General features: G+C 41.0%; 2 protein-coding genes across 3 annotated transcripts; both read left to right on the top strand.

The window, feature by feature from the left end:
* Positions 1-27,505: 27,505 nt before the first annotated feature.
* Positions 27,506-47,292, top strand: LOC135556257 (gelsolin-like). Of its 2 annotated transcripts, none has more exons than XM_064989301.1 (16): positions 27,506-27,598; positions 34,011-34,195; positions 34,573-34,727; positions 37,375-37,536; positions 37,869-38,018; positions 39,248-39,334; positions 39,480-39,701; positions 39,967-40,182; positions 41,162-41,295; positions 42,711-42,801; positions 43,059-43,229; positions 44,220-44,397; positions 44,656-44,771; positions 45,163-45,240; positions 45,905-45,965; positions 46,097-47,292. In XM_064989301.1, the coding sequence occupies exons 2-16, from the start codon at positions 34,015-34,017 to the stop codon at positions 46,255-46,257; spliced, it is 2,163 nt and encodes a 720-aa protein (XP_064845373.1). In that variant the 5' UTR covers positions 27,506-27,598; positions 34,011-34,014; the 3' UTR covers positions 46,258-47,292. The 2 variants fall into 2 exon arrangements, with proteins under 2 accessions (XP_064845373.1, XP_064845372.1); XM_064989300.1 differs by lacking the exon at positions 27,506-27,598 and adding an exon at positions 28,443-28,694.
* Positions 47,293-54,139: 6,847 nt separating this feature from the next.
* LOC135556256 (protein Dr1-like) lies at positions 54,140-57,859 on the top strand. The gene is made up of 3 exons (XM_064989299.1): positions 54,140-54,956; positions 55,288-55,451; positions 55,920-57,859. The coding sequence occupies exons 1-3, from the start codon at positions 54,737-54,739 to the stop codon at positions 56,064-56,066; spliced, it is 531 nt and encodes a 176-aa protein (XP_064845371.1). The 5' UTR covers positions 54,140-54,736; the 3' UTR covers positions 56,067-57,859.
* Positions 57,860-72,089: the final 14,230 nt, after the last annotated feature.

The raw sequence follows: 72,089 nt of genomic DNA, 5'->3' as shown, positions 1-72,089 counted from the left end.
ACACACACACACACACACACACACACACACACACACACACACACACACACACACACACACACACACACACACACACACACACACACACACACACACACACACACTCTTGTACTCTGCTTTCACACACAACACACTGGAATGTTCACCACCAATTCATTGGTCTGCTACTCTGGGCCCAGCTATCATCTCGTACATCTTCCTCGTGTCTTACATAATAGTAACCTCAGCTGACTTTTATAACTGTTTTATAAGAGTGGCCAAAAATCCTTGACCTCAACTGTGGCATGGAATGTTCCTTTGTTACAGCCGTATGTACAATGGAGTATTTGTGGTATGGGTGGGTAAAGGAACATAATGCCTTTTCATTAGTATGATAAATGCTGTTGCTAAGTCAATTTTTAGAATTATGCTGCAATTATGATTATTGAACAGCCCCAAAAAAGTTTCAATGAAACAATGGATGATGGGTATTCCATAAATCATGTGTCTAGCTTGTCTTTACAGTACTGTAATCACTCAACAAAAACATGTTTACCAAGGGTTTAAGTTTTGACAGGTTGGTCTATAGATGTTGCCTTAGCAGTCGACATCCGTGTCTAATTCTGAGTGCTGACATAGCATCCACATAGCTTTTGTCAAAATGGGCATCTCATTTTATTATCTTTCGGTGTGTACTGTAGCTATTTGTCCATTTGTGTGTGTGTGTATGTTTGGGTGTGTGTTTGGCCATCGGGAATCTAGTCCAGGTCCAGCAGCTCTTGATGTGTAGTGAGAAGCTCCAGGAGATGCCTAGCCACTGTGAGAGCCTGGCAATACAGCTGGAGGAAAGTGTTCAATTATGCCGTGAAATGGTTTGACCCAATCTAATGGCAATGAATTCGGTGCATAATGGTACTGTACCTGTTTTTGTTGTATGGTCTGTGATATGAGAGCCATGCCAGGCGCGTGGAGGAGGAGCAGGGAGGATGGAGGAGCAGGCTTCCTAGACAGTGGCCAGGCTCTAGGCCACATTGGTCTCACTCAGATTGGAGTTGGACACACTCAGACGGCTGCATCAGAATGAGGTACCTAGAGCCTTTTTATTTTTTATTAACAACAAATCAATACATAAAGCACATGAGGGAACACAAGCATACCTAGATTACAAACAATGGACAATCGAGCTAGTGGGTACAATATCACATTACAATTACACAAGGACCTTAAGGGACATACATATACTTAGAATTCTAACAGCTTTTTGTTAGTAGAGCATTTAACCGTCTTAAATTACAGTTCAATTTCTTTTTGTAGGGTAAGACAATGTGTATATGAAATTTGGCCAAAAGAATAATGAAATTAATTACATAAAAATGTTTCAGCTTATTTCTATTGTATGTAAAGAATCCAAACAGTACATCTTTCCACAATAGTGTAAAATCTTCAGAAATGTGTTCAATTATAAACCTACTGATGTCTTGCCACAGTTTTCTTGCAAAGGACACTTCCTTAATTTTGTTAACAAGTAGGTATGTGTGTGGCAACATCCAAACTTTTTCCCAACAGATATTATCAATAAATCCATTCCAATATGGCATGACATAAGGTATAGATACAACATCCTGCTGAAACAAGGTTTGTATCGCTCTGTTGTTGAATGGACCAAAAGAGAAACAAATATTTCCTACTGATGAGTCAACAGGGTCAATAGAAGGTAGGCTCTGAGGGTCAGGTCTTGACACGTTCCTGAATAACATAGGGAATGGCATCTAAAACAATTGCAAAACCTTAAGAATATAAGAATTCCTTATAACTGAGTAAAAGACCCTCTGCATTTACCAGTTGGCTCACCAATAGGATATTATTTCGGAACCAATATTCTGAAAACAAAGAATTATTTTTATACAATATATCCCGATTATTCCATATATAATATCTGTCTGGAGAAAAATTGTGTTTATAAATGAAGGACTATGGCAAGACAACCTGCTGATGATAAGCAGAAAGTTTCACGGGAACTTTGTCAATATTATAATTGCAAAACAACATGAAGTTAAGGCCACCAAAAGTAGAGAAGAGATGATGAGGAATAAAATTCCAGATAGAAGTGGGTCTTCTTAGGAATTGTTTTATCCAATTGATCTTAAAAGTATTATTTAAAGTAGTAAAGTCCAGAATATTCAGTCCACCATTCTCATAAGTGTTAATTACAACTGTTTTCCTAATGTAATGGGTACGGTTTCTCCAAAGAAAGTTGAAAAGCATCTGGTCTATCTTATTTTACTGTCAAGATATAAAGATAGAGCACCATATGTTAGTCTAGAGATACCTTTGGCCTTAGTTATTAGGACTACCTTTTAAAGATAAGTCCCTCTGTAGCCATTGATTTAGCTTTTTCTGGGTTTTTTTAATAAGAGGGTTAAAATTTAGTAAGCTTCTAGACTTCTGATCCTTTGTAATGGTTATGCCTAAATATGTAAGTTCTTCTTTTACTGGAATACCATAATATGAAGGTGTCACACAATCTTTGACAGCTATGAGTTCACATTTATTAATGTTAAGATATAGACCAGACGCTTTGGAAAAAGATTGTATCACATTGATCGATATGGGAATTTGGTTAGCGTCTTTCAGAAAAAGTGTAGTATCATCAACCAGCTGGCTTATAATAATTTATTCACCAGCTATGGAAATACCTTGTACAGGACTATTATTTAAAGAATTTGCAAGAAGTTGGGTGATTAATAAAAACAGGTACGGAGAGATAGGACAACCTTGCCTAATTCCTATTTTTAACTCAAATCTAGGTGAGGTGCCATATGTCAATTTGATAGAGCTGTTACCATTTGCATTGAGAGGCTTATTAGCCTTCCAAAAAAACTCCCCAAAGCCAAGTCTCTCAAGGGAGTGGAAGAGAAACTGATGCTCTACTGTGTCAAATGCTTTATAAAAATCTAAAGATAATATGAAGCTATCCTCAGTTATTAGGTCTGAGTAGTCAATTATGTCTAATACTAGTCTGACATTGTTAGAAATATGTCTGTTTCTCATAAAGCCAGACTGTGTTTCATCAATGATTGCATCCAGGACTTCTTTAATTATTTTTGCAAGTAGTAAGGATAATATCTTATAGTCATTATTAAGAAGACAAATTGGACGCCAGTTATCGATGAGCAGCACTTCTTTTTTTAGGCTTAGGTATCAGTGTTATTAACCCCTGACTCATTGTAGGAGGGAGAACATTGTTTTTAATAGTCTCTAAAAAAGTCCTCGAATAGGAAGGGAGCTACTTGTTCAGAAAATAATTTGTAAACTTCTGATGTAATTCCATCAACCCCTGATGATTTATTGTTCTTTCGATGTTTGATAGACTCTATAATCTCTTCAACTTTGATGGGTTCATCACACTTTTTAGATTCTATATCACTGATAAAGTGAACATTATTCAGTGAGTTAAAAAAACACATATGTGGATTCCTGACAGTACGTAGAGCTATACAATTTTCTGTAACAATTGCTACAGTATTTAGAGATTAATTTTTGGTCATCTGTAATAACACCATCAATGTTTAACTTATGGATAGTGTTATTTTTAGAGTGAAATTTCTCAAGTCTAAAGAAATAGGATGAATTCTGTTCTCCCTCCTCAATCCATTTTTTCCTAGATTTAATCTAGGCTCCTTCTGCTTTTAATTTATATATATTATCCAGTTTATTTTGTAACTCAATTAGTTCCATCTTCTCCTCCCCCGAGAGGTCGGCTGGGGATCTCTGAGAAAGGGAAGTTATCTTAATGATCACCTTTTCCTCCTCAGCTCTTCTGGTTTTAGCAAGATTACTACCGTATTTTCTAAGGTATTTGGACACTTCAAATATAAGAGCTCCCAGTTCTTCCAATAAGATTTTTCTTCACAAGCCCTTTCCCAAAAGTGTGAGAGCAGATCATTGACCTCAAATTTAACTATATCATTATTTAATAATGAGCTACTTAGCTTCCAGTAGGATGCTCTACCAAGGTTAGTATCAGGGGTAAATATTTTGATATCAATGTAAATAGTAACACACTCACTATCAATACATTTGGATATAAGCCAAAAATTTATTCTGGATTGTCTGGAACCTGTTTTGTTACTCCAAGTGAATGATCTGTCGGCCGGAAACCTCTATCTCCATATATCAGTAAGATTAAACTTTTCCATAAAAAGTATTAAACCCAAATTCTGATTGGTTGGTCTACCTAGGGGTGATCTATCAGTTGAAGTATCTATAGTAATGTTAAAGTCCCCTCCTATCAATAATAACGAATTGGTAAATTTAGATAACCAATGAAGTATATGTTTCTCTATAGATTCAAGCAACTCATCATTCTCTTGTTTGGTGTTGTACCCGTAGAAGTTTACAGTAATGAGCGTAGGGTCATTGTAACTGATCACAAGACAATTAAAGTGACCAAAGGGATCACATTCCAAGTGTAGAATATTACCACCAAAGGTATTTTTCATTGTAGTGACACCAGCAGAGCGTTCAGATCCATGTGAAAGCCAAATATTGTTGCCCCACTGTGACCTCCAGAAGTTGGCATCAGCCGAAATTGAGTGAGACTCTTGAAAGAAGCAAAAATCTGTTTGAAATTGTTGAGCAAATAAAAATAAGGCATTGCGCTTCACATTGTTTCGTAACCCGCTAGCATTAAGAGAAACTATAGACAAAGACAAAACAACAAATATTATATAAAGGTATAAACCGTAGTAGGATGAGTCAAAGACATAGGAGCAGTGAACGTAAACCATAAGGAACCAAGATCTGCACCATTTAAGTCAATTTAAAGTGAAAATAGCTTATTCCATAACCTTTGAGCTAGACGTTATCCGGCTTTGAAATTCAACTCAACTGAAAATGATGTTCAAGACCAAACCAAGGGTTCTTGTAGTAAGAGAGACTAAAAACCCTCTTTAGTGTAATCAGGAACTATTCTGAGAAATCAAATAACAAATAATAATTTAAATAAAAGGGTACCTACTAATTTAAGTGCAAATGAAAACTGATCATAAAATAATTGAATCAAAAATGTTTTACATATAAACGTTCCTAAGACCTTTTTTTGGAAATAAGTATTAATAACTAAATAGAACAATAACCGTGTAAAGTCAGAGCAGACCTGTATGCCCTTTCAACAGTATCTTAGTTACTCTATACATAAAAATGAAATACAGCTTTCAATCTTCTTCGGAAGTTTGTAAACAAAATAGGTCTTCTGGTCATACAAGAACAAACTAATAAATTGAAATATCTGAGTATTCCTGAAAAATAGTCACCTGATGCTTGTTAGGAAAACAACACAAGGAAAATGAGAATACCATGGCTGAAACCATCAACCTGTTCCTTCTAGTGAGATTTTAGGGAGGAATATGGATTTCTGAACCGTTGATGAAGCCTCGTCCTCCGACGAAGTAAGCAGCCTTTCCCTCATTTCGTCGTGCTATCTTGATCGTTGGCCACAACTTGTTCCATCTTTCTATGTCCTCCGGGCTGAGATGCTTGGCAAAAAGCATACCATGCCTCTGAAGGAAGGCGTTCTTCCTAGCAGCTTTCCAAACAGTATCCCTGTAGAATCTGGCAGTGAAGAGGATGATGATACCCCTTGGTCTTGAATCGTTTTGCTGTTGCTTCTTGCCGAAGTGATGCACAACGTCGATGGTATCACCAACTTTGTTCTTCTCTGCAGGCAAAACTTCTTGGCAGATGCGGATAGCCTCTCCTCGCACGTCTTCATTCTCCACCTCTGGCAAGCCGTAGAGTCTCAGGTTCCATTTTATTGTGTATTGTTCCAGATCAGTGAGATGTCTATGGGAGACATTGTTATTCTTTTCCACCCTTTCCACCCTTTTTAAAAAACTTTTGTGACTCTCGTTTTCACATCCTTGATTTCACCACATGCAAACTCCAGTCTTTTTCATGCCTTCAATAACCATGGTGTTCGCACCAACCATTTTCTCAATGGCGTCACACCTGGAGTTGATGAGTAAGGAGAGGGTAGCCATGATGTCAGAGTTCATGCTGGGTTTTTTGGAGGGTGGAGGTTTGCACGGAGTAACCGGTAAAGAGGGGAATTCTTCATCTTCAACAGCATTCGAAATCATGATATTATAAGCACGTTTCTCTCTTGTTGATTAGCAATAGAACGGCTAACTTCTTCCTTTCTTTTATTGTCACAACTTTGCTTGGACATGCCGAAATAAATTATCCAATTATTATTCCAGTCACAAGAAAGGTCTTATATCTTGAACAAATAAAAATATTTTTCACAATCTTTCTGAAGTTTGGTACGGAGCTCAGTAAAAAAACGTCTGTTCAAGCCGCCATCTTGGCACCTCCTTGAGGTACCTAGATCCCTCAGAGGTTCAAGAGTAATGTGGTAGAAACGTATACAGTACATCACTAAGAATGACCCTCTAAACTATAGATTACGGCTACTAACTATTGTTAGTATAGAACTGTCTCCGGTACAGTATTCTGACCATGCGCATGACTTGTACTAGCAAAACACTGTCTTTATTAACCCAATGGTTTAAATATTGTACAATAAATTGTGCCTTCCTGTATTGCATTTATTGTATGCTAAAATGTATTTTCTATTCTACTGAGCCATTAACTTTATGTTCTATCCTTATCTTTTATTTATTTGACTCTATGTAAACTGGAAACCACATATCCTGAGGCTGCATTCATTGTAGCTGGGGATTTTAACAAGGCTAATCTGAAAACAAGACTCCCTAAATTCTATCAGCATATTGATTGTGCTACCAGGACTGGTAAAACCCTGGATCATTGTTATTCTAACTTCCGGGACGCAAATAAGGCCCTCCCCTGCCCTCCTTTTGGATAAGCTGACCGCGGCTCCATTTGTTGCTCCCAGCTTATAGACAGAGACTAAAACAGGAAGCTCCCAAGCTCAGGTCTGTTCAACGCTGGTCCGACCAATCTGATTCCACGCTTCAAGATTGCTTCGATCACGTGGATTGGGATATGTTCCGCATTGTGTCAAACAACAACATTGACGAATACGCTGATTCGGTGAGCGAGTTTATTAGCAAGTGCATTGGTGATGTCGTACCCACAGCAACTATTAAAACATTCCCAAACCAGAAACAGTGCATTGATGGCAGCATTCGCGCAAAACTGAAAGTGAGAACCACTGCTTTTAACCAGGGCAAGGTGACCGGAAACATGACCGAATACAAACAGTGTAGATATTCCCTCCGCAAGGGAATTAAACAAGCTAAACATCAGTATAGAGACAAAGTAGAGTCGCAATTCAACGGCTCAGACATGAGGTATGTGGCAGGGTCTACAGTCAATCACAGATTACAAAAAGAAAACCAGCCCCGTCGCGGACCAGGATGTCTTGCTCCCAGACAGACTAAACAACTTCTTTGCTCGCTTTGAGGACAATACAGTGCCACTGACACGGCCCACTACCAAAACCTCGTTCATTGCAGCCGACGCGAGTAAAATATTTAAACGTGTTAACCCTCGCATGGCTGCAGGCCCAGACGACCAGCATCGACTACAGCTCAGCATTTAACACCATAGTACCCTCAACTCGTCATCAAGCTTGAGACCCTGGGTCTCCACCCCGCCCTGTGCAACTGGGTACTGGACTTCCTGACGGGCCGCCCCCAGGTGGTGAGGGTAGGTAACATCTTCACCCCGCTGATCCTCAACACTGGGGCCCCACAAGGGTGCGTTCTGAGCCCTCTCCTGTACTCCCAGTTCACCCACGACTGCGTGGCCACGCACGCCTCCAACTCAATCATCAAGTTTGCGGACGACACAACAGTGGTAGGCTTGATTACCAACAACGACGAGACGGCCTACAGGAAGGAGGTGAGGGCCCTCAGAGTGTGGTGTCAGGAAAATAATCTCACACTCAACGTTAACAAAACTAAGGAGATGATTGTGGACTTCAGGAAACAGCAGAGGGAACACCCCCCTATCCACATCGATGGAACAGTAGTGGAGAGGGTAGTAAGTTTTAAGTTCCTCGGCATACACATCACAGACAAACTGAATTGGTCCACCCACACAGACAGCATCGTGAAGAAGGCGCAGCAGCGCCTCTTCAACCTCAGGAGGCTGAAGAAATTTGGCTTGTCACCAAAAGCACTCACAAACTTCTACAGATGCACAATCGAGAGCATCCTGGCGGGCTGTATCACCGCCTGGTACGGCAACTGCTCCGCCCACAACCATAAGGCTCTCCAGATGGTAGTGAGGTCTGCACAACGCACCCTCCAGGACACCTACACCACCCGATGTTACAGGAAGGCCATAAAGATCATCAAGGACAACAACCACCCGAGCCGCTGCCTGTTCACACCGCTATCATCCAGAAGGCGAGGTCAGTACAGGTGCATCAAAGCTGGGACCGAGAGACTGAAAAACAGCTTCTATCTCAAGGCCATCAGGCTGTTAAACAGCCACCACTAGCATTGAGTGGCTGCTGCAAACACACTGACTCAACTCCAGCCACTTTAAAAATGAGAATTGATGGGAAATGATGTAAAATATATCACTAGCCACTTTAAACAACGCTACCTCATATAATGTTTACATACCCTACATTATTCATCTCATATGTATACATATATACTGTACTCTATATCATCGACTGCATCTTCATGTTATACATGTATCACTAGCCACTTTAACTATGCCACTTTGTTTACATACTCATCTCATATGTATATACTGTACTCGATACCATCTACTGTATCTTGCCTATGCCGCTCTGTACCATCACTCATTCATATATCTTTATGTACATATTCTTTATCCCCTTACACTTGTGTGTATAAGACAGTAGTTTTGGAATTGTTAGTTAGATTACTTGTTGGTTATTACTGCATTGTCGGAACTAGAAGCACAAGCATTTCGCTACACTCGCATTAACATCTGCTAACCATGTGTATGTGACAAATAAAATTTGATTTGATTTGATTTGATAACTAGGCCTATAGTATCCTTAACCAGCATTGAAAAAGTGGCCAGATACAGTAGCCTATGCTTTGGAAGGGGGAGGGGTAGGTAGCCTAAACACGCACAGGCAAAGATTTTCAGTTTGCAGGCAGATGCTGGATTAAATTTGAGTGACAGAATGAGGGTTTTACATAGGCACTGTTTGTGGGAATAGAAGAAATGTTGGGAACTTAAAATAACGGTATTAACCCATATCAATGCTTTTAAAATAATGGTTCTGTTCCAGAAGAGAATGGATCACTTCAGTTCCTGATTTAGTTTTTTATGGTTTTCGGTTCTGTTCCCTGAACCAGTTCCAATGGTTGTCTGTGTCCAATAATGTTTGTACCACGTTTTGTGCATGTACCATGTTGTGCTGCTGCCATGTTGTGTTGCTAACATGTTGTTGTCATGCTGTGTTGCTTCCATGCTATGTTGTTGTCTTAGGTCTCTATTTACGTAGTGTTGTAGTGTCTCTTGTTGTGATGTGTGTTTTGTCCTATATTTTTGTTGCATTTTTTATTTTTAATCCCCCATCCCCACAGGAGGCCTTTTGGTAGGCCGTCATTGTAAATAAGAATGTGTTATTATCTGACTTGCCTAGTGAAATACAGGCAACATAAAATAAAATAAAAACAGTTCCAAACCCTGGAGCTAGTGATGGGGAAAACAAAGCTTCCTGAAGCATTTAAGGCTTTCCAGTCAATTGAGTAAAAAACTACAGTAGGTTCATTATTTACAGTGGGGCAAAAAAGTATTTAGTCAGCCACCAATTGTGCAAGTTCTCCCACTTAAAAAGATGAGAGAGGCCTGTAATTTTCATCATAGGTCCACTTCAACTATGACAAACAAAATTAGATTTTTTTTTCTCCAGAAAATCACATTGTAGTCACATTAATGAATTTATTTACAAATTATGATGGAAAATAAGTATTTGGTCACCTACAAAAAAGCAAAATTTCTGGCTCTCACAGACCTGCAGTGCCGTCTTTAAGAGGCTCCTCTGTCCTCCACTCGTTACCTGTATTAAAGGAACATGTTTGAACTTGTTATCAGTATAAAAGACAGCTGTCCACAACCTTAAACAGTCACACTCCAAACTCCACTATGGCCAAGACCAAAGAGCTGTCAAAGGACACCAGAAACAAAATTGTAGACCTGCACCAGGCTGGGAAGACTGAATCTGCAATAGGTAAGCAGCTTGGTTTGAAGAAATCAACTGTGGGAGCAATTATTAGGAAATGGAAGACATACAAGACCACTGATAATCTCCTTCGATCTGAAGCTCCACGCAAGATCTCACCCCGTGGGGTCAAAATGATCACAAGAATGGTGAAAAAAATTCCCGAACCACACGGGGGGACCTAGTGAATGACCCGCAGAGAGCTGCGACCAAAGTAACAAAGCCTACCATCAGTAACACACTACGCCGCCAGGGACTCAAATCCTGCAGTGCCAGACATGTCCCCCTGCTTAAGCCAGTACATGTCCAGGCCCGTCTGAAATTTGCGAGAGCATTTGGATGATCCAGAAGAAGATTGGGAGAATGTCATATGGTCAGATGAAACCAAAAATAACTTTTTGGTAAAAACTCAACTCGTCGTGTTTGGAGGACAAAGAATGCTGAGTTGCATCCAAAGAACACCATACCTCCTGTGAAGCATGGGGGTGGAAACATCATGCTTTGGGGCTGTTTGTCTGCAAAGGGACCAGGGCGACTGATCTGTGTAAAGGAAAGAATGAATAGGGCCATGTATCGTGAGATTTTGAGTGAAAACCTCCTTCCATCAGTAAGGGCATTGAAGATGAAACGTGGCTGGGTCTTTCAGCATGACAATGATCCCAAACACACCGACCGGGCAACGAGGGAGTGGCTTCGTAAGAAGCATTTCAAGGTCTTGGAGTGGCCTAGCCAGTCTCCAGATCTCAACCCCATAGAAAATCTTTTAAGGGAGTTGAAAGTCCATGTTGCCCAGCAACAGCCCCAAAACATCACTGCTCTAGAGGAGATCTGCATGGAGGAATGGGCCAAAATACCAGCAACAGTGTGTTAAAACTTTGTGAAAACTTACAGAAAAAGTTTTACCTCTGTCATTGCCAACAAAGGTTATATAACAAAGTACTGAGATAAACTTTTGTTATTGACCAAATACCTATTTTCCATCATAATTTGCAAATAAATTCATTAAAAATCCTAAAATGTGATTTTCTGGATTTTCTTTCTCTCATTTTGTTGGTCATAGTTGAAGTGTACCTATGATGAAAATTACAGGCCTCTCTCATCTTTTGAAGTGGGAGAACTTGCACAATTGGTGGCTGACTAAATACTTTTTTGCCCCACTGTATTTGTATTTCTTTATTAACTCGGGAGCCCATTATTCAAGGCTTTGATGAATGCAATGTACACTTGTGGAACCTGCTGGTCAAAATAATTTACAGGACCTAAATTATTATAGATGACGTCCCACACCCCATAGCGTGGGCGCAGTGTAGCCTTTTTGTCTTCTACCAAACCAATCAGGTGGTTTTCCGCCAAAATGAAGCGTCGAATGTCATTGATCACGTGCTTCTGATAAAGTGATATATTCATCGGCACACTGTTTCGAAGCAAATTATTTGAACAACAGTGCAGAAAGTGTGGTTTCACATAAAATTATTTTCTAAATATTATGCCTTCATCAGGATTCAACTTCATTCATTCACATCCTTGAATTTTCCATAGTCCCCTACTCTACCTCCTAAGCTACCGGTCAGGTGAAACTACACGGTCAAAATTCAAACTATATTTGTAAGTATGGTGTCGAGTTGACATACTTCTGATAATAATATACGCATCAAAACACTGCTTCGAAGTTAGCTGCTTAGCGATTTTGACACGTCTTGGAGCTCCGGTATCAAACATAACATCACTACTAGTGGAGTAGTGGAGAATAAAATTGATGACCTACACGGAAGGTTAAACTCCCAACGGGATATTCAAAACTGTAATATCTTATGCTTCACTTAGTTACGACACTATCAACATACATCTGGCTGGTTATACACTGTACCGGCAGGATAGAACAACGGCAAGGGGTGGCGGACTATGTATTTTTGTAAATAACAGCTGGTTTACGATATCTAATGAAGTCTCGAGCTATTGCTCTTCTGAGGTAGAGTATCTCATGATAAGCTGTAGACCACACAATCTAACTATCTATCTGTATTTTTGTAGCTGTTTACATACCACCACAGACTGAGGCTGGCACTAAGAAAGAATTGAATGAGCTGTATTCCATAAGCAAACAAGAAAACGCTTACCTAGACTACTCTGACGCTTGTCGGATGTGGCAAGGCTTGCAAACCATTACAGACTACAAAGGGTAGCAAAGCCGAGTGCCAAGTGACATGAGCCTACCAGATGAGCTAAACTACATCAATGCTCGCTTCGAGGCAAATAACACTGAAACATGCATGAGAGCACCAGCTGTTCCCGGAAGACTGTGTGATCACGCTCTCCGCAGCCGATGTGAGTAAGACCTTTAAACAGGTCAACATCCACAAGGCCGCAGGGCCAGACGGATTACCTTGATGTGCACTGCGAGCATGCTCTGACCAACTGGCAAGTGTCTTCACTGACATTTTTAACCTCTCCCTGTCTGAGTCTGTAATACCAACATGTTTTAAGCAGACCACCATAGTGCCTGTTCCCAAGAACCCTAAGGTAACCTGCCTAAATGACCACCGACCCTTAGCACTCACGTCTGTAGCCATGAAGTGCTTTGAAAGGCTGGTCATGGCTCACATCAACACCATTCTCCAAGAAACCCTAGGCCGACTCCAATTTGCATACTGCCCCAACAGATCCACAGATGATGCTATCTCTATTGCATTCCACACTGCCCTTTCCCACCTGGACAAAAGGAACACCTATGTGAGAATGCTATTCATTGACTACAGCGCAGCGTTCAACACTATAGTGCCCTCAAAGCTCATCAATATGCTTAGGACCCTGGGCATAATCACCTCCCTCTGCAACTGGATCCTGGATTTTCTGACGGGCAGCCCCCAGGTGGTAAGGATGGGTAACAACACATCCACTACGCTGATCCTCAACACGGGGGACCCTCAGGGGAGCGTACTCAGTCCCCTCCTGTACTCCCTGTTCCCTCATGACTGCACAGCCAGGCATGACTCAAACACCATCATTAAGCTTGCCAATGACACAGCAGTGGTAGGCCTGATCACCGATCAGACAACCTATAGGGACAAGGTCAGAGACCTGGCCGACAACAGTCTCTTCCTCAGCGTGATGAAGACAAAGGAGATGATTGTGGACTACAGGAAAAAGAGGACAGAGCACACCCCCATTCTCATCGACTGGGCTGTAGTGGAGCAGGTTGAGAGCTCAAGTTCCTTGGTGTCCACATCACCAACAAACTAACATGGTCCAAGCACACCAAGACCGTCGTGAAGAGGGCACGACCAAACCTATACCCCCCTTCCATATATACATTTAATTGTTAGGGAACTATATATGTATTTAAATATTCACTATTAGCAATTGCTGAATTTATTTTTAATGCAATTCACTATTGCTTTTCCCCCGATATATTTACTGCAGCATACTGTAGAAATATTGTGGAGAAATATTGTGGGAGGAGAAAGAAATACAGTCTCATAAACATATTTTAAGGTGTGCCTTTATAATTTGGCTATATTTTTTTTACACCCATTAGTGACAGTCTACCCATGTAAGTGATATGTGGTAGTACCCTGAACAAAAATATAAATGAATAATGTCAAGTGTTCTTCCCATGTTTTATGAGCTCAAATTTCGTGCACAAATTAGTTTACATCTCTGTCAGTGAGCAGTTATCCTTTGCCAAGATAATACATCCATCTGACATGTGTCACATCAAAAAACTGATGAAACAGCATGATCATGACACAGGTGCATCAGGAGCTGTGGACAATAAAAGGCCACTCTAAAATGTGCAGTTTTGTCAAACAACACAATGCCACAGATGTCTCAAGTTTTGAGGGTGCATGCAATTGGCATGCTGACAGCAGGAATGTCCACCAGAGCTGTTGACAGAGAATTGAATGTTAATTCCAATGTCATTTTAGAGAATTTGGCATACACCCAACCAGCCTTACAACAGCATACCATGTGTATGGCGTCGTGTGGGTGAGCAATTTGCTGATGTCAACGTTGTGAACAGAGTGCCCCATGGTAGTGGTGGAGTTATGGTATGGACAGGCATAAGCTACGGACAATGAACACAATTGCTTCTTATCGCACGTTAATTTGAATACACAGCGATACCGTGTCGAGTTCCTATTGTCGTGCCATTCATTCGCCACCATTACCTCATGTTTCAGCATGATAATGCACTGCCCCACATCGCAATGATCTGTACACAATTCCTGGAAGCTGAAAATGTCCCAGTTCTTCCATGGCTTGCATACTCACCAGACATGTCACGCATTGAGCATGTTTGGGATGCTCTGGATTGACAGCGTGTTCCAGTTCCCGTCAATATCCAGCAGATATTCAACGCCAACAAAACTAAGGAGATGATTGTGGACTTCAGGAAACAGCAGAGGGAACACCCCCTATCCACATCGATGGAACAGTAGTGGAGAGAGTAGCAAGTTTTAAGTTCCTCGGCATACACATCACAGACAAACTGAATTGGTCCACTCACACAGACAGCATCGTGAAGAAGGCTCAGCAGCGCCTCTTCAACCTCAGGAGGCTGAAGAAATTTGGCTTGTCACCAAAAGCACTCACAAACTTGTACAGATGCACAATCGAGAGCATCCTGGCGGGCTGTATCACCGCCTGGTACGGCAACTGCTCCGCCCTCAACCGTAAGGCTCTCCAGAGGGTAGTGAGGTCTGCACAACGCATCACCGGGGGCAAACTACCTGCCCTCCAGGACACCTACACCACCCGATGTTACAGGAAGGCCATAAAGATCATCAAGGACATCAATCACCCGAGCTACTGCCTGTTCACCCCGCTATCATCCAGAAGGCGAGGTCAGTACAGGTGCATCAAAGCTGGGACCGAGAGACTGAAAAACAGCTTCTATCTCAAGGCCATCAGACTGTTAAACAGCCACCACTAACATTGAGTGGCTGCTGCCAACACACTGACACTGACTCAACTCCAGCCACTTTAATAATGGGAATTGAATGGGAAATGATGTAAATATATCACTAGCCACTTTAAACAATGCTACCTTATATAATGTTACTTACCCTACATTATTCATCTCATATGCATACGTATATACTGTACTCTACATCATCGACTGCATCCTTATGTAATACATGTATCACTAGCCACTTTAACTATGCCACTTTGTTTACATACTCATCTCATATGTATATACTGTACTCGATACCATCTACTGTATCTTGCCTATGCTGCTCTGTACCATCACTCATTCATATATCCTTATGTACATATTCTTTATCCCCTTACACTGTGTATAAGACAGTAGTTTAGGAATTGTTAGTTAGATTACTTGTTGGTTATTACTGCATTGTCGGAACTAGAAGCACAAGCATTTCGCTACACTCGCATTAACATCTGCTAACCATGTGTATGTGACAAATAAATTTGATTTGATTTGATTTGATTTTGATTTGCACAGCCATTGAAGAGGAGTGGGACCACATTCCACAAGCCACAATCAACAGCCTGGTCAACTCTATGCGAAGGAGATGTGTTGCGCTGCATGAGGCAAATGGTGGTCACACCAGATACCAACTGGTTTTCTGATCCACGCGTCGACTTTTTTTTAAAGGTATCTGTGACCAAGAAATGCATAACTGTATTCCCAGTCATGTGAACAAGTTACAAGTCACCCGACCTACATCCTTTATATCTCCGTCTCTTCTTCATGCGAATGACATGGATTTGGGCCTTGTCCGGTGTCTGAAGTAAATCCTTCGCGTCCGACTTATTAAAGAAAAAATCTTTGTCGAGTACGAGATGAGTAATCTCTGTTCTGATATCCTGAAACTCTTTTTGGTCATAAGAGACAGTGGCAGAAACATTATGTACAAAAGAATTGACAAATAATGTGAAAAAACACACACAAAAGTTTAGGAGCCTGTAAAATGACAGCCATCTCCTCCGGTGCCGTTATCGAGTTTCATTATGTTGCTTCTCCTGCTGTAGCTGCTGCTCCCTGGTGGCTCCGTCCTCGGCAGCCTGCTCATTGGGGATCAGCGTCAGTCTCACCGCGTTGTAGATGGGCATCACTCCTGGGTTCATACCGTTCAGGTGGGGGGTGGTGGATTTTGGGTCTGGTTGTTAGTCTGCTCCGGTCCTGCAGGGGAGGAAGAACAAACCTCAGAGCGTGCAGACATATCTGGAAGCCTGTGACCTGGAGGTCAATGGAGGCACTCCCCTGTGGTCTCCTCGCTCCAGTTGTAGGTTGGTGTCTGTGGTCCTTCCTCTGTGCCTCTGGTTCGGCTGGTGATGGTGTCTGGTCTGTCCTTCTGTTGGTTTCCTCTGGGTGGTTGAGGTAAACTGGTCCTGGTCCGGTTGGTGGTGGCCTGAAAAATAAAGGTAGCGGAGGATGGCTGCAGGCTAAGGGTAGAGGGAGTAAGGCTCGCCTCGGCAGCACTCTACTCCCCACCACAGACAGGTTCTGGATGCTGGGGGGGTCCGTAGACTGGGGAGTCAGGTCAGGCCACAGTCAAGCCACTGTTAACTTTCCAGAGATCCCAGCCTTGTCTGCTGGACCAGACAGACAGTTCCAGCCACTGTCAAGCCATTGTTGCTGTTGCTGCCTCCTGGTCCATCCAAAGAAGTGGATAGAGAGACAGAGGGTAGAGAGAGGTACACAACCCCAGAAATCTCCACCACGCAGTGTTGTACGTAATAAAGATAACTTGCCTCCATTCTGATCTGTCCCCTATTTATATTTAATTGTTGGAGACCTACCACTACATATTACATAAATAGGTACAGGACTTATTTTAAGGGACAATAAATATAGCCTATTACAAGACACACCTCAAAATATGTTCATGAGAGAGAAACATATTTTGGTGCTCCAAAATTGCAGTATTGGTACTATATTCTGAATTACAGTAAATTACTGCCAGCAATTTACAAATAGGTTAATGTAGCACTTCAGGACAGAGTTAACACAACTCATAAAATACAGTCTATTAGTGTATTTGTGGGGGTACAGCATTCTCACTCAAAGGAGCAACAAATATAGCCTTTGACCAACCACGCCTTAAAATATGTTAATGAGCCAAAGGATTTCCCATCGCCCACAATGTTTCCCACGATGAACCATAATTTATACTGTAAAACACATTTACAGTATTTTACTGTGCATTCTACAGTGTTTACTGTTGAAATTACAGAAAGGTCTTACAGTGAGCTGTAAAACAAATGTATGGTATTTTACTGTGCATTCTTCGGGTAATCTACGGTATTCAGTTTATACACTCTAGTTCGGTTGATTAATACTGTAAGTTACTGAGGAAATTACAAAAAACGCTAACTGTGTACTCATGCACTTTGTCTGGGAAACACATTGCTCTCAGTTTCAGCTATTCATAATTGTTGGGTGTGGACTGGACCCACAAGACACAAGGAATCTTGTCTTACCTGTATGTCTTTTACGTGTTGACTTTGGGCTTGTTTGATTGTGTTTGGCTTGAGAAGCTGCCGTTTAATTGTAAAAGAAAGGAATGAGTTCCACCTAGTTACAACTTCAGTGTATGCTTGGTTGGACAATGTTTTTTTTGAAACACTTGGAAATCACATTTGTCTCATGAGTTAGTTCAGATGAATGTGCCTCAACATTCAGTTTCATTCACAATAGGTTTAAAGTCTTTGAGTAGTTTGAGCAGGTACTTTCCCTATTGTTATCATCCCCCAAATGATAGGCCTATTGCTTGGTGTCTGCAGCTGCATCACAGAGATAGACGGGTGAGTGCCCGAAAGAATATTGAGACTGCACACCACACGTCCTCTCCCAAGATGGATTGAAGTTGAGCACAGCATGATGCCTGAAAAATATTCTGCTAGATATCGCTAGCTTAAACAGGTTTCGATGAGGATTTTTGTATTACGTTACTCGGATTGATGCATGGGTGCGGTGCGTCAGTCGACTCTTAAGGATTTGTAACCTTAAATCCAAATGACAATATTTCACATGTAAAAGATCATATTCAACCTGAGAAATATTTTTTTTTGCATTGAGAGTGGAACTGTTGTCATTCACAATAGATGTAAAAAAACTGACTTGGTTGATTTTCAAGGTTTAACTTCTAACCGACAAAGCATTACATGGGCTTGCTCCTACCTATCTTTTCCGATTTGGTCCTGCCGTACATACCTACACGTATGCTACGGTCACTAATTGTCCTTTGAATTTCTAAGCAAACAGCTGGAGGCAGGGCTTTCTCCAATAGATCTCAATTTTTATGGAATGGTCTGCCTACCCATGTGAGAGACGCAGACTCGGTCTCAACCTTTAAGTCTTTATTGAAGACTCATCTCTTCAGTAGGTCCTATGATTGAGTGTAGTCTGGCCCAGGAGTGTGAAGGTGAACGGAAAGGCACTGGAGCAACGAACCGCCCTTGCTGTCTCTGCCTGGCCGGTTCCCCTCTCTCCACTGGGATTCTCTGCCTCTAACCCTATTACAGGGGCTGAGTCACTGGCCTACTGGTGCTCTTCCATGCAGTCCCTAGGAGGGTTGCGTCACTTGAGTGGGTTGAATCACTGACTCAACCCACTCAACCCACTCTTCCTGTCTGGGTTGGTGCCCCCCTTTGGGTTGTGCCATGGCGGAGATCTTTGTGGGTTTTACTCAGCCTTGTCTCAGGATGGTTGAAGATATCCTTCTAGTGGTGTGGGGGCTGTGCGTTGGCAAAGTGGGTGGGGTTATATCCTACCTGTTTGGCCCTGTCCGGGGGTATCATCGGATAGGGCCAAAGTGTCTCCTGACAAACTATCTCAGCCTCCAGTATTTATGCTGCAGTAGTTTATGTGTCAGGGGGCTAGGGTTAGTCTGTTATATCTGGAGTATTTCTCCGGTCTTATCCTGTGTCCTGTGTGCATTTAAGTATGCTCTCTCTAATTCTCTCTTTCTCTCTTTCTTTCTTTCTTTCTCTCTCTCGGAGGACCTGAGCCCTAGGACCATGCCTCAGGACTACCTGGCATGATGACTCCTTGCTGTCCCCATTCCACCTGGCCATGCTGCTGCTCCAGTTTCAACTGTTCTGCCTGCGGCTATGGAAACATGACCTGTTCACTGGACGTGCTACCTGTCCCAGACCTACCCTTTGTCGCTGCTGCCTTCGTAGCTGCTGTGAGAAGCCATATTGGAACTCCGTAGCTGCTGTAACACACCAAAGCACCCGCAGTGTAAACAAGGCATACTGTGTTGTCGCCTTAGTAATGAAATGCCTTGAGAAACTTGTGAAAAGGTCAGAGGTCAGAATATAGAGATTGTAGAACAATACAAATACCTGGGTGTCCTCTTGGACAATACGCTTCAGTGGAGTAAATGTACAGACCTGATCTACAAAAAGAGGCAACAGAGACTATACTTTCTCAAAAAGCTGGGATCTTTTAATGTAGACTTACTATAGTGACTCTGTTTTACAAATCTTTCATTGAGAGTATTTTAACTTTTTGTATTGTTTGTTTGTTTGGCAATGCCACTGTCAGCCAGAGAAATATGCTGAGAAGGAGTATCACTACAGCAAGCAAGGTACTTGGAGTCAAACAGACAGGCCTGGATGAGATCTTTAAGGTCAGGACCCTCCGCAAGGCTCACAAAATAATTTTAGACCAAGCCACCACCTGTACCCAGACTTTGAACTGCTCCCCTCTGGGTGCAGGTATAGGGCACCCCTCAGCAGGAAAAACAGAACTAGACAATCATTTGTGCCAGGTGTGATATCCCTCCTAAATAGCTCGGGCTAAGGTTCCTATCGACTCAGTAAGGCCAACAGGCAATTAAAAAATATATTTATATGTGTATGTAACTGTTATGAAAGTTGTATTGTCAATTTTGTTTGGTATTTAAATGCCACTTTACACATGTACATGACACTGCAACAAAATTTTCCCATGGGGACAATAAAGTCAGTAAGTAAGTAAGTAAGTAAGTACTCCAACTGGCTGGGTCAAAATGACCTAACGTGTGTTCTATCCAATACCTACCCAAATTGGGTTGTTTTTAACCCAGCATTTGTTTGAGTGTGGGATGCTAATTTGATCACCCTGTTGTTGCAGGAAAATTGATTTGCCCTATCTAAGAAACGTATCAACCAGAGGTGGTTAGTGCGGCTCAAGATTAGGAAGGATACTTTTTTTTATGACCACAGCCTTATTTCTATTACAGCCTATTCAAAGACTGTCATTCATATTCAAATTCACCCAGCTCCTCATAACATGGATAGGTTTAGGCTACTACTCGAATTTGCCCCATGCCCATCATGAGGTTGCTTCAACCTGCGAATTAAAGTTTATAATATAGGTGCACAGGTTGAGAAACAACTTGGAGTAATCAAAGTGACGGACAGTTACACATTCAATACCGCCTTGCAAACTCTTGCCTGCATCTAGCTGATCTAGGGTGTATTCATTAGTACAAACTAAAACAAGAGTTTCTATTAGACAAATTCAGGTAGGTCCCTCCTTGTTTCGTCCCTTTTGCTTCCGTACCTCTTAAGGATCGGAGCCTTTTTTTCAATTTTTGCATAAAAAGACATACCCAAATCTGACTGCCTGTAGCTCAGGCTCTGAAGCAAGGATATGCATATTCTTGGTACCATTTGAAAAGGAACACTTAGAAGTTTGTGAAAATGTAAAAGGAATGTAGAAGAATATAACACAATAAATCTGGTAAAAGATAATACAAAGAAAAAACAAAACAATTATTTTGTATTTTTTTTGTACCATCTTTGAAATGCAAGAGAAAGGCCATAATCTATTATTCCAGCCCAGATGCAATTTAGATTTTGGCCACTAGATGGCAGCAGTGTATGTGCAAAGTTTTAGACTGATCCAATGAACCATTGCATTTCTCTTCAAAATTCTGTCTCAAGACTGCTCAAATGTGCCTAATTTGTTTATTAATAACTTATCATGTTCAAAATTGTGTACTGTCCTTAAAAAATAGCATGGTATTCTTTCACTGTAATAGCTACTGTAAATTGGATAGTGCAGTTAGATTAACAAGAATGTAAGCTTTCTGCCAATATCAGACACGTGTATGTCCTGGGAAATGTTCTTGTTACTTACAACCTCATGCTAATTGCATTAGCCGACATTAGCTCAACCGTCCCATGGGTGGGCCACCGATCCCGTAAAGGTTGGCTCCGGATGGTGGTAATAAATTAATAAAACCAAAAGCTTGTGCAGTGTTGGCTAGCCTTAGCCAGTTAGCTAGCATAAGAAGCATTTCACTCTGTTATCGTCAAGTTGTTGAGTAGGCTAAATTAGCTGCATTAGCTAAGTACTGTGCATTCAGAAAGTATTCACACCTTGTGACTTTTTCCACATTTTGTTGTGTTACAGCCCGAATATAAAATGTATTGAATTGAGAGTTTGTGTATCTGACTGTGTCGAAGTGGAATTATGTTTGCAGAAATGCTTTAAATTAATACAAAATGAGAGGCTAAAATGTCTTGAGTCAATAAGTATTCAAGCCCTTTGTTATGGCAAGTCTAAATAAGTTCTGGAGTGTAAGAAATTGCTCAACAAGTCGCATAAGTTGCAATAATAGTGTGTAACATAATTTTGAATGACTACCTTATCTCTGTACCCCACACATACAATTATCTGTATTATCGGTCCCCCAGTCCAGCAGTGAATTTCAAACACAGATTTAACCACAGAGACTAGGGAGGTTTTCCAATGCTTCACAAAGAAGGGAACGTATTGCTACAGTAGACGGGTAACAAAAAATACATTGAATTTCCCTTTGAGCATGGTAAAGTTATTAATTACTTTGGATGTATCAATACACCCCTTCACTAAAAAAGATACAGGCATACTTTCTAACTCAGTTGCCAGATAGGAAGGAAACCGCTCAGGGATTTCACCATGAGACCAATGGTGACTTTGAAACAGTTACAGAATTGAATTGAATTGAAAACTGAGGATGGATCAAAAGCATTGTTGTTACTCCACAATACTAACCTAAAAGACAGAGTAAAAAAAAGGAAGCCTGTGCAGAATAAAAAATATTCTAAAATATGCATCCTGATTCCAATAATACAAAAGTAAAGCTGCAAAGAATGTGTCAAATAACTGTTTGTTTCCTGTATACAAAGCATTATGTTTTGGGAAAATCCGACACACTCTTCATATTTCCAGGCATGGTGGTGGCTGCATCATGTTTTGTGTCAGCTTGTCATCAGCAAGGACTAGGGAGTTTTTTAGTTGATAAAAAGAAACAGAATAGAGCACAGGCAAAATTCTAGAGGAAATCCTGGTTCAGTGTGCCTTCCAACAGACACTGGGAGACAAATTCACCTTTTAGCAGGACAATAAACTAAAATTCAAGGCAGAATACACACTGGAGTTGCTTACCAGATGACGTTGAATATTCCTGAGTAGCCTAGTTACAGGTTTGAGTTGTTAAATCAGCTTGAAAATCAATGGCAAGGCTTGAAAATGGCTATCTAGCAATGATCAACTATCAACGTGACAGAGTTTGAAGAATTTAAAAAACAATCATGTGCAAATATTCCACACTCCAGGTGTGCAAAGGTCTTAGAGACTTACCCAGAAATACTCACAGCTGTAACCGGTGCCAAAGGTGACATGTTTGACTCAGGGGTATGAATACTTATGTCAATGAGATTGATTTGATAACATTTCAAAAAACATGTTTTCACTTTGTCATTTTGGGGTATTGTGTGTGGATGGGTGAGAACTCATATTTAATACATTTTGAATTCAGGCTGTAACACAACAAAATGTGGAATAAGTCAAGGGGAATGGATACTTTCTGAAGGCACTGTAAGTGGAAAGACAACTAAGAATAAAAAAATACAATGAAATATCGCTAGCTCTCTCTCTCTCTGCTGCTTCTCCTTAATTTTTGAAGAAATGCATCAGATCAAAACTCTTCAACTATTGTCTTTCTCTCTCTTTGAGTCAACTACTCACCACACTTTATGCACTGCTGTGCTAGCTAGCTGTAATGGTTGCTTTTAGTACAAGATTCATTTTCTGATCCTTTGATTGGGTGGACAAGATGTTAGTTCATACTGCAAGAGCTCTGATAGGTTGGAGGATGTCCTCAGAAGTAATCACAATTAATGTAACATTATGGAACGGGGTGAGAACCATGAGCCTCTTAGGAAAATAGCTGTGCTCTAGCAACAAAATGTTGCTAGCCTAGAAGGTGTTGATGATGCTACTGTAGACCATTGTACAACAGTTTGTTTTAATCAGTTATTTGATGACATGTAAATATATTTAGTATAGTTTTATCTAAAAAAGTATACATATAATAACTTTTTTAATGTTCCACTATTTTTATTTTTATGAAATTCTCTGATTCGGATGGTCCTCCCCTTCCTCCTCTGAGGAGCCTCAACTGGTATCAACCCTTACAAAAACGTCCATGAATTATAATCCACACAATAATTCACATTTCATGTTGCTGCAGGGTTATTTCCCTGCTGTGAGAAATTGATAATTGAATTAAGATTGTACTTTTGTACATAGGGCTACATGAACATATGCAGGGGAAGGTACATGTAAATATATCCTGTTTACAGGGCTATAAGGGAAAAACACAAGGAATTAACTTTCTTCACTGTAAATGGAAACTGTAAATTATACAGTAATTGTTTGTATTATGAACAGTAAAATACCCTGAAACATTTGACTGCAGCAAACTGCAGTAAATTATGGTGCATTGTGGGAAAATGTTGTATTGCTGTATTTTGAGTGGTACTGTAATTCCATCCCACAGAATAATAGTGCCTTACTGTATTTTTGGAGTGTAAAAAACATTTAACTAGTGGGGGCTTTGTATTGATGTTTCTGGCATATTAACATATTTTGAGGCCTGCGTTGTAAGAGGTTATAATGTATTTGTACCCATGAGTGAGAGTTCTGTATCAATTAAACTCATGTGTGGTTATTGTACACCAATCAGTTGAAGATGTCTATAGGACAAATTAAAGTGGCAGCAAGTCTTAAATGTCCTGGACAGTAAAGATTTCCATATTTTCATCATGTTTGATGATATTTTGATTAAAACAGTTCAAAATATGAAAATTACTGGTGGTTTTTAAGATTTCTATTTTGACCGAGTTTTACTTTTTGTCATTTTTTGTTGTCTGGGGGAGTTATAGGTGCAATATTGATGTCAATTAACTATTGATGTTAACTTTGATACCGAAGCTCAGAGGCATGCATCAAAATGACTAAGTAGTTTACTTCAAAGCACTGTGCTTATGCCTGTATCACTTTATCAGAAGCACATAATCAAGGTTGTCCAAAGCTTAGTTTTGTCGAACAACCACCTGATTGGTTTGGTATAGGTTTCGGTTGAAGACAAAAAGCTACTCTGCGCATGTGCTACTGTGTGTGGGACATCATCTATAATCATTTGGCTGCTCTAAATCCTTTTGACCAGTAGGTGCCACTAGTGTACACTTTGTTAATCAAAGCCCCAAATAATTAACCTATTTTCGACACAATGGGATGGAATGCCTCAGTGCTTCAGGAAGCTTAGTTTCCCTATCACTACAATTTACACAGTTTATACCACATGAACCAGTAGGCGCCCAATTTTTTATAGAAAAATACATACAGAGAAATGATCATATTGATCACATAGGATTTATTAATAATACAATTGGTATGTAAAGGCTTGGGAAGGAAGTTCCACCTAGTTAAAACCACTTCTTGGTAGGACAATGTTTTTAAACACTTAGAAATCACATTTCACTCATGAGTGATTCACATGAATGTGCCACAAAATGCAGTTTCATTCACAATAGGTTTAACGTCTTTGAGTACAGCATGATGCCTGATATCAGTGACAATGAGAAGAGAAAGGCACCAATCTCATGGCAGCAGAGATTTAGTTATTCTCCAGAGAGATATTCTCTCAAGACCCATTTTGTTCAACATCTATGTTATTTATGCAGTTGTTGACATTGTTTGAAATGCCACTTTGTTTGCAAAAACATGCCATCATCCACCTACACCACCATAATAAAAATAACAACTCAGAACATAATTTATTACACATAAATACATGTTTATAACATAACAATGTCATAATCTTGATGTGTGCTCCATTGGTGTGAGAATGAATTATGGAATGAATGCAATTTATCATACAGTGACAGTAGTTGTAAAGTTACATAAATAAGGATAAAAACGCTTTTTTGAACTTCATGTAACATAAATGTTCTGTGTACCTGTATGACTGGTATGTACCTACAGTGCCTACAGAAAGGTTACACCCCCGATGGATTTCTTCAAATTGTATTGTCTTAGAAAGGGGTATTAAATGGATTTATTTGTAATTTTTTATTAACAATTTACGCAAGGTACTCTGATGTCAAAATACAAATTCTGAAATGTATTTTAAGATGAATGAAAAATGGAACACTAATATACAGTAACTTGATTGGATAAGTATTCACCCCCTGAGTCAATACATGCTAGAAACACCTTCGGCAGCAATTACAGCTGTGAGTCTTCTTGGGTAAATTTCACAAGAGCTTTGCACACCTGTATTGTGCAATATTTGTCCATTATTCTTTAAAAAAATCTTCAGGTTCTGTCAAGGTGTTGGGGATCATGGCAAGACAGCAATTTTCAAGTCTTGCCATAGATTTTCAAGCAGATTTACGTGAAAACTGTCCACTTAGAAACATTCACTGTCTTCTTGGTGAGCAACTCCAGTGTAGATTTTGCTTTGTTTTGTAGGTTATAGACCTGCTGAAAGGTGAAATCCTCTCCCAGTGTATGGTTTAAAGCAGACTGACTCAGGTTTTCCTCTGGGATTTGGCCTGTGCTTAGCTCCATCCCGTTTCTTTCATCCTGAAAAACTCACCAGTCTTTGCTAATGTCACGCATATACCCATACCATGACTTACCTAGTTAAATAAAGGTTAAATAAAATAAAACATAGAAAATGCACAACCACTATGCTTGAAAATAAGGAAGCAGTTATTCAGTGTTGTGTTGGATTTGCCCCAAACATAAGGCTTTGAATTTAGGCCCACACTTTTTTTTCAGTATTACTTTAATAATAATTGTTATTTTATTTAACCTTTATTTAACCAAGAAGGGCCCGTTGAAATTAAAATCTCTTTTTGAAGAGCGCCCTGACCAAGATAGGCAGCACCAAGTCATTACAAACAAATTACAGACAGACAACATGAAAAACTACAAGTAATCTAATAAGGACCCAAAGTCGCTTTACAATTATAGGAATGAAAAGGAAAAACAGCAACACAGGAGTCAAAACAAAACATCAGACTAAACAAAACATGAATAAAGAGAGGGGTGGGCTCAAAGAAGGGAAAGAGTGGGGTGTGTCAGTATACAGGAAGGGGAGGGTCGGGATTTGGATACAATCCCAGTTTAGGGTAAAATGCGGGATTGGGATTTGGATATGAAACCAGTTTGGGTTAAAAAAGGGATCGGGGTTAGGATACAAACCCAGTTTAGGGTAAGGGGTAAGGTAAGGGTTTGGTTTCGGTGCTGCTCAGTATGATGAGGAGAGGAGTGGGTTTGGGGGGGAGTGTGTTCAGAAGGAAAACTGCATATTTGATGTGTCTGGGTAGTTTAGCATAATCCACAGCATAATTCAGTACTTGACCATGCTTAAAGATGTATTCAATGTCTGATTTGTTATTGTTACCCATCTACCAATCACTGCCCTTCTTTATGAGGCTTTTGAAAATCTCCCTGTCGTTGTAGTTGAATCTGTGAAATTCAATACTTGACTCAGGGACCTTACAGATGTTGTATGTATGGGGGACAGAGGAAGAGGTAGATTCAAAAATCATGTCAACCCCTATTATTTCACACAGAGTCATCAGTCCATATAACTTATGTGATTTTTTGAGCCAAATTTGACTTCTGAACTCATTTCAGCTTGCCTAAACAAAGGGGGTGAATACTTATGCAACAACTATATTTTAGTTATTACATTTTTATTAATTTGTAAAATATATATATATATATATATAAAAAATATATATATATATATTTATTCACTTTGACATTACAGGAGTATTTTGTGTTGATCAATGACAAAAAAATGACAATTAAATATATTTCAATCCCACTTTGTAACGCAACTAAATGTGAAAAAAGGTTCAAGAGTGTGTAGGCTTTCTAAAGGCCCTGTACTACCTACTCAAAGTTGGCCTACAGTGGTAAGCACTAGTTTACCATGTGTTGTTACTTGCAGGTTGAGTTGGGGCAGGGCGGGAGACGCCTCTTCTTTCTGAGCGCAAAGCTCCAGCTATATAATAGCCTCACTCACTTTCAATCTTTTCAGAATCTAAAATACTACACTACATCCACATACTTTGCAGCTGAGTTCATCTTCAAAAGTTTTCTACTATCAGGTAAAAAGAAAATGAAAAATACACAAGTTGTATAATCAGCAATTGTCATACAATTAGGATATAGATAGATTTGTAAAACAAATTGGCTCCACTCATTTACATTAAATTATATCAGAGATAATCCTTGACTTTCTGTATAATGTAAAAGTTGTTTGTTTGTTTATCAGCAGCCTTTTTAGTGTTAAAGAAATGTTTCTGCCGGTCTTTTCTTTATCATATCGCAGTTGCCTTGCAAACTCATCTGAGGTACGCCAGATGTATTGGGTATTCTTTTGAATAAATGTCAATAGGTTCATTCCTACAAAATGTGTACAATGTCCGAGGGAAATATGAAATCACTTTTTGTTCACATTGTTTATACGCTCCCAAAAATGGAGGCGTGGCTTAGTAGTGGTGTGGCTTTTTCATTGTTTGCCACCCGTGAGAGTCATTTTTATTCCAGTTAATCGGTCCTGCTAAGATTGAGCACAGACTTAATGAGTATTAACGAGGCTTACACAAGAGTGTGAGTTCCTCAAATGTCTATACATGTCTTAATGTTGGGATTCTTACCACTTTGTTTTAATATTGAAGTAGTAATGTTGCAAATATCCAGCAACATGTTTCTGTAAGGTGGAGTCAAGTACTTTATGTATCTTTTCATTAAATGTATAGTCAAATATGTGATGTGCAGAACTATTGAAGAAAATTAAAATCAGCAGTGTACAAACTTAACATGACGAACAGGAATGACGTTTACTCCCACTGATAGACAAAACTAACAATCTGAAAGTCACGCCCCCAATAGGGCACACCTCAGCATGAAAGTCCATAAAAACCCAACTGATGGTTAAATTAACCGGGCTATTTTCAGATGACATGGCCTATTAGGGGCGTGGTTTTCAGATAGTTATTTTTGGTCACCCGGCTCTAGTTTACGACCTGTTGTTACTTGCAAGTTGGATTGGGTGGGGCTTGATATGCCTCTTCTTTCCAAGATGCTCTAGCTTTATAATAGCCTCACTCACAATCTTTGCAGAATCTTGAATAGGCTACTACACAACATCCACATCTGCCTTTGCTGCTGAGTTCATCTTCAAAAGTTTTCTACTATCAGGTATTTTTTTTAAAAATACAGATGTTTTATATCCTTACATCAGCAATTTTCATCCAATTAGGATACAGATATACACGAGAACTAAACTTAAAAGTATTTTTTTTTGTTTATCAGCAGAATCTTTGGTGTGAAAGTAACATGTTGCTGCCAGTCTATTCTTTATCATATGGCAGTTGCCTTGCAAACACATTTCTGGGTTGGCTAGATATATTAGCTCTTCTTTTGAATAGGTGCATACATATTAATAGGTTAATTCCCACAAAATGTGTAGAATGGCAGAGGAAAAGAAAAGAAAAACTGTTTCAGTAATGCACTGTGCCTTTAAATTGTAGTTGGTGGCTCAGCTCGTCGGATCCAAGAGGGAAAAAACCTACGCAAAAACCGTCCATATGAGTCATGTTCATATTTTACAGAGGAATTAACAGTATGATTGCATATTGGAAAGACTTTTACTGAATTTTTTTTTAGATTGTATTTTAGAATACATTCATTTTATTGTATACTACAGCCATGTTTCAATTGTAGTTGCTGTATTAGCATGCTGCAGTGAATAAATAGTATGGAAAGTTACACACATTGGTATATGAGGTCCAAAAAAAATATAGGCCTATCTCTGTCATATATCTCTGCATATTGATATGTTTTAACACAATGATATTGTGAACTAAATAAACTAACGACAGATAATTAATTATTTATTCTATTTTCCATGTATTATTTCATATTTTATTATGTCGTTTATGTCTCAATATTACATTACATTTTATGTAAAAGTAGCAGCGAGTAAATATTTTTGGGAGGGTGTGTCACACAGATATCATAAATTATACACTATATATACAAAGGTATGTGGACACACCTTCAAATGAATGGATTCGGTTATTTCAGCCACACCCGTTGCTGACGGGGGGTATAAAATCAAGCAAACAGCCATGCAATCTCCATAGACAAACGTTGCAGTAGAATGGCCTTACTGAAGAGCTCAGTGACTTTTAACATGGGACCGTCATAGGATGCCACCTTTCCAACAAGTCAGTTTGTCAAATTTCTGCCCTGCTAGAGCTAACCCGGTCAACTGTAAGTGCTGTTATTGTGAAGTGGCTCAGCCATGAAGTGGTAGGCCACACAAGCTAACAGAACGGGACCGCCATGTGCTGAAGCGCGTAGCACCATGAAAATTGTCTGTCCTCAGTTGCAACACTCACTTTCGAGTTCCAAACTACCTCTGGAAGCACGGTCAGCACAAGTACTGTTCGTCGGGAGCTTCATGAAATGGGTTTCTATAGCCGAGCAGGCGCACTCAAGCCTAAGATCACAATGCGCAATGCCGTGCGTTGACTGGAGTGGTGTAAAGCTTGCCACCTTTGGAATCTGGAGCAGCGGAAACGCTTTCTCTGGAGTAATGAATCATGCTTCACCAACTGGCAGTCCAAAGGACAAATCTGGGTTTGATGGATGGCAGGAGAGTGCTACCTGCCCCAATGCATAGTGCCAACTGTAAAGTTTGGTGGCTGAGGAATAATGGTCTGGGGCTGTTTTAATGGTTTGGGCTAGGATCCTTAGTTCCATTGAAGGGAATTCTTAACGCTACAGCATACAATGACATTCTAGACAATTTTGTGCTTCCAACTTTCCTGTTTCAGCATGGCAATGCCCCCGTGCACAAAGCAAAGTCCAAACAGAAATGGTTTGTCGAGATCGGTGTGGAAAAACTTGACTGGCCGGCACAGAGCCCATCGAACACCTATGGGATGAATTGGATCGCTGACTGCGAACCAGGCCTAATCACCCAACATCAGTGCCCGACCTCACTAATGCAATTGTTGCTGAATGAAAGCAAGTCCCCTCAGCAATGTTCCAACATCTAGTTGAAAGCCTTCCTAGAAAAGTGCAGGCTGTGTGTTGTAATTGCCTTGATTTTGGAATGAGATGTTCGACGAGCAGGTGTTCACATACTTTTGGTCATGTAGTGTATATGTCATTTTGTGGTCTGTCATCCTATAGTTTTTACTGTTTGGAGTCTGAGGTGGGTAAGTGTTGTGAATTAGCCTAGAACCCATCCAGTAGAACCACAGAGGAATCGAGCTGCTTTCGGAATACTGAGAGAGTAATTGGTTAGAGGACCACATGGGCTACAGGGGCTTATGTTTACAGATCCCGTCTTGGGGAAAATGTTTCTTCTTATTCCAATCCAGTCTCATGAGACGCTTCAATCAAACACTGTATTTGCTCAGATCAATAAAATGAAAAAATATCTTCTATCACGTCTTTATGTACATCAAATTCCAAGTTTGGAACGCAATCATGCCAGGTATGCTTGTATGGTGAATATGGACTACAATACATTTTCAGATGCTGGAATGTAGAGATATGGATAAGTCATCCTAACAGTCAGTTTGAGAGACAGAGATAGAAAGAGAGATAAGTAGAGAGAGAAAGGGAGAGAAACAGTTCTCTCTTGAGTCAGTCAGGCTCATGTGACTCACTCTCTCCTTTGCACCACCACCCTAGATCAACATTGAGTTGCTGTCGGAGTTAGAGATAGACACCCTTCTCATTAAGGAGTAATGGTAAGGTATCAGGTTTCATGTAAGTCTGATATTGATACAAAAACATGAGGTATGAGAGATATACTGTCTCTGTGATACAGAGAGGTTATTTGACAACACAACATTCTGTAAGGTTTCACACACAATGTTAAAAGCATGACATTTTGCTTTAATTGTGTGGATGACATCCATAGTAAAGAAAGACTAAATACTGTTTCCAAATAAATGAAGTAGCCTATGAGGAAGTAGCCTATGAGGAAGTAGCCTATGTCTCTGACTCATTTTGCTGGACAGCTGAAGTAAAAACTCTGTGATGTTTTGAGCTAACATTCAAGGCCAATGTGAAGGCTACAACCTTCACTGTCTGTTGTAAGGGATATTGCAGATGCACAAGCAGGATACTGTCCTGATACATTGCATTGGAGTAAAAACAATATTTGTTTGTGTGATGATGTAGGCTTATATTTGTAGTTGCTGCCATATCATAGTCACAAGCCAGAGTTGCTGGAAAATAACACTACTGCTTTGACTGCCTGTCTGCTTTCTGCTTAGCCAAAGTTTGCAATGATGATGAAAAAAAATATTCGACCTTGTGTCTGTGACTTGCTTGTGTTTGATATGTTGGCTAGATAGCTACATGTAACTCCTCACTTGGGTTTTGTGTTGCTGCAAAAAACTATCTGGGTGTAAGTACGAACATGTTGATCATGTCTTTTTTGGACAACATGTAAACAGCTGCATGTAGCCTAACTCTGAAAAAAGAACATGAAATCATGCTTATGCTTAAAAGCCTACTGGGGCATGGAATGCAATAGTTTGAACATGTCGACCATCTCCTTTGTGTACAAAAAATCAGACAAAGGCGTTCATCCCCGATCAAAGCGGCAGCGGAGCAATGAGCAGCAACTACATAGGCAACAGCCTTAGAATTAAGATCAACATACCAGAATGGACATTAACCTTCTGATGATGGTCTAAGCGTCAGCAAGTTTGGTCAAGGAGTTGGTTAACCATGGTTTGCCAGTGCTGTGATAAGATAGTGTGGGGAATTTGTTTTTGAAGAATTTATCCTCACTGTATGTTTGTCAGCTAGCTAGCCAGACAGTTGAAGAGGAATGATTCCATTCATTTGTCAAATTAAGTGCCAATATGCCAACATTCCATTCAAACAAGGCAGTCAATCCACAGCAATACACTGGCTGAAATCAGTTGATGATAAGACTTAGACAAGTTGTAAAATCAACAAGTACTGATAATGTATCATATAATAGCACTCACAGTTTACCAAGAAAACAAATCATTTAGTCATTTAGGGTCTTTTTGAATATAATTTAGAGGCTATTTATACAGAACATTTGTACAAAACCTGTATAAACTGTATTTATAACTATATAACAATATTTTTGGTTGACAGTAATTCTATTACACAATTTCTGATATATCACACTGTTATGTTCCTGCATAAATCAAATCTGGATTACGCCTCTACTGCCATTAGCTCATATTACACTGGTTTGGATTTGTCCCTGACGAATGTGGCTGCCATTTTCACTCCATTCTTGAATATTAAGGCTTTATGACATAGCCCCTCTAGTAATTTCATAGGATCTCTATGGCAGGAGATAAAATGTTTAAAAAATCCTTCACCTGGGCAGAAATATGTGTATTTTTAGTCCCAGCAAAACGGTTTCCAGAAAATCCGGAACTGCAACCAATCATTTGTTTTGCAATTGACACAGGGATCTGCTGACATAATATTGGGTCATTCAACAGAACACACACCTGTCTTAAGTAAACAACACTGTTTAAAGTCAATAGTCATGTGATATGGCCTTCTCTTCAGTGAGCCAATTATTACCTCTGTTTACCTGGAGAAGATATTACCTGAAGCTTTGACTTGTGTTGTGTAATAAATGCCTCTAAGGATTCAGTCAAACATTAACTAACCTAATTGACATACGACGTACAGTAATTATCCTATTACACATAAGACACAATACTAAAGTAGTGTTGTATTATGAAACCTAGGACTTTGGTACATCTGCACTTCAAAAACTGCTGGGTAAATAGTGGACATAACACAAATAGGGATATTTTGACACAGGGTCACTTAGTTGGGTAGTTTTCTTTGAAGACTGAAGGCATGGCTTATTAGTGACGTGGCTTTCAGATAGTTAGTTTTGGCCACCCGTGAGAGTAAATGTCATTCCTGTTGATCATGAGATGTTTGCACTGCAAATTTGAAATATTCTTCAATATTTTTTGTAAGTTACATATGTTAATATAAATGTTCTAACATTTTTTAAATATTGTAACAAAGTGGTAACTCTCCCAACATTGGGATATGCATAGGCACTTGAGCAACTCACGGGCAACCCAGTGGGTCATAGCTTAATAAGCCAGCATCAATAACCCAACTAAGTGACTCAACTGGCTGTTCCAAAATAACCCAACGAGTGTTCTGTCCAATATTTACCAACATAGTTTTTTTTAACACAGCATTTCTTTATAGAGTGTACTCCCCACAGATTTCCATTATTAGCACTATATGTTAGCCTTTAACACTACAGACACTCTCCAAGGTCTCGTTAACTGGTGATAAAGAGCCATACGTTTACATCATATCTTTGACTTTACCGTGATTCTGAGTTTTTTTTTGTGTTTGTCAGTGATAATGACAGTCATCTTGTGTATGACCTTGACTCTCCATCACCTCCTCCTCCTCCTCCTAATCACCCCTCTGCTTTCTCCTGCTCCTCCCTTCCAGAACCATGGTGTTCCATAAGGAGTTCCAGATTGCAGGAAAGGGACCTGGTCTTCAGGTATGGCGTGTGGAGAAGATGGATCTGAAGCCGGTTCCTAAACAGCTCTACGGGAACTTCTTCACTGGAGACTGCTACGTTTTGCTCTACACCACCGCCGCCCCCTCATACTACATCCACATGTGGCTGGGTGAGAGAGAGAGCTGGTTACCCCACTGATATATCCTACCACCAGGGTCACTCAAGCTGAGCCTTTAACTGCTATGCTATACGTGCAGAAAATGATAATGATAAGCATTATCAAAGACACATGCCAGTTCACCTGTCATATTTATTTGATAATTGACTGAATGGTTCCTCCCTTTGATGTTTTGGATGCTCCAGGGTGAAGCTTCCCCTCGGTACACATCTAGGTTCAGCAATTCTAACCTTAATCATTGGTTGGAAAAATGCAAAACTGACCCAAGAACACTGCCTAAGGGGGAACTTCACCCTACATCATTCTGTATGGCCTTTCCCATTGGTAATCTTCCTCCTCATCTCTGTCTCTATTGGTTGATACCACAGGAAATGAAAGTTCTCAGGATGAGATGGGTGCGGCGGCCATCTTCAGCTCCCAACTGGATGATTTCCTGGGCGGAGGCCCGGTACAATTCAGAGAGGTCCAGAACAATGAGTCTATCACCTTCCTGGGATACTTCAAGTCTGGCATCAAGTACAAGGTGAGGTATTACTGAAAACTGTATCATTAAAAATGACTGAAAGTCTCTGTTTTCCTTTCCAGCACTTAGAAGCTTACTCTGTTATTATACAGCCCACTACTATACTTCTCTGTGTATGTCAATGACATTGAAACCCAATGCAGTGAAGGGAAGGACAATAATGTGTGTGGGTTTTGCGTTATTAGGTTAAGTATTGATAACCAAGTATTAACAACGAAGTGGATTCCAATTTGAACTTGGTGACTCATGAGACTGAAGTTTAGATCTATTGAATTACAGGGTCCTACAATAGGTGATCAAAGGTGTAGTAATCTATTCTCTAGTGAGGACAACCCCAACAGCAACACTCCCATTAAGTTAAGGATCTCTTCAGATCGGTGTCCCACCCGTCCCATACAGCCAGAGAATGACTATGTACATACAGTGTGTACATGTAAGTACCCCTTGCAGTCACTTCAGTAGTTTTAAAACGGTTGTGTGGGTTATGTCCCCCCCTACTGGTTCAAATCAGTGTCACAATTCAGACAAGTAACAAGAACATTTCCCAGGACATAGACATGTCTTATATCGGCAGAAAGCTAAATTCTTGTCCAATTGACAGTAGTTATTACAGTGAAAACATACCATGCAATTGTTTGAGGAGAGTGCACTGTTATTGTAAGGGGTGCATACTGGCAGCAGGGAAGTCAGGTGCAGGAGAGCCAAAACTGGGTTACAACGGAGCAGTTTAATAAATAAAACCAAACAAACAATCAATGGGTACAAAACCCATCGCACACCAGATAAACGTGCACAATGCACTTAAAAGAAACAATTCTGGACAAGGACATGGGGGGAACAGAGGGTTAAATACACAACATGTAATGAGGGGATTGAAACCAGGTGTGTGGGAAGACAAGACAAAACAAATGGAAAATGAAAAGTGGATTGATGATGGCTTGAAGACTGGCGACGCCAAACGCCACCCGAACAAGGAGAGGAACCGACTTCAGGGGAAGTCGTGACAGTTATGCACATGAAAATGTATATATTGACCAATTAGGCACATTTTGGCAGACTTGATACAACATTTTGAACAGAAATGCAATGGTTCATTGAATCAGTTTAAAACTTTGCACATACACTGCTGCCATCTAGTGGCCAAAATCTAAATTGTGCCTGGAGTCCTAAGTTAGATACTGGCCTTTCTCTTGCATTTCAAAGATGATGAAAAAACCCACAAGTTTTTTACCTTGTATGATCTTTTACCAGATCTAATGTGTTATATTCTCCTACATTAATTTCACATTTCCACAAACTTCAAAGTGTTTCCTTTCAAACGGTATCAAGAATATGCATGTCCTTGCTTCAGGTCCTGAGCTACAGGCAGTTAGATTTGGGTATGTCATTTTAGGCGAAAATTGAAAAAAAGGGTCCAATCCTGTGTTGAAATACTAATGAGTCTCGACACATGTTGCCAAGAAGCTAACTGTACTATTTTTAAAGGACTGTGTCTTTAAGGTTTAGCTTCTACAGTGGTTAAAGGTTTCCATGGAAGGTTGCTATGGAGAGTTTGAAATTGCAGAAAGGCTGAGGGAGGACACGTCTGGGTCTTTTTCCAGAAAGCCAAACGACTGCATGTCTGGCAAGATTTTATATTGGCTTCTGAATTGGAAAGCAGAGGAAGGAAGCCTTGGAAGTACATATTTACTTACTACTCTGGACAAAGTTACTCACAATGAACTTTGAAGTTGGAGTTTGTAACATATGTAATATACAATGAGTATACAAAACATTTATGGAAAATTCCACCCAAAAATCTTTTGGTATTTGTTTCATTAGTTAATTGTTGACATAGTTCTAAAATGTTTTGCTTCTCAGCAATCAAGTTGTCAAAACATAGATCCCTATAACTCAACTCTAGACCTTGAAGCCAGTTCCACTGCTTTTTTTCATTGTTGCCCTCTATTCAGGGACTGATTTAGACCTGGGACACCAGGTGGGTGCAATTCATTATCAGGTAGAACAGAAAAACAGCCTGGACCTCACAGGGTAAGAGTTCAATACCCTCTGACATAGACTGACCAGGTGAATCCAGGTGAAAGATATGATCTCTTATTGATGTCACTTGTTAAATCCACTCAAATCAGTGTAGATGAAGGGGAGGAGACAGGCTAAGAGGTTAAAGAAGGATTTTAAAGCTTTGAGACAATTGAGACATGGATTGTGTATGTGTGCCATTCAGAGGGTGAATGGGCAAGAAAACAAGTGCCTTTAAGTGCCTTTGAATGGGTTATGGCAGTAGGTGCCAGGCACACTGGTTTGTGTAAAGAACTGCAATGCTGCTGGGCTTTTCACACTCAACAGTTTCCCGTGTGTATAAAGAATGGTCCACCACCCAAAGGACATCCAGCCAACTTGACACAATTTTGGGAAGCATTGGAGTCAACATGGGCCAGCATCACTGTGGAACGCTTTTGACACCTTCTAGAGTCCATGTCCGACTAACTGAGGCTGTTCTGAGGGCAAAAGTAGGAGGGTGCAACTCAATAGTAGGAAGGTGTTCCTAATGTTTGGTATACTCCGTGTGCATATAAACTTCTTATAAACTATGTTTTATTATTAGCTTCGTTAACCTGACACATTATTTAAATTCTCTGTCCTTCAGCAAGGTGGGGTGGCCTCTGGCTTCCAGCATGTGGTGACCAATGAGATGAACGTCAAGCGTCTGCTGCACATCAAGGGCCGCAGGGTCATCAGAGCCACGGAGGTGGACATGTCCTGGTCCAGCTTCAACAATGGGGACTGCTTCATCATCGACCTGGGAAAGGTGAGCTGGGACAGGGTATCAGTGACTAAGCTCAACGATGAAATTAGAAGTTAAGGCGTTAGATCTGCTAAACCAGACCCACGTGCATTGAACTTAGCCAATGCTACATAGGGGGATTGTCACATAGGCAGAAGCACAAAAATCCCACATGCACAATGTTTGCATATGTGCAATGGGAGGAATGAGGGCTCTAAAGAAGGAGAGGGCAGTAAAATACCCCAGTTGTTATTTTGTGGAGCATACAGGAGTATGCATGTAGTTATATCCAGAGGCAAGACTCCTCCCTTAGCCTAAGTCATGGCCATGAAGACAACTTTTGTTTCTATTCTCAGGACATCTTCCAGTGGTGTGGCAGTGAGTGCAACCGCTTCGAGCGACTGAAGGCGTCCGAGGTGGCCATCGATGTCCGTGACAACGAGAGGAATGGCCGCGCCAAGCTGCAAATTGTTGAGGAGGGAGGAGAGCCAGAGGCTATCATCAAGGTGAGACATTTGCATTTTTACATTTTAGTCATTTAACACTCTCTTATCCAGACACACACACACACGCACGCACGCACGCACACACACGCACACACGCGCACACGCACACACGCACACACGCACACACACACACGCACATACGCACACACGCACACACACACACGCACACACGCACACACACACACACACACACACACACACACACACACACACACACACACACACACACACACACACACACACACACACACAGATAATCGAGGAGGAAGGAGAACAGCTGACTGAATCCCAAATCATTCCCTCACCGCTCCCCCTCCAATTGCATGTTCACGCGCACCTCTGCCATTTGCACAAGTGTCTCATTGCTGAGGGAGTGAAGATGATCGAGTGTGTAGGGGCTAATTAGGCATTCAGATAGTCACTTTGACCGAGCCAGCAAGGCTGCAAGCTTCAGATCTAAGTGCTATCCCGACAAGCACTGCGATATGTTTGGAGTCTGCGCAATTTCATAAAATAATGGAGAGGAATTATTAATTATATGTTGTTTGCATTTGTTAATATCTGATTTCGAGACTTGATACATGTAACAGATGACATACCTCCCAAATGAAATGTTTAACTGTTACTGTGGTTTATATCTTGTAAAACAACAGGGGGATTCATTAATTTGAATTTCATGCTTGTTTTATTGTTTAAAAGTGGAACATGAATGTCGTCATTCAAGTAAGGAGTGTGTTCCGAAGTTGATGGGTGTATTGATCCCATCCCTACTCTCTGGAGGTCACCCTCTGAGTTTAGTTAGCAACACGTGACGCTCCGAGCGAGTTGATAGGGGCGAGGGGGCAGTTTGGGATTCACCGACAGGCTGTCATCTACGTGAGTCACCTTCACCACCACTCCCTGTCCCTGTAATACAGGAAGGGAATATGGGAGCGAGGGTTACTGGCATCTGGCATTATTATGCCTTTTTAGCACACTAAGACATTGCAGTGTGAACTTGAATCATTTTAGCTGCCTTCTATTTTGTCTCATTTAATGCATTTTTAAAAGGTAAGGGGTTGTTCCTGGTCTTGCACGATGGTCACAAGCTCTATACAAGGGTTTTTGTGCAATGGTGGAATTGTAGATGAGTGCAATGGGACTTCTCAGGCAGAGCTGATAAACTTGGCTATGACTTATTTCTCCTTATTCACAGTATTAATAATTGCTGTGTTTGCTTTTATGTTAAGGCTCTGGGGCCCAAACCCAACATCCCTGCAGGAAGCCCTGATGACGAGACTGTTGAAAGAGCCAACAAGAAGGGAGCTCTCTACATGGTAAAGACTCGCAGCCCTGTGCTGCTCCCAGTCTGTCATAAGTGTATGTTTTGTGGTGGCGCAGTGTACTGTGAAAGCACAATGGTCCATTTCAGGTGTCTCTGTATAATGTGGGTGAACACAGATGTATTGTATTGGGTTGTAGATCTCTGACGCGGCAGGCTCCATGAAGGTGTCAGTGGTGGCCCAGACCAGCCCCTTCAAACAAGAGATGCTCTCCCCCAGCGAGTGTTACATTCTGGACAACGGATCAGACTGCAAGATCTTTGTCTGGAAAGGACCTAGTGCCTCCACAGATGAGCGCAAGGCTGCCATGAATGCTGCAGAACAGTTCATCAAGGAGAAGAATTACCCCAAGCACACCCAGGTAACGTTACAGCAAACGTGTCTTCATGCTGCTGCCGTGGATTCGTATGCCAAAGTTATGTACCATGACAGTAACCTTTCTACCCTACTGCTGCTGAATTGTGCAAAAGTCAAACACTACAAGAACAACCTCTCCACATCCCATCACCACTCACTCAGCTCTGTGTATTGACCAGTTCCTTTGGGTCTACTGCTATCATGTCCCTTTACAGATATGTGGGTTCGAATGATTGAAGCCCTTTGATGTCTTCTTCTGTCCTGTGCAGATCCAGGTGTTGCCGTGCGGAGGAGAGACTACCCTGTTTAAGCAGTTCTTCTGTAACTGGAAGGACAAGGACCAGACCACGGGCCCAGGCCAGGCCTACAGTGTGGGACGTATTGCCAGGGTGGAGCAGGTCCCCTTCGACTCCTCCTCCCTACACACCAACAAGACCATGGTTGCCCAACACGGCATGGTGGATGACGGATCTGGGAAGGTTCAGGTACTGCTGAAATAATCTAGTGATGAGAATCAGTATGATGATCGAATTCCAGTGGTGGAAAAATACCCAATTGTCATACTGGAGTAAAAGTAAAGATTCCCTAATAGAAAATGACTCAAGTAAAAGTGAAAGTCATCCAGTAAAATCCTAGTTGAGTAAAAGTCTAAAAGTATTTGGTTTTAAATATACTTAAGTAACAAAAGTAAATGTAATTGCTAAAATATACTTAAGAATCGAAAGTAAAAGTATGAATAATTTCAAATTCCTTATATTAAGCAAACCAGACGGCACCATTTTCCTGTTTAAAAAAATGTATGGATAGCCAGGGGCACACTCCAACATTCAGACATCATTTACAAACAAAGCATGTGTTTGGTGAGTCCGCCAGATCAGAGGCAGTAGGGATGACCAGGGATGTTCTCTTGATAAGTGTGTGACTTAGAATACTTCCCTGTCCTGCTAAGCATTCAAAATGAGTACTTTTGTGTGTCAGGGAAAATGTATGGAGTAAAGGTACATACTTTTCTTTAGGAATGTAGTGAAGTAAATATAAATATGTCAAACATATAAATAGTAAAGTATAGATACCCCAAAAATATTTTTACACCACTGTCAAATTCTACTACTCCTGGTGGTGTGAGAATTGTTTTTTTTTGTTTTGTTCAAAGGAGTGCACGAGTGAATCTCAATTTGTCTTTCCACAAATACTTCCATCTTATCTCCTCTACTTCTGAACTGTATTGGAGGAGAACATCCAAGGTCCATCCCCCTCAGACCTTCTTCTCCAATGTGCCATAGAGCCATAGAGAGAATAACAGGCAAAGGGAGAATGTGTTACAAGGAAGGCAAACTTGTGCATGTGTGCTGGAGGCTGCCGTCCCGACCACTAGACCACCCAGCCCATATGTGAATTGTTTTTCATGTACCACACACTGAGAGTTACACCTTGGTAACTAAAGATGATGCTTCTCCTCCTCAGGTGTGGCGTGTGGAGGATGGTGCCCAGGTGCCAGTGGACCCCTCCAGCTACGGCCAGTTCTATGGAGGTGACTGCTACCTGGTCCTGTACAGCTACCGCCTAGGAGGCAGGGAGCAGCATATCATCTACACCTGGTTAGTGTTGTTCACCATGTCGCCACAAGAGGGAGCCTTCATCAGACTGGAGCTATAGACTGAGTATACCAAACATTGAGAACAGCTTCCAAGTATTGAGTTGTGCTCTTTTGGCCTCAGAACAGCCTCAATTCGTTGGGCATGGACTCTACAAGGTGTCAAAAACATTCCACAGGGATGCTGGCCCATGTTGACTCCAATGCTTCCCACAGTTGTGTCAAGTTGGCTGGATGTCCTTTTGGGTGGTGGACCATTCTTGATGCACAAGGGAAACTGTTGAGCATGAAAAAACCCAACAGCATTGCAGTTCTTGACACACATCAGTGCCCCTAGGACCTACTACCATACTCTGTTCAAAGGCACTTAAATATTTTTTCTTGCCCATTCACCCTCTGAATGGCACATGCACACAATCCATGTCTTAATTATCTCAATACATGAAAATCCTTCTTTAACCTGTCTCCTCCCCTTCATCTACACTGATATGAGTGGATTTACCAAGTGATATCAATAAGGGAACGTAGCTTTCACCTGGATTCACCTGGTCAGTCTATGTAATGGAAAGAGCAGGTGTTCTAAATTTGTTATATACTCAGTGTAACTGCATTAGCACCTCTCTGGGAAATGTGGGACGGTAGCGTCCCACCTCGCCAACAGCGGTCGCAAAGTTCAAGGGGGCCGAATACTTTCGCAAGGCACTGTATGTCCAAATACCTCCTTTTTCTCGAGTTTAGTACACAATCCAAACTCACGACATGCGAGCAAGTCCAGGCGAAAGTTCAGACGATTAGTCATATTACAGTTCGTAGAAACATGTCAAACGAAGTATAGAATCAATCTTTAGGATGTTTTTATCATAAATCTTCAATAATGTTCCAACCGGAGAATTCCTTTGTCTGTAGAAATGCAATGGAACGCAAGCTAACTCTCACGTGAGCGCGCTTGATCAGCTCATGCCACTCTGGCAGACCTCTGACTCATTCAGCTCCCATTCCCCCCTCCTCACAGTAGAAGCATCAAACAAGGTTCTAAAGACTGTGGAAGCCTTAGGAAGTGCAATATGAAGCCATAGACATTGTATATTTGATAGGCAATGATTTGAAAAACAAAAAAACTCATATTTCCCACTTCCTGGTTGGATTTTTTTCTCAGGTTTTTGCCTTTCATAGGAGTTCTGTTATACTCACAAACATCATTCAAACAGTTTTAGAAACTTCGGAGTGTTTTCTATCCGAATCTACTAATAATATGCATATATTAGCAACTGGGCCTGAGTAGCAGGCAGTTTACTCTGGGCACCTTATTCATCCAAGCTACTCAGTCCCAAAGAAGTTAAGATCTCTGTTTGTGTCTATGTTACCCATACCCATAACAGTGATTGATGGATTGATATATTGATTGATTGATGTCTTCAGGCAGGGGCGGAAGTGTACTCAGGATGAGCTGGCTGCTTCCGCCTTCCTTACGGTCAAGCTGGACGACTCCATGGGAGGCTCACCTGTCCAGGTAACACTTACTGTACAAAGACAATCTAAGAACAATTGCTCACCATTCAGATAAATCTGATTTAAACACACCTCATATGTCTTTCAAACACTCAGAGAAGTGTCCTCTTGTCAACGTTGTTTGGAAGTGTGATTTATTTATTTAACCTTAGCCAGGTAAGTCATTGAGAACAAAATATATTTTACAATAACAACCTGGCTGTGAAAGCCTATGATCCAATGGATGTGTTGAAGTGTCTCCTCTCCTATCTCCTCCAGGTGCGTGTGACTCAGGGCCAGGAGCCGGCCCACCTGATGAGTCTGTTCAAGGGGAAGCCCATGGTGATCCACCTGGGCGGAACGTCCCGTAAGGTGGGCCAGAGCAAGGTGGGCTCCACACGCCTCTTCCACATCCGCCAGAGCTCCACCAAGGCTACACGGGCTGTAGAGGTCAGTCACACAACATACACGTATATCTGGGACGCTAAACAAGACAAGATAAAGCATGTCTGTCTATATAATGAATATGAATTGTGTGGGTTGAGGTTATTAAATATAAAAGGACTAAACCTCTCTAAAAGCTTCAAGTTTTTCTTGAACCCTAAATGTTTTTCAAGTAGATTACTAAGAAAAGCTCATCCATTGTTTAAAAGTGGCCTTTTTGCCTTTGTGCAGATTGCCATGTCCCATTTTTGATTAATTTAAAATTAAACATTTTTCAAATGTCTCTCTTTTTCAAGCTGGTGTCAATTTCAATTCCATCCCCCTGAAAAAATAGAACAAATATTATGGCTGAACTCAAATGTGCTGGTTATTAAACGGCAGGTAGACTAGTGGTTAGAGTGTTGGACTAGTAATTGCAAGGTTGCAAGTTCAAATCCCCGAGCTGATAAAGTACAAATCTGTTGTTCTGCCCCTGAACAGGCAGTTAGCCCACTGTTCCTAGGCCTTCATTGAAAAGAAGAATTGTTCTTAACTGACTTGCCTAGGTAATTAAAGGTAAAAAATAAAACCGGTGTTTATGTAAAAGATGTTTGAAAAGGGTGTTTTGTTATTAAATTATATTGTAAAATGGAATGGTAGAGTTGTGCATTTTATAGAGTTATCAGAATTGTATGGGAAGTTCTACTCAATCCAAGATTACAACCAATTGATTACAGCATTACCCACAAAATGGAGGAGGCAGGTGGCAGTGGGAGGAGGTAGGGAACTGGTCTGTCTGCCCAATATTAAGGATCAAAATTGGTGGAGGAATAAAAATAGCATAAATAGGAAAGTATAGCAGTTTCATTTGAGGACCAGGATGTGGACAGCTGTGCCATACATATGGAAAAATAGTTGGGAAGAGATTTTTGATGTACTGATTCCATGGTACAGGGTGTATGAGTTGCAAGATTCAAGACTTCGTGCCCCCCCCCCCGTCTCGAATCCCCTCCTCAGGTGGAACCCTCTGCTACATTCCTGAACACCAATGATGTGTTTGTGCTGAAGTCCCCTGACACTGTGTTCCTGTGGAGGGGAGTGGGGGCCACTGAGGAGGAGATGGCTGCGGCACAGTATGTCACATCTTTCCTGGGAGGAGGGAAAGCCACTGTGGTGTCAGAGGGCAAGGAGCCTGGTGGGTGTTGTAGTCTTACACCTGGTGACTGTCATAACAAAACATGCCTTAGTGATAGGATTTATTTTACATTGTTTGTTTCTATTTTAAATACTTTTATTGTAGCGCTTTTATTAGCAAATATTACATTTGAACTACCATTACAAAATGTTGTACTCACTAATGTATTATTGTGTTTTTCTGATGTTTCTTCATTTGCATTGAATGAAACTGGTATGATGAGTGATTTGATGTACCATATTCTGCTCTCTTTCCCAGCTGGGTTCTGGTCTGCTCTGGGAGGGAAGAAGGAGTACCAGACCTCCAGCGGTCTGCAGAAGATGGTGAAGCCACCGCGCCTATTTGGCTGCTCTAACAAGACTGGCAGACTCATAGTGAGTAGAGGAATGCTTTCTCTTAGTGAAGGGATGGACTATTTGGTTGTGAAGGTTGGAGACATCAAAGGATACTCTGTAATTTTCTCTTTCTCTTTCTCTTTCTCTTTCTCTTTCTCTTTCTCTTACTCTTTCTCTTTCTCTTTCTCTTACTCTTACTCTTACTCTTACTCTTACTCTTACTCTAACTCTTACTCTTACTCTTACTCTTACTCTAACTCTTACTCTTTCTCTTTCTCTTTCTCTTTCTCTTTCTCTTTCTCTTACTCTTTCTCTTTCTCTTTCTCTTACTCTTACTCTTACTCTTACTCTTACTCTTACTCTTACTCTAACTCTTACTCTTACTCTTACTCTTACTCTAACTCTTACTCTTTCTCTTTCTCTTTCTCAGGCTGAGGAGGTGCCTGGAGATTTCACCCAGTCAGACTTGGCAACCGACGATGTCATGCTTCTGGACACTTGGGATCAGGTAAGGTCTTGGCATGATGTGGAAGACCATTATAAAACCATTATACATTATAATCCGCATGATCCCAGTGGCTCTGATACAACTGAAGTCCTGCCATGAGTTTTTAGAGGAAGTGATCCAATCCTCCAATCTCTCTTCACATCCTGCTTTTACTGTTTTCTGTATAATGATTTGAGTGTGCAGGGTTGATCCCATAGAAATATCATGAGGCTTTGAAGTTACCGGTCAGCCGTAATGGCAGTCATCCATAGGAATGAATGGAATTCTACAGTATTTCAAATAAATGTTGAAAGGACAAAATGACATGTATTTAAGAATGTTTTTGATGTAGTGGGAACAGTAACATAAGATTTAAAAAACTTTACTTTAAGGACTTTTAAAAATATATATATTTAGTAGCTCACATAACATTATTTAAAAGTGTGCATTAATGTGTCTATAATAGAATAAAGGTGGCAAAAACAAATGTAAACATTAATATATGTATTTCTTTAGGTTAAATATTTTATTTATAATGGTTGGGGAATGCCATGATGGAGGGTTGGTTACTTCAAAACAGCACCTCCTGTCTGTCATCTAGTGTAGCATTGACTTGACTGGGAATGTCTGTCTAATTATTCTATTTCTATTGATGATCCACTCTCTTTTTCTATTATTTTAATAGGTCTTCCTCTGGATAGGCAACGAGGCTAACGAAGTGGAGAGGACCGGATCAGCAAAAATTGGTACGATTGATTAATAATCTGGATTTATTGGCCATTGTTCATACATACACTCTATCACTACCTCATTGTAGTCATTGACAAAAAGTGTCAATCTGTAGGACTTAATGTAGAGCTTTCTTCTTGCCTTTCAGCCAAAGACTACTTGGATTCGGACCCCTCTGGTCGCCGGGGCATTGCCATCACCACGATCAAGCAGGGAATGGAACCGGCAACCTTCACCGGCTGGTTCCAGGCCTGGGACCCCAAGATGTGGGAAACAGACCCTCTGGAGCGTATCCGTGCCCGTTTTTAAAATGTACTGTCACTAGGACAACCACTTCCCCCTGCTCCCTCCCGTTCTTTACCCTTGCATGGCTTCTTCTCCAGCATGATCCTGTACTCCTAAAAACAAGGCCAAGACATCTGCAAGACATCTGCGAGCAGTTGGGCCCATAAGCCAGATGAAACTGGTCCATTATATTGGACCAGTGTACAGTTTACTGCTTGGATTAGCTTGGTCGCGGATATGTTTGTGTTCTAGCCTACTCCATTGCTGTGATTGTCAAGCCAAATGTTTGACATAACAATGAGTGACAAGGAGTATTGTCTTTATTTGACTATTTTCATGTATAACTGTGTGGCTTCTCAATAAAACAAGTGCCAATGCTCAAACGCAATAATGAAAACAAAATATGTTAGCTACACGTGTAAATGTGGCCTTCAAGGGGCAATCAGAAGTTGCGACATACATTTTTGGACTTAGAGATGAATTATGTGTACCCATTGATTCTTGAAGAATATATGTTATAAATACCTCATTAGCTTAGTTCAACTGACGTACCCCATTAGAACCCCAATATAAGCTTATTTTTACTCCAATGTTTGTAAACAATATAGCCTCAAAACATTGGTTAAAGCTATAATTTTGATATAATGGATGGTCAATCCTTGCGTCCATAGCTCTGTCTATGAATTTGAGAGTGATTGCATTTTTCCAGCCCCATCTCTCAGCCTTTTGTTACTTCTTTTTCAATTTTTTACTTTTCAATTTTTTATTTAACACTTATTTAAAAACTGTTCTTCACTTCTTAAAGCATTGTAGGTTCAGGGTTTGTAAAGTAAGCATTTTAGCGCATATGACAGATAAAATTTGATATACCAAAGCAGGGCTGAGGAGACCGCTTTGTTATTGTTTCTTCTGCTGATTTCCACTTTCACAATGATAGGCATTTAAAAAATACACTTTTGCTATTGTACAATTTGCCTAACAAAGTCTATTTCATGCTTGTATACTGTAGTAAATTAACTTTTGTTAGTAATAAAACATCCTGTTTTTCGAAAGAAGGTTGTGCTTTTTTTTATTGCGTCTTGCATGTAATTTGAGCCAGTTTGCCACAGCAGGAAAATAATCCTGCAGCAACAGGAAATGTGAATTATTATGTGGATTATAATTATTGACATTTTTGTAGGGTTTGATAGGTTGTCACATTATGTCAGCTGTTATGACATGATTATGACTGTGTCAAGTAAAGTGTTACCAACCAAACAATAGATGGAGGAATTCCAGTGAACCCTTGAAGCGGACTGTGTTAATTGTGTTAAACATTTGTAATGAATTCAATTCGAAGTAAAAAAGTAAACAAAATGACACTACAACAACTTCAGGTAAGATGCTGTATTTATTCTTGGGCCACTTTTACAAATCAGAGTCCCTTTTAAATTAGTTTTCTAGCGTAAGACAACACAGTTGGGCCTAAATCTATTTGTGTGACATAAATGTAACACAAACAATATCATACATAATTACTAATATCATTTTTATAGTTTCTTGTCTTTCCAATGTCCTGTGGAAAAACATAAAAAACCTACTTAAATATGACAAATGTTCTTGCTCGCAGGGAGTGTTTCAAGACTAGTGGCGGACCCCTAGGGAGACCAGAGACAAATGAACTGGGGGACTAGTTGACCGGGATTATTGATAGCGAGCAGCCCCTGGATGGTATTTGGACAGTTCAGATGGGGTCCGCTCCAATCTTCATTTAGTTGGACACATTCATTCAGCATGTTCCATTCCCGCACTGCAGCGAATATGTAATGTTGTCAGTCATCTCTTGCACTCCCATAATAGAAATTCTGTAATGAACTCAATTCTTGTAATGAACTCAACTCAATAATGCAGCAATGTAATCATTTTCTAGAGGAAAATGATCACCATAGCTTGGAAGGGATTAGACGGGATGAAGGTCAGCCTGCTACATCTGCAGTAGCCAGGAGTGAAGACTGTGTCAATATCCTGGGCCAGAGGACAAAAAAGGCTGAGCATGGATGAGAAACTGGCAATGGAATTTCCTGAGACAACTATTTAAAAGAAGCATGAATGAAGAGGAGGAAGAGCGAAACATGAAGAAGCAGTACCAATGTTCTTAGGGGTCCCGATATTTCCATTTGTGAATTAAAACCATCTTTGTTACCAATCCATGGATATTGCTTGCTTCAATCACTTGAGCTATCTTTGGGAGAGAAGTGCTCCATAGCAAAAGCATTTCTGCAGACTTGTCCATTTCTGTCATTACCTGCGTCAACCACGGGAACATCTTCAACATGAGGATCTGGGCAGCCATGCTGTTTGCAGTAATTGTGAAGCACTGCTGTTGCAATTATGACAATGTAGCATCTTATTGGTTGAAAGTGCAACGTGTTTCTGAGACATGTCTCAGAAATGTCTCTTCCATACACCAAACATGCGATCCACGACACCTCTGGTGTGGATATGAGCTTGGTTGTTCCGTTGTTGCTTAGGCCCTATTGCATGAAGATAGGGGTTTAACAAAAAGTGGGTGCTGCATACCCACTGTTACCAAGTATGATTCCACTATGGTGTCCCCCTTCAAGCTGAGCATACAAAGAGAAGTTTTGGAAAATCTGTGCAACAATGTTGGAGAACTGCAAATTGGGAGTGCACACACTTTGTACATTTATTGAGAACCAGTTTTTACGATTCCTGTACTCCTCAACATCTGCTGTAGAGGGAAACAATAACGGTATATCTATACAGCCAATGACTCCGGGCAAGTTCCCATATCCATAGAGCTCTGCCTTGTACTGTAGTTGTCTTGGGCAGCAGTGTCAGAGAACTTGATGTAATTGTTTTTCACTTCATTTAATATTAAAGCACTGAAGACTTTGTGGACTATTCTGCATGTTTACTTACACCACAAAAATCTCCTGTTTCACGATGGAAGGTTCAAGATGCCAAAAACCTCAAGGTGATCAGTACTTGTAGGGAAGGAGGAATGGGTCTTCAGATGTAAGCCTTGGCTCAAGCAAACAAATGACGTCATCTACAGTTTCTTTGTACATACAAAAATGGTCACGGAAATTTGATTTAATCTAAATCATTCAGTGGGTTTGCTCCTGTCTATAACCACCCTTCTGTCTGGCCTTGGTGCTGCTCTTTGATCATCATTGAAATAGTCCAGGTAATCCATTTTCCTCCATTGCCAAGGTCAACCTGGGAGCCAACATCCATTCATCTGAAGTTAAACCTGATCCATTCAACTGAAGTTAAACCTGCCTCTAGGCAGGTTTAATTTAAGCCTTCAATTAGATCTATACTGACCAAAATGTAAACGCAATATGTAACAATTTTACTGAGTTACAGTTCATAAGGAAATCAGTAAATTGAAATAAATGCATTAAGACCTTGTCACACCCTGATCTGTTTCACCTGTCTTTGTGATTGTCTCCACCCTACTCCAGGTGTCACCCATTTCCCCCATTATCTCCTGTGTATTTATACCTGTGTTCTCTGTTTGTCTGTTGCCAGTTCGTCTTGTTTGTTCAAGTCAACCAGCGTTTTTTGTCTCAGCTCCTGATTGTTCCCGTCTCTCTTTTCTCACCCTCCTGGTTTTGACCCTTGCCTGTCCTGACTACGAGCCCACCTGCCTGACCACTCTGCCTGCCCCTGAGGCTGCTGCCGATCTGTACCTTTGCCCCCCTTTGGATTAACGACCTCTGCCTTACCCTAACCCTGAACCTGCCTGCCGCCCACTACTGTTGCCCCACCTCTGATTTACTGACCCGTGCCTGCCTAGAACTGTCTATTGCCTGCCACTGTTGGAATATTAAACTATTGTTTTTTCGACGTGGTATGCATCTTGGTCTTACCTTCATACCTGATAGTACGAACTCGCCATGACTGACCCAGCAGACCCGGACCAGTTGCGCAACGTCATCTCCTCCCAAGGAGCTTCCATTGGTAGGCACGAAGAATTGGCCGCCCCACCGGCCACTCCACCTTCCCGGAAGCCCCGGTTACCTCCTCCAGAACGCTTTAATGGAGAGCCGAGCACCTGTTGGTCGTTTTTATCTCAGTGTACCCTCATTTTCGAGCTTCCGCCCTCCTCCTTCCCCTCGGATCACTCCAAAATAGCCTACCTTATCATCCTGATGTCTGGAAGGGCTCTCACCTGGGCTACCGCCGTATGGGAAAAGCAGCCTTCCATATGCGTGAAGGGTTTGTGGGAGAGGTGAGGAAGTTCTTTGCTGCCCTGAAGCTAATCCAGCTCCGGTAGGATGCCCGCACTGTGGCCGACTATGCGGTGGATTTCCGTACATTGGCAGCGCAGAGTGCGTTGATCCAGTAAGCACTGTTCGACATGTTCCTGCACCGCGTTTCAGAGGAGGTTAAGGACAAGCTTGCGGCTCAGGAGTTACTCACAGATTTTGACTCCCTCGTTACTTTGACCAGCCGCATCAATGGGAGATTGCGGGACCGACGGTTGGAGAGGAAATTTGATTTCACTCACACGTCCAGGGATTCCAGCTCGCTTCTTAGTCATCCCAGAAGTCCCCGACAGTCCCATGGCCGAGAGCACCTGAGATTTCCCCACCTTTATCAAGAGTCACTGTGGAGGACCGAGGCACTGTTTCTCGAGCGCACGCAACTAGGTAGGGCTGGGCTGTCGCCAGCGGAACAGCAGCACAAGGAGCTGTCTGTATTGAAGGACTTTTGGTCATTTTGTGTCCTCGTGCCTGGTTAAAGACCAGGCTCACCGGTAGGAGCGAGTACCCTGGTGGGCCACATGTGGAACTTTTCTGCTTCCCTTACTTGCACCCCTTATCATGTCATTCTGCTGTGGGGAAATCAGTCCAAATCTCTCCAGGTCCTCATTGACTCTGGGGCCGATGAGAGCTTTTTGGACGCCACACTGGCTTCCGAGCTGAACATCCCCACTCAGCCCATCCCATCAACCTACAGATGTCGGAGAATCACAGCAAGACCATTCAGTTCCTGCTCATCAAGTCCCACCAGATCCCTGTGGTTTTGGGATTCTCCTGGCTCCAGCAACGCAACCCACTCATACACTGGTCTACTGGTGCCATCATGGGCTGGAGTCCGTTCTGCCACGCACATTGTCTGAAGTTGGCTCAACCTGCCCCCTGACGTCTTCCCAGGGGTCTCGGAGGTGGTTCCGGATCTCTCCGCCATTCCCGCGGAGTACCAAGACCTCTTGGAGGTGTTCAGCAAGTCCTGGGCCACTTCTCTTCTGCTGCATTGCCTCTATGACTGAGGGATTGACCTTCTCCCTAGCACCACACTGCCCCGGGAGCATCTGTACTCACTGTCGGGACCTGAAACCAAGGCTATGGAGGACTCCAATGAGGACTACATTGGGGACTCCCTAGCTACTGGATTTATCCGTCCCTCTTCCTCTCTGACTGGAGCAGGGTTCTTCTTTGTGGAGAAGAAGGACAAGACCTTGTGCCCGTGCATTGACTATTGGGGACTCACTTACGGTTAAGAACCGTTACCTGCTACCAGTCATTTCCTCGGCCTTAGAGCCGCTCCAGGGGGCCACTGTGTTTTTCAAGCTGGATCTACGGAACACCTACCACCTGGTGTGGATACGAGAGGGGGACAAGTGGAAGACCACCTTCAACATGGCCAGTGGCCACGAGTATCTGGTCTTGCCTTTTAGCCTCACCAATGTGTTCGCTGTGTTCCAGTGTCTGGTAAATGATGTTCTCCGCAAAATGTTGAACCGGTTAATTTTCAACTACATTGATGACATCCTCGTCTACTTCTCTACCGGCCGGCAATATGCCCCCCCCAAGAACACGTGCTCCACGTCCGACAGGTACTTCAACGCCTTCTGGAGAATCAGATGTTTGTGAAGGCAGACGAGTGCGGGTTCCATCGCTCCACCATCCCCTTTCTGTGTTACATCATCTCTTCTGGGAGTGTCCAGATAGATTGCGGGAAGGTGAGAGCGGTGGTGGATTTGCCTCCGCCTACGTCCAGAGTGCAGCAGCAACGTTTCCAACTTTCCCAACTTTTATCTCTGCTTTATCTGACCCCAAACTTTTGAACGGTAGTGTACATGTAAATAATAAAAAATACAAAAATAAACAAATATTATTCTTCCATTAGGGCATGAGTAATCACTGTCCTGATATCAGAAGCTCTTTTCAGTTATAATGTTTCTGCTACTGTCTCTTATGTACAAAATAAGTTACAATAACGCAAAAAACACACAATCGCACAATTGGTTAGGGGACCATAAAACGGCAGCCATCTCCTCCGGCGCCATTATAAAACCATGTGCCTTTTACTAAGGAGTGGCTTCAGTCTGGCCACTCTACCATAAAGACCTGATAGGTGGAGTGCTGCAGAGATTGTTGTCCTTCTGGAAGGTTCTCCCATCTCCACAGAGAAACTCTGGAGCTCTGTCAGAGTGACCATCGGGTTCTTGGTCAACTCCCTGACCAAGGCCCTTCTATGGCAATTCCTTCAACCTAATTTTATTTTATTTTACCTTTATTTTACTAGGCAAGTCAGTTAAGAACAAATTCTTGTTTTCAATGACAGCCTAGGAACAGTGGGTTAACTGCCTGTTCAGGGGCAGAACGACGGATTTGTACCTTATCAGCTCGGGGATTCGAACTTGCAACCTTTCGGTTACTAGTCCAAAACTCTAACCACTAGGCTACCCTGCCGCTCATGGCTTGGCTTTTGCTCTGACATGTGTTGTCACCTGTGGGACCTTATATAGACAGGTGTGTGCCTTTCCAAATCATGACCAATGAATTAAATTTATCAAAGACGGACTATAATCAAGTTGTAGAGACATCTAAAGGATGATCAATGGGAACAGGATGCACCTGAGCTCAATTTGGAGTCTTATAGCAAATGGTCTGAATATTTATGTAGATCATGTATTTCTGTTTTCTATTTTTTTATACATTTGCAACCACCACCTGTTTTCACTTTGTCATTATGGGGTATTGTGTGTAGATTGATGAGGACAAAAAAAAACATTTAATCAATTTTAGAATAAGGCTGTAAGGTAACAAAATGTGGAAAAAGTCATGGGATCTACATACTATCCGCATGAACTGTATGTTACTTTGCAGAGTACAGATAGACCACAAACTTCCACGTCCACATGATATCCCTATCCCATATACATGATACTCCCTTCAAGCCTTTTAAAGCCTTCACTATATGCACCCTTTTATGCTCCATAAGCAGAACAAAAAATGACAGTGGCAAAATCATTAAACACAACATTTTGTGATCAAATTATCAAATGAATGACCTTTTTTATTATCAATTATAAAGCAACATAAAAGTATAATGGTTGTGTCTTGAAGAGTGTTTATGTTGAAAATGTACAGCTTCAAATGCTGACGGAAAAGTTACCTTTGAATTTTTGATTTTATTTTTACTGGGTAATCTCAATGGACTTTTGTATTGACAGAGCCTTCAATAAAATGATCCACTGATAAATTGTGTGGAGATCCAATTATGTAACAATGTTATCTACTGAGTCAGTAATGATTCAGAGGTTACATTGCACTAGCATTCAAAGGCCCTGTTGTATTGAAGGATAATCCAATATTAACCACTACCTAAGCATTATTATATCCACTTTTTGTTTGTCTGAACAAACACAAAATAGGAATATGGTGACGTGATGAAACTAATAGGGTTAAAAGTCCACAGCAACTCTTGTTTCAGTCTAATGTGGAAAGCTAAATGATCTTGCAAATCCAAGTATTATAGCCATATGTCTACTTGTAGACTTGGCCCACATTTTTATGACAGTATTATTTCGCCTCCAATACAGTAGACGGCGACCTGTGTCTTTGGTCGGCAGCACAGGCACTGTGAAAAAAAGAAAGATATACCGGATATGGATTTTGTTCGCGTGGAGTCGTTTCCGGAGACATTTCAGTGCTGATGATGCAGTCATAAGATAATACATTAATTAAAGTATTTAATTCGCGCGATAAAGGAACAGCAATTATCTTTCAGTGCATACAATATTTTTGGGGGGATCAGCACTGCGTTACAAAATGATCCCAACCAAACGCTTGCTAGCGTAGCTATGTCCTCAAAGCCGCTGCAAAGCAATGTTGTTGCTAGCTAACGACGTTGCGTGAGGGACCATAGCTAACGTAACTCGATAGCTAGTTTTCTCCTCGCCATCATATTTACGTTGACTATTCCGTTACCTCCAACGCCTCTGCAGTAGCATTATGGTGTACTGTGTCAATGGGCATTTGTCTTGTAACTATCTAATTTTCTATACATAGAAAACGTTGTTTAGTTTAATAACTTTTCAAAACCAACTACTCCGAGTTCGGCTAACGTTAATGTTAGCTTCTAACTCACGACATTGTTCAACGCAAAGACCGCTACGAAACCCTACTATCAACGCAAGGCTTTCTTCCAGTTTCGTTTGTACTACGTTAACTTGACAAGCTTGCTAGTTGTCTGGAATACGATGGCTTCTTCGTCGGGAAACGATGACGACCTCACCATTCCCAGGGCAGCTATCAACAAAATGATCAAAGAAACTTTGCCTAACGTACGGGTGGCCAACGATGCGAGAGAACTTGTTGTGAACTGTTGCACAGAATTCATACATCTAATTTCATCAGAGGCGAATGAAATATGTAACAAGTCTGAAAAGAAGACTATATCTCCTGAACATGTTATTAATGGTTAGTGATTTGTGTCTTTATCTTTTATTTATTTATTTTACCTTTATTTAACCAGGTAGGCAAGTTGAGAACAAGTTCTAGTTCTAGTCAGTGCCAACATATTTCAATGCATTATTGTACTGTGTGGGTGTTTCCCATTCTTGCCATGTGTTTTGAAGTTGATGTCTGTTAGCAATCAACTAGCCTGGTCCCACATTTTGTTCTGTCTTACCAGCTCAAAACAATCAGATCTTGATCCAGGCTAGCTGTGTACTATTAGGTCCTCAATAATCAAGTGACAAGATAGTTTTCAGTTTTTCCCCCCTAACCTTGTATTCATAATTTTCCACAGCACTTGAAAGCCTGGGTTTTGCGTCGTACATCACAGAGGTGAAGGATGTCTTGCAGGAATGTAAAACTGTAGCACTTAAGAGGAGAAAGGCCAGCTCTCGCCTGGAAAACCTGGGTATACCAGAGGAAGAGCTCCTTAGACAACAACAGGAACTCTTTGCTAAGGTAATGTTAAAGTTTGTAGTCTGAGTGCTAGTCTGTTTGTGCTGTCTTGCCACAATAGAGTTGGCAAAAGCACAAACCGATCTGGGACTAAGTTGTCAGCCCAAAACAGTAAAAAACAGTCAAGACACAGTAATACGATCAAGACTGATAACCTGTGTTAGGAGGTTCAAGTTGCATAACCTAATAGGAGTCAGACCATTTCCTGTTGCATGTCTGACTCTACACTTTCACACACAGATCACATGGTAAGTGTACATTGCCTGATGATCTCATCTTTGATTAATACCCTTCATACATGAACATGTCAATTCCCAACACCAGTTTCTACAGGAGCGACGGTACAAAAATGAGAGCCTGGACTGGGAAGTCAACCCCGGGTCTCTGGTGGGGGATAGTATATGCATAGAGTTGTGGTGTTACACACAACCTGAATCACTAACTCTGACTAACCTGTTTATTATGTTCCAGGCACGGCAACAGCAAGCAGAGCTAGCCCAGCAGGAGTGGCTTCAGATGCAGCAGGCTGCCCAGCAGGCCCAGTTGGCTGCAGCATCTGCCAGTGCTGGACAGCAGGCTGGCTCCTCACTGGATGAAGATGATGAGGATGACATGTGATGATGATGACCCCTGTGGCCTGGAATTTGGGCAACAACAAAAAGGCAGGGTCATCTTCATAAGGGCACACCGTAGCAAAACATTTTGCAATGGATACTGAAAGCAAGCGTTTCTTATTGGATCACTACAGATAGTAGGCTACCACCCTGTTCCGGGCTGTTTTCTCCCTGTTTCGTGCCTATTGAACACGACCCAGGCCATATCCCTTTTCTTTGGACAGTGTCAGCAAGCAGCCCTCTCTCTTCCAACGCTCTCATTGGTAGAGATCTGAGCTATGTAGAGGCATAATGCTCGTAATCCCACCAGTCCAGTATCAGGCGTACATGTTGTTATGGACAGTTTCAAGCTATATAGATAGACATATTTTTTTTGAATTTGACAGTAGTATCTGAAAATGCACTTATTTGGATAAAGATGCATTTTCAAGCATTACCCCCACTCAGCTGAAATTTTATTTTTGCCAATCACAAATCAAATGTTAACTCCGTCATGGAATTGTCATGTGCTGTGTGATTTGGAGATTATTGTTGGATGCAAGGTAGAATGGAACATGCTGAAGGTAGAAAGTGTATTGGGAAAAAAAGTATCATGGTTTTGGCTATGTTGAGAAAAGAACATTAGTACACTTCAGGTACTGCTCCTTTAGATTGTTTCTACTAGATTATGTGGGGGGTTCAGGAGAACAGCTCCTCACTCTTTGCCAAAGGTGGGCTTTACTTATTTCTCCTACCCATTTGTGGTCCTTTTTTTGGTAGTAGTTTTGACATAAATAGTTCCTTACAAAGAAGGGGGTATGTTTGTTTAACAGGACAGATGTGTCTAAAACAGCACCCTATGTCCTATATAGTGCATTTCATTTGACCAGAACCCTATAGGCCCTGGTCAAGTATTGCACTATAATGGGAATAGGGTGCCATTTGGGATGCACACAATATTTCTGAAACACTTAGGGGGGGTTGTGAATATGTATTTGATTTGTAAAATTGGGTTTGAAAATGCTTTTATTTTAGCTCAGTCGTTATCAAAGTAGGTTGATGCTTTTTTTTCTTATGTTCACCTACAGTATTGCTAATTGATTAGCTACTCATTTCAGAATATTTTTGACTCATAGAACCAAATATATAGGTTGCATCCCAAATGGCACCCTCTTTCCTATGTAGTGTAATACTTTTTTACTAGAACCCAATTGGCCTTGGTCATAGTGCACTATATATGGAATAGGGTGCAATGTGGGACACAACTTAACAACCCTGAGCATCCCAAATGGCACCCTCTTTCCTATGTAGTGTAATACTTTTTTACCAGAACCCAATTGGCCTTGGTCATAGTGCACTATATATGGAATAGGGTGCAATGTGGGACACAACTTAACAACCCTGAGCATATGAGATGAGGCCAAGGTGTATGTTCCATGTGTAGAACAAAGAGACTTGGGTGCAATGTGCACTCAGGTTACTGTTCACAATGCTGATGGTAACTTTCACTTTGTAAAAATGCTTTATCTTGGCTTAATCTGTTTTTGTTTGCATCCCAAATGGCAGCCTATTTCCTTTGGTGCATATGAATACTTTAGTTCTAGTCAAAAGTAGTGCACCATGTAGGGAATAGGGTGCCATTTGGGGCGTACCCTTATTTTTTTCTCCAGTGTGGAAGGAAAAAGTTGCATTGTGAATGTGTGGTGAATTGTTTAAAAATGTAAAGATTGGTAACCTCTAGGTGTGATACACATTCACATGCCTTCTATAAAGTTGTATTCTTTAAGCAATAAAGTTAACATGTTTTATAGAGACCAATCCTTCCTCTTAATGTTTTGTGGAGTTATTTACAGTCCTTTCCTAATTTTTTTGTTAACTATACTATGCTAGCCCCCTCACTTTTTCATCCTCATGGACAAAAGCTGTACTTTTTTATTTTATTTACTATGACCAACAAGTCACACAATATGCTGTTATGATACATTTCCACCATATTCCAAGCAATGTAAATCCAATGTTTAGACACATCTGGCTAAATGATTCGAAATGGGAAAACTGTAATATACTGGAATGTAAAATATTTGCAATGAGTCTAATGTGCACTGACTGTAAGTTGCTCTGCATAAGAGTCTGCTAAATCAGTGGTTTCCAAACTGGTGTGCGAGAGGTCGCCCCCCCTCCAGTTTACAACGGATACTGAAGAGTGTTTCCTATTGGATAACTACTGATATATACAGGGCATTTGGTAAGTATTCAGACCCCTTGACTTTTTGTTACATTTTGTTACATTACAGCCTTATTCTAAAATGGATTCAATTATTTTTCCCTCATCAATCTTCACACAATACCCAATAAAGTTTTTAATGACAGCTTTTTAGAAATGTATGCAAATGTATAACAAAAATAAACTAAATTATCAACTTTACATAAGTATTCAGACCCTTTTCTCAGTACTTTGTTTAAGCACCTTTAGCAGCGATTACAGCCTTGAGCTTTCATGGGTCTGACACTACAAACTTGGCACACCCATTCTTTGCAGATCCTGTCAAGCTCTGTCAGGTTGGGTGGGGAGTGTCTCTGCACAACTATTTCAGGTCTCTCCAGAGATGTTCGATCGGGTTCAAGTCCAGGCTCTGGCTGGGCCGCTCAAGGACATTCAGAGGCTTGTTCCGAAGGCACTCCTGCGTTGTCTTGTCTGTGCTTAGGGTCGTTGTCCTGTTGGATGGTGAACCTTCGCCCAAGTAAGAGGTCCTGATCGCTCAAGTTGTAGAAACATCTTAAGGATGATCAAAGGAAGCAGGATGCATTTTAGCTCAATTTTCAGTCTCAAGGCAAATGGTCTGAATACTTATGTAAATAAGGTATTTCAGTTTTTATTTTTAATACATTTGCAAACATGTCTAAAAAATGTTTTTTAGCTCTGTCATTATGGGGTATTGTGTGTAGATTGATGAGGATTCGTTTTTAATCCATTTTCCTATAAGGTTGTAACAAAATGTTGAAAAGGGAAGGGGTCTCAATACTTTCCGAATGTGCTGTTTATATATATATATATATATATTAAAGTAACTCAGCCCAGCTTTAAACTTGCTCTTGAAAATGTTTATAATAAAATGTGCAAGTTGCAATTTTGAAATTGGGTAGTGCATCATCAGTTTCTCTTGTCATGTTAGCTATTGCATACCTTACAGATCTATTTATAACTTGTCAGAAATGTCCAGATTAACTAGCATATTTTTATTTCGTTTTTTTAGCCCATAGATATTGTTGACATTCTTTTGTCACTCAAATATTACACGAATACACATTAGACATGGAAAATGCATAGAAATACAATAACATTTGCTTTAAAACAGCATAACTTTCTTTGCACGCCTTGATTTTTTTTATGGGGGGGGGATTGCAGGAAATAAACTTTATTCCTGCAAAATTCTTTCCACCAACAAGAGGGGTGTGAACGGTTTGTGTCATGAACAATGCTTGTGCCCATAGAAATAGACGTGGTGCGCGAGCAGGGAGGCCGCGTGATGTTCCCCAATGCTGGAAGGGGGGCCCGAGTGAAAAAGTTTGGGAACCCCTGTGCTAAATGACCAAAATGTAAATGTAGACTTAAGTAACCAACCATTGTGGACCTGGTACAATACATACATCATTACGGATTTGACAAATATCCACTTTGTTAGATCAGATTTGTTGAATGTGCCGTTCGTTTTGGTTGTGTTTCAGATTATTTTTGTGCCAAATAGAAATTAATGGTAAGTAATGTATTGTGTCATTTAGGGGTGTCAATAATTTTGGACCCCTACCTTTTTGAGAAACACTGTTATTACTTGTTAAACTAAATCTCTTTCTCTGAGAAATTGTATAAGTATAATATAATTTCCTAACTTCTTTGAACGTACAATATAGATCAGTATTTGCATTATTTATTTTATGTAGACAGTCATTATTGTTAATCTTTATCAAGGGTGCCAATAATTTTGTACCCCATTGTATATAAATATATTATACAAACTCGCACTCTGTCTACGACTTGATGTTAGGAGCATTATCGTCATACATGTGGTAAAGCGCTATGACATGCATATCATGGTTTGTCAATTTATTAACTTTGCCAATGATATATGATATTTTACCTTATCATTATATAAATGTGCATTGTCAAATGTATGATATGCGATTTGTCTTGCACATGCATTCCTGTTTGGTATTGACTGTTACAGTATGTGGGTGCAAATAAACTTGAACTTGATAAGTATTTTAATAGATTGCCTACATTTCATTCAAGCATAGGTACAGCCTGGCTGATGCGACCCACGTGACTGCACAGCAAAGAGCTTTTTATTTATTTATTTTGAATTATGAACACAACAAATACACACACAAAAACAGAACTATACAAGCAAGAGTACATAAACCTAACAGACAGGGTATTACATATCAACATTTATTTTCAATTTGTTAAATACTTCTTTGGTGCATATTGCTTTTTTGTTTTTACATTTACTATCATTTCAAAATAATATTTAAATTTGATCTCAAATAATGTGAAAATGTGTTCTCTGCCCACTTCATTGTATGGATAAAGAATCTTCCATGAAAGATAAACAAATTAACAATGAAAGTTAAATCATGGTCCATTTCATTTGAATCAAAATAAAATAACATCAGATTAACATTAATAGTCGTTTCTTTTAAAATAAAATCTTCTAACGCACATCAAAAATCTTCTTACATGAGAACAGTCCCAAAATAAATGGTCTAGAGTTTCTGGATCACAACCACAAAATACACATTTGTTATCAATAGGTATTTTAAATCTGTGTATAATAAAGGTCTTTACAGGGTAGATTCTATGAATGAGTTGGTATGATACTTCTTTCACCTTATTAGATATACAATATTTACCAGACAACAACAAAACGTTGTTCAAGTTCACTTGTCCTAGGGCTGCATTCCAGTACATTTTAGCAGAGGGAATAGTAACATATTGACATAGTTTCCTTATATACATGTTATTATAGTTTAAAATGTCAATACCTTCTAATTGTATGGAGGCTACAAAATCCTCAACAGTTGCACTTGGAGTATTGTTATATTCTCCTAAAAGAAGAATAGCAAGTTTAGGGACAGCTCTAACAACTATTTGATACTCCTCGGGAGTGAATGTAACATTGGGTGTCCTCATAAATTCTGGATAATTATATAGTTGTCCATCACTATTCACTAATTGTTTAACCCAAATAATGTTGCTGTCAAACCAGTTCTGGAAAAATAAAGACTTGTTTTTGTATTTTATGTCTTTATTATTCCAGATTGTATTACCTACTGTATGTGGGGAAAATTGTGTTTGTACATGAGGTTCCAAGTTAGAAGTACTTGTTTATGAAAGTTTGGGATTTTACCCATATCAAAGTTGCATTTGAGTAAGAATTCGAAATCAAATCAAATGTTATTTGTCACACATGGTTAGCAGATGTTAATGCGAGTGTAGCGAAATGCTTGTGCTTCTAGTTCCGACAATGCAGTAATAACCAACAAGTAATCTAACTAACAATTCCAAAACTACTGTCTTATACACACAAGTGTAAGGGGATAAAGAATATGTACATAAAGATATATGAATGAGTGATGGTACAGAGCGGCATAGGCAAGATACAGTAGATGGTATCGAGTACAGTATATACATATACATATGAGATGAGTATGTAAACAAAGTGGCATAGTTAAAGTGGCTAGTGATACATGTATTACATAAAGATGCAGTAGATGATATAGAGTACAGTATATATGTATACATATGAGATGAATAATGTAGGCTATGTAAACTTTATATTAGGTAGCATTGTTTAAAGTGGCTAGTGATATATTTTACATCATTTCCCATCAATTCCCATTATTAAAGTGGCTGGAGTTGAGTCAGTGTGTTGGCAGCAGCCACTCAATGTTAGTGGTGGCTGTTTAACAGTCTGATGGCCTTGAGATAGAAGCTGTTTTTCAGTCTCTCGGTCCCAGCTTTGATGCACCTGTACTGACCTCACCTTCTGGATGATAGCGGGGTGAACAGACAGTGGCTCGGGTGGTTGTTGTCCTTGATGATCTTTATGGCCTTCCTGTAACATCGGGTGGTGTAGGTGTCCTGGAGGGCAGGTAGTTTGCCCCCGGTGATGCGTTGTGCAGACCTCACTACCCTCTGGAGGGCCTTACGGTTGTGGGCGGAGCAGTTGCCGTACCAGGCGGTGATACAGCCCGCCAGGATGCTCTCGAATGTGCATCTGTAGAAGTTTGTGAGTGCTTTTGGTGACAAGCCAAATTTCTTCAGCCTCCTGAGGTTGAAGAGGCGCTGCTACGCCTTCATCACGATGCTGTCTGTGTGGGTGGACCAATTCAGTCCACCCACACATACACATCTGTGATGTGTATGCCGAGGAACTTAAAACTTACTACCCTCTCCACTACTGTTCCATCGATGTGGATAGGGGGGTGTTCCCTCTGCTGTTTCCTGAAGTCCACAATCATCTCCTTAGTTTTGTTGACGTTGAGTGTGAGGTTATTTTCCTGACACCACACTCCGAGGGCCCTCACCTCCTCCCTGTAGGCCGTCTCGTCGTTGTTGGTAATTAAGCCTACCACTGTTGTGTCGTCCGCAAACTTGATGATTGAGTTGGAGGCGTGCGTGGCCACGCAGTCGTGGGTGAACAGGGAGTACAGGAGAGGGCTCAGAACGCACTCTTGTGGGGCCCCAGTGTTGGTGGGGTGGAGATGTTGTTGCCTACCCTCACTACCTGGGGGCGGCCCGTCAGGAAGTCCAGTACCCAGTTGCACAGGGCGGGGTCGAGACCCAGGGTCTCGAGCTTGATGACGAGCTTGGAGGGTAGTATGGTGTTAAATGCCGTCCTGTAGTCGATGAACAGCATTCTCACATAGGTATTCCTCTTGTCCAGATGGGTTAGGGCAGTGTGAAGTGTGGTTGAGATTGCATCGTCTGTGGACCTATTTGGGCGGTAAGCAAATTGGAGTGGGTCTAGGGTGTCAGGTAGGGTGGAGGTGATATGGTCCTTGACTAGTCTCTCAAAGCACTTCATGATGACAGAAGTGAGTGCTACGGGGCGGTAGTCGTTTAACTCAGTTACCTTAGCTTTCTTGGGAACAGGAACAATGGTGGCCCTCTTGAAGCATGTGGGAACAGCAGACTGGGATAGGGATTGATTGAATATGTCCGTAAACACACCAGCCAGCTGGTCTGCGCATGCTCTGAGGGAGCGGCTGGGGATGCCGTCTGGGCCTGCAGCCTTGCGAGGGTTAACACGTTTAAATGTTTTACTCACCTCGGCTGCAGTGAAGGACCACCAATCTGTTGGAATATTACAGGGATGATATTCCAAATACAATCATTTTTATTAAATAGTTTTGTATCCATTTCATTTTAAATATTATATTAGAGGTTTTAAAATCTAGAGCATTTAACCCTCCCTCACTTTGGGTCCTACATTTAACAACATATTTTCTTAAATAATTAGGTCTATTCCTCCATATGAAGTTAAATAATTTAGAATCAACCATTATAGTCACTGACAGAGGAACATCCAAGGCAAGGGAGGTATAAACTAATCTGGACCTTCAGATTTTGATAAAAGTACACGTCTAGATAAAGAAAGATCTCTTAATAACCAGGAGTTAAATCTCTTTCCAATTTTCTCTACAGTAGGAATAGAAGGATTTCGAGAGCTGGTGTCAGACTGAACAATGTTGGCCTTGATATGAGATTGAGCAACATGCAGGCAGGCAGACTCACAGTCACACTCACAGGCAGAGGGCGCTCTGCATATTGAGAAGGAGAAGATTGGAAAAAATGTCACAACTTCAGTCCTCTCGTCAGCGTTCCCACGATTCCATGTATTCAGAGAGAAGGTCGTTCCTCGTCTGTCATCCTTCTGCGCAATTTAGCGAAATCGCGGTAGGCGCAAAGGCGACGGAGTTGGTCATAACGGTAGGTTTATGTTGATTGAAAAATAATTAATTACTTTTTACACAAGAAAGTCTACACGACGCGATTTTCACTGACTTCAACATACTTTATCGATTCCAAGAAGGCACTGATTTTTTACAATTTACAGCCCTAGACCCTTTCCACTTTGCGCTTGGAACCGAGTCCATAACACAGGTGAGTGTAGAGCTATCGAGGTGTCAACCAGATTGGTGAGAATAAACAATTCTAATGTTATAGGCGACTACAGCACATGTAACTGAACTTCCACGGAATATAGTCGGTATGGATGTGTAGGATTACGATACCTATCTTTGTGCTACACAGGACTAGGGTTTCTCTCACTTTTGCATGATGCCGTTATCAGTCTTGCCATGGCCAGTTTGTTATTCATATGGGTGTAAGCAAATCACTGTTTGGGTGTAGCATCACTGTTTTACTCCAGTAACAACATTGCATTTTGTAAATGTGTTCGTTTTACACTAAAGTATAAATGTCTTTAATTGCATTGTAATTTGTCAAAGTTTTTGCCATTTGGTAGAGAAAATAGTTGATGTTATCCTGAATGCTGACTTTTATTGAGGAATTTGTAGCTATACTTCAAAACCTGTGTTGAATACTAACGTTACCTATGGTACTCTTTGATCAAAATCAATGCATTCCCCATCTCTCTCTACCTTACGGGTGATTCCTCACTAAACTAGAACAAAACAGGACCATGATATTGTTTTCGTATTTTCACGAAATGTTATCAACATACAGTTCCTTTTGGAGGAAGGATTGTTGACATATATTTCACTTTTCTATCTTAAAGCATAATTGAAAAATAATGAATTGAAGTTGGTATATTTGTGACATTTTGGCCTTACCCATGCCTCCTTTGAGACTCCATAATGTTACATCTGTAGGTGACAAAAAGCTGTCATATGATGCTTAACTGTAATACTGGATAACACCCATTTGGGCCCCCTGACTTATTCAACATGTTGTTGTGTTACAGCCTGGATTCAAAATGGATTAAATATGTTTTTTCTCTCATCCATCTACACACAATACCCCATTATGGCAAAGTGAAAATGCGTTTTTGTAAATGTATTGAAAATGGAATATAGATATCTATTTGAAATAGATAGTCACTTTGTAGAAGCACCTTTCACACTGATTACAGCTGTGAGTCTTTCTGGTAAGTCTCAAGTGCTTAAAATCAAATTGAATTGTATTTGTCACGTGCCGAATACAACAGTGAAATGCTTACTTACAAGCCCTTTAACTATTTTTTTCTTGAAACTACACTGTAAAAAAAAAAAGAAAAAAAAAAGTAATACATAATTAAACGGCACCAGTAAAATAAGAATAGCTATATACAGGGGGTACCGGTATAGAGTAGCAGCAGCCTAAAAAAGGGGTCTGGGTAGCCCTTTGATTACCTGTTAAGGAGTCTTATGGCTTGAGGGTAGAAGCTGTTGGACCTAGACTTGGCGCTCTGGTACTGCTTGCCGTGCGGTAGCAGAGAGAACAGTCTATCACGAGGGTGGCTGGAATCTTTGACAATTTTTAGGGCCTTCCTCTGACACCGCCTGGTATAGAGGTCCTGGATGGCAGGAAGCTTGGCCCCAGTGATGTACTGGGCCGTACGCACTACCCCACTGTCTGTAGTGCCTTGTGGTCAGAGGCCAAGCATTTGCCATACCAGGCAGTGATGCAACCAGTCAGGATGCTCTCTATGGTGCAACTGTAGAACCTTTTGAGGATCTGAGGACCCATTCAAATCTTTTCAGTCTCCTTTCAGTCTCCTCACGACTTTCTTAGTGTGATTGGACCATGTTAGTTTGTTGGTGATGTGAACGCTAAGGAACTTAAAGCTCTCAACCTGCTCCACTACAGCCCTGTCAATGAGAATGGGGGCGTGCTCGGTCCTCCTTTTCCTGTAGTCCACAATCATCTCATTTGTCTTGATCACGTTGAGGGAGAGGTTGTTGTCCTGGCACCTCACGGCTAGGTGTCTGACATCCTCCCTATAGGCTGTTGCACCCCTGAGGGGCCCCCGTGTTGAGGATCAGTGTGGTGGATGTGTTGTTACCTTCCCTTACCACCTGAAAGCAGCCCTTCAGGAAGTCCAGAATCCAGTTGCAGAGGAAGGTGTTTAGTCCGAGGGCTATTAGCTTCGTGATGAGCCAGTTGGTCAATGCATGCTCAGAGTACACGTCCTGGTAATCAGTCCGCCTTGTGAATGTTGACCTGTTTAAAGGTCTTACTCACATTGGCTACATAGAGCGTGATCACACAGTCGTCCGGAACAGCTGATGCTCTCATGCATGTTTCAGTGTTACTTTTCTCTAAGCGAGCATAGAAGTCATTTAGCTTGTCTGGTAGGCTTGTGCCACTGGGCAGCTCGTGGCTGTGCTTCTCTTTGTAGTCTGTAATAGTTTGCAAGCCCTGCCACATACACGAGCATCGCCAGTGTGGTACGATTCAGTCATAGTCCTGTATTGGCGCTTTGCCTGTTTGATGGTTCAGAGGGCAGAGTCCCACTCCATGTAAGCGGCAGCTCTACCCTTTAGCTCAGTGCTGATGTTGCCTGTAATCCATGGCTTCTGGTTGGGGTATGTACGTACAGTAACTGTGGGGACAACGTCATCAATGCACTTATTGATTAAGCCAGTGACTGATGTGGTGCACTCCTCATTGCCATCAGAAGAATCTCGGAACATGATCCAGTCTGTGCTACTAAAACCGTCCTGTAGTTTAGCATCTGCTTCATCTGACCACTTTTTTTATTGACCAAGTCAGTTGTGCTTCCTGCTTTAGTTTTTGATTGTAAGCAGGAATCAGGAGGATAGAATTATGGCCAGATTTGCCAAATGGAGGGTGAGGGAGAGCTTTGTACGCATCTGTGTGTGGAGTAAAGGTGGTCTAGAGCAAATTCTGATGCTCCAGATACTCAACTAGTCTAAAGAAGGCCAGTTTTATTGCTTCTTTAATCAGAAGATTAGTTTTCAGCTGTGGTATCATAATTGCAAAAGGGTTTTCTAATGATCAATTAGCCTTTTAAAATTATAAACTTTGATTTGCTAACACAATGTGCCATTGGAATACAGGAGTGATGGTTGCTGATAATGGGCCTCTGTACTCCCATGTAGATATTACATTAAAAATCAACCGTTTCCAGCTACAATAGTCATTTACAACTAACAATGTCTACACTGTACTTCTGATCAATTTGATGTTATTTTAAATGGACAAAAAAAGAAAGATTTTCTTTCGAAAACAAGAACATTTCTAAGTGACCCCAATCTTTGGAACGGTTGTGTGTGTATATATATATTTATTATTATTATTATTATTATTTAAAAGAAAATTCAGCTCCCTGATTAAAATGTTCAAAGTCTTGTCACCTTACTTACGTGTGTGATGTAAGTGACTAAAATAAATGGGTGTTGTTGCATCAAACCTGCTGTATCACAGAGGAATGACAAGCAGCTTGCAGGAAGCAACCATGACAGCATTAAAAGGGACAATCTCACCTTTTCCCCCGGGGGCTCTGGAGCACAGTTCTTTCATCTGGAATGGTGACGTCATAGAGAGCGTTGCCTGGACAACTGAGCAGCGTAGATGGAATTAAAACCCTCCATGTCTCTCCTCATCTGTGTCATTGGGTTACCAGGGCGTCTTCCATTAATTCACACCAACAGCAGGAACACACACACTGTAGTTAGTCAGCAGTAGTGTTTTGTGTTGCTCCCTCCCTCTTTGTGTGTTTCTCAGATTAATGCAAGAGGATGAAAGTCAAGTAGAATGAAAAGAGGAGGCATGACCTTTAGCGCAATTCCATATGTTTGGTATCTGAGATTGTTCTTGCAATTCTAACATAGAAACTTCATTGGGAGTGAGGATGTTTGACATGATTTTTTACATTTGTAACAAATTACTTTTGAGAAATTCATGATGAGTGGACATTTTTAAGCTGTTTTTAGACCAATACATGTTTCCTGTAAGAGCCTATTATCTTTGAACCATATATGATACAGACATCTTGGTGTACACTATACTCACGATAGTGTACTCTGACATTATAGGTCAATAACCAATCACAGCCCTCATTTATGATTGCAGATTCAGCAAATCACCAGCAGAGGGAGTTCCATTTGAATCCATTTTTCCATTCACTCTGTTAGTACTGCTCATAAAATTTATCAGAATTAGCGGTTAAGAGCATTAGTCTAGTAACCGAAAAGGTCGCTGGTTCGAATCTCAGAGGGAGCAAGGTAGACAAATCTGCAGTTCTGCCCTTGAGCAAGGCAGTTAACCCCCCAAAACAACTGCTCCCCTGGCGTCAATGACATGGACATCGATTAAAGCAGCCCACTGCACCTCTCTGATTCAGAAGGGTTGGGTTGGATGCGGAAGACACATTTCTGTTGAATGCATTCAGTTGTGCAACTGACTAGGTAACTCCTTTCCCTTTCCAGTATATTGTACAAAACAATATGTCCTAAAATGAACAGAATTAAAAAGGGTACTTTTGAGATATTAATATGTTGAATAAATCAATAACAAAAAATTCAGAATCAAGACATTCTCCATATTTTAGAGAACACTAGAAGGAGTACAATGACACCCAGATGTTGTCTTTATCATGTACAGTTCAGAGATATTAGGTTCTTACAGGAGGCTAAAATGGCCCCTTTCATCATGATTTTCTCAAATGGTTTCTAATACAAATGTAAAGAGCATGTGAAATATTTTGGGGCTAAGCTAGCATGGAATCGCCCTTTAGTTTAATGAGACCATTGATTTGCAAAAAGGACCACACACTGAAATTACTGTTGAGGGTAATGTGGGGGAGAGGAGGGGAGGGATGTAGAAGGGGAGGAGAAGCAGAAGGAGACTGACTTGGCATGTTCTTGTTGGTGTATTATTTTAAGAGATTAGACAAAGGACATGTTTTCCTCCACTACCAGAGCTTTACTGAGATAGCAGTGTACTGTGGGACCCTGAACTATAGTTTGCCATATGTTGGGCTCCCTAGTGGAAACCAGCTGAAAATTGCTTTCTGCTCCTGTGAATTAATGTTTAAAGAGGCTAGTCCACAGGGAGGGGTGTGAGTGGTGAAGAGGGGGTGATGGGAGGAAGTTATTTTTGGAAGCAGACATCAGTATGACGCTGGGCGGTCATGCTTGTGGTTGCCAAATCTCTATGGAATCTGGTACTGTTGTTGGAGTGTCATTCTGTTGTGTCTGAGTCAATTAATGAGTTTTTCATTATAATTCTAAACATTGCCTCTTTTTTGTATGCCCAAACCCGGTTCAGCCCAATAGTGACAGGTCAGACTGCGTCAATAGCAGCACACGATTCTGTTCCCAGCTTCACCCTTTTTAAAGGATTAATTACTTGTACACACAATCGTGTTTGAAAACAAACACAATTTAATTTTTTCTTCAGTTCTCCAAATTGAAAAAAAACCAACAAGTGTTAGGGCCACACAGTTGACTGAATGCAAAGGTGTGTGTGTTGATCTGTGGTCTGCACACTGAAGTGGTGGAGCTTCTGAAACAGAACAGCCCAGTTGTGCAGCCTCAGCACTTCCTTGTTGGATTTCCTTGTCACGACCCTGTAGAGGCATGCAGACAACCTGGTGCTTGCTTAGTGCAGGTGATTATTCAGGACCGTCCTATATGGTGTGTTGTGAATGCAGGCAAATGGCTGTACTGTAACTGACATTGGCTAGGTCACCTTCAGACAGTACGAGAGAGCCTTGTTGCTGCTGCTGTGACTTCTTTGATGTGATGGGGGTATTTATAGACTCCTGCTGTGTGTCTGTGCTTGTGTGGTATGTCTGTGTGCTTGCGCTAGCTGCCCCACCTCTTCTCTAACTAACATAATCCAGGACCTCTGCCCATTATCCGCCTTAAAACGTCATCCTGTCATGTTTTTGCAACATGTTAGGCATCAACCAACACTTATGTGAACTGGCCGTGCTCCCAGCAAGCTTTGCGGTGCCAATAAGAAAAGATGAGCGTCAATCTATTGAAGCTTATGTCAATATATTGCAGTCAATATCAGACTCACAGACATGTCTCTCTCTCTCTTCTCTAATCCCATCTTCTCTCGCTCGCTCTCCCTCCCTCTCTCACTCTTTGCTTCCCTCTATCTTTCTCTCCTCTTTATCCCCCCTCTTCTCTCTCCCTTCCCCTTCATTAATCTCTTCCACCCTCCTTAAGATATTGAAAAAATAACGATCAGATTATATAAAGTGATCTATAACAGAGCTTTGGTCTGCGATGCTTTATGCTAGAAACAAGCTGTAAAATACCCGGGAAAGACATGACTCCGATGCCTATTTTCAGGTCTTTCCAGAGATGTTCGATTGGGTTCAAGTCCGGGCTCTGGCTGGGCCAATTAAGGACTTTAAGAGACTTGTCTAGAAGCCACTCCTGCGTTGTCTTGGCTGTGTGCTTAGGGTTGTTGTACTATTGGAAGGTGAACCTTCGCCCCAGTCTGAGGTCCTGAGCGCTCTGGAGCAGGTTTTCATCAAGGACCTCTCTGTACTTTGCTCCGTTCATCTTTTCCTCGATCCTGACTAGTCTGGCAGCCGCTGAAAAACATCCTCAGAGCATGATGCTGCCGCCACCATGCTTCACCGTAGGGATGGTGCCAGGTTTACAGAAAGGATTTCAGGCCAAATAGTTCAATCTTGGTTTCATCAGACCAAAGAATCTTGTTTCTCATGGTCTGAGAGCCTTTAGATGCCTTTTGGCAAACTCCAAGCGGGCTGCCATGAGCCTTTCACTGAGGAGTGGCTTCCGTCTGACCTCTCTACCATAAAGGCCTGATTGGTGGAGTGCTGCAGAGATGGTTGTCCTTCTGGAAGGTTCTCCCATCTCCACAGAGGAACTCTGTCAGAGGTCCAATCGGGTTCTTGGTCAACTCCCTGACCAAGGCCCTTCTCCCTCGATTGTTCAGTATGGCCAAGCGGCTAGCTCTAGGAAGAGACTTGGTGGTTCCAAACTTCTTCCATTTAAGAATGATGGAGGCCACTGTGTTCTTGGGGACCTTCAATGCTGCAGACAATACTTGGTACCCTTCCCCAGATCTGTGCCTCGACACAATTCCTTCAACCTCATGTCTTAGTTTTTGCTCCGACATACTATTAACTGTGGGACCTTATATAGACAGGTGTGTGCCTTTCCAAATCATGTCCAATAAATTTGAATTTACCACAGGTGGACTCCAATCATGTTGTAGAAACATCTCAAGTATGATCAATGTAAGCATGTTGCACCTGAGCTCAATTTCGAGTCTCAGAGCAAAGGGACTGATACTTGTGCAAATAAGGTATTTCTGTTTTCATATTTGATAAATTTGATAAAACTGGGAACTTGTTTTTCCTTTGTCATTATGGGGTATTGTATGTAGATGGATTATGAAAAGATTGTATTTAATACATTTTAGAAGGCTGTAACGTAACAAAATGTGGAAAGAGTGTTGAGGTCTGAATACTTTTCCGACTGCACTGTATGTTTTGATTTCTAAGGTTGGTATCATTCACAACTAAAGTTGCCAAATAACTCAATCTAGTGTATAGAACCTGGTTCAAATGACCACTTAGCCACTTCATATTCGCACTTGCTCGGGAATAGGAAAAAAATCCTTTCCATTTTATTATATTATTTTTACTATTAAATTATTGATAAATGAACTAGCCTACAGCTTAGGCTGCAATTGGCATGGCACATAGCCAGATAAAATACAGTAGGTGTCACGATGTACCAAGGTGGGTGGAATCAGGCGCAGTGAACAGGTTACAGTAATAGACAGTTTATTCTCCGATGTACAAAAGACGACGGTCATCCCAACACACAGGGTGAATGATCCAACACAGGATCATAAAATGACCGGAGAATAAAAAACCACAAGTACTCCACCAAATGACATGAAGACAAAACAATCCCGCACAAAACAAGGGCGGGACAACCTACTACATATACAGACACTAATTAACTAAAATACACACAGGTGAAACCAATCCGACAAAACCAACAGACAAACGAAAAGGGATCG

Source organism: Oncorhynchus masou, chromosome 15 (assembly GCF_036934945.1).
Source record: "Oncorhynchus masou masou isolate Uvic2021 chromosome 15, UVic_Omas_1.1, whole genome shotgun sequence".
Taxonomy (NCBI): domain Eukaryota; kingdom Metazoa; phylum Chordata; class Actinopteri; order Salmoniformes; family Salmonidae; genus Oncorhynchus; species Oncorhynchus masou.
Note: the sequence above shows the minus strand (reverse complement) of the source record. Positions and strands in the feature narration are given on the sequence as shown.

Coding starts and splice junctions, on each gene's coding strand:
- LOC135556257 (XM_064989301.1), top strand. CDS start 34,015: ATGGTGTTCCATAAGGAGTTCCAGATTGCAGGAAAGGGACCTGGTCTT. Junction 34,728..37,374: donor AGTCTGGCATCAAGTACAAG/GTGAGGTATTAC, acceptor TCTGTCCTTCAG/CAAGGTGGGGTGGCCTCTGG. Junction 45,241..45,904: donor TTCTGGACACTTGGGATCAG/GTAAGGTCTTGG, acceptor TTATTTTAATAG/GTCTTCCTCTGGATAGGCAA.
- LOC135556256 (XM_064989299.1), top strand. CDS start 54,737: ATGGCTTCTTCGTCGGGAAACGATGACGACCTCACCATTCCCAGGGCA. Junction 54,957..55,287: donor TCCTGAACATGTTATTAATG/GTTAGTGATTTG, acceptor AATTTTCCACAG/CACTTGAAAGCCTGGGTTTT. Junction 55,452..55,919: donor AACAGGAACTCTTTGCTAAG/GTAATGTTAAAG, acceptor ATTATGTTCCAG/GCACGGCAACAGCAAGCAGA.